Genomic DNA, 72,089 nt, shown 5'->3' on the forward strand with positions numbered 1-72,089 from the left:
AGAATTTGCCAAGGCTGCTTACTGCTAGGCTACACTCCCTGCAGCACTATTTTGTTGGACAGAGAGCCCAAGCCCTCTAGCTTCTTCAAGGCTTCTGCCTTGTAAGCATTATGCCCTTAGAATGGGCAACAATACACAATTATTTGAAACGTCAGAACAAAACCAAACAATTGACATCTAGAATATCAGGTATCAACTTCTCATAGCAAACCATTTGTAACTAACCCTTACAAGAGAAAGGTCAGAGGAAAATTATCTTTTAAAGCATACAATGTGAGGAATTTTTCTTTCATTCATTCAGCTTTGTAATTCAAATTTTCTTTAATTAATTTCAGAAGAGTTAAGAGAGCCCTACTATGAAGAGTAACAGTTTCTCTGAAGAGTAACTCTTCCATCAGATTATTTTCCCCACACTATCTTATGGACATATCTGTTCATTTTTACACTTTCAATAATTTTTAAGCTTCTCAGCAGAACATTTAGAAGTGCTAGAGGTATAATACTCTAATGATTTTTCCTAAAGTTAGTCCAGTAGCTCTAATTTTTTTGAAGAGTATAAGAGGTGTAGGTAAACTGAGATGGGTTATATTTTCCTTAATGCATCTTCAGCGTAGTTGCCTTGAAGTTTTGAATCAACAGTAACCAAGAGAGCCCATTAATGGGCAGGGCCCTATTGGTCAGGTACATAGCAGAGCACTCCAGTGTGTAGAGAAAATGAAATAGATTGTCCTTGTTTCCAATACCTGTATCTGTAGGTGTTTGTGGTATTTCCCTTCCTAGGACTCGGGTACCAAGGAAGGATTTAAGTCAGTGTGTAATATTCATCCCAGGTCTACAATCTCCCGTGGACTTATACATAAGGTTAAACAGACAGAAATAAAAAGAGAAAAGGGAGAAAGTAATCAAGTCAAGAGCACAAGAAATACATTTCATACTGATTAAAGAGTGGCATGTGTTTCCTCTAATGTGTGTATAAGGTGCTTGGGAGCTGTGGTAAATCACTGGGAGAGTCTTCAATACCAACTCTACCATTTCTCCATCCATTGGTATGGATATGACTATTCGTTGTATTTCAGTCTGTTAGTCCTGCTGTCACCGTATTTTAAATTAACCTGTAACTGATATGAACCGAGGTGAGCGCTTTTTTTTTTTCTTTTCTTTTTTCCCCCTGTGAAATAAATTTTAAAATATTTTAAAATATACACTTTCCAGGTAGCTCTTTCATTTATATAATTCAAACATGACATAAACTTGACAACGAGCGCTTGAGTCTCAGAGCCCGGTAGGCTGGAAGACCCTCCCGCAGAATGTTGAGCGCGCAGTACGGAGCACTGGACAGACTCCAGGTGGTGCTTCCGCGGGCTCCCTTCTTGACCCTCACACTGCCATCTCTCCAGCCTCAGGCCGACCTGCTCTCGGGGCCCCATCCCCTTTCCCGGCAGGGACACTCCAGCCCCGGAGCCGGCTCTCCCGCGTGCCAGTCGGAAGGTGGCACCATGGAGATACGGATGTCCCCGGCGGCCGGGCTCCTCCCGCTCCGGTTTGGTGCCGGAGCAGAACATCAGCTACACGGTAATTTTTCAGAGGCATCATGAAACCCTAATCCCGGTTGCTGGTAGGATGCATTAACAGCAGGACGGCTTCTCTCATCACGAAACAAAAGGAGGACGGTATGCTGTCGCTGCCTTTCAGTACTGGGTGGCCAAGCCGAGTGATTTTATTCTCCATCAAGCTGAGAACAAAAGTTGGAGAGATTCGTATTCTGTGTAAAAAAAAAAAAAAAAAGGAAAAGAAAAGGAAAAAAAAAAAAAAAAGAAGCATAGAGAAGGTGGAAACCGGGTCAGGTTAGTAAGAACAACCATAAAAAATTAGTTTAAGTACATGCAGTTAAAGTTAGAAATGCCTACATGAGATATGAGTAATGTCTTGTTATACTTTCTGTAAACTGTATCAGTGCAAAGCAGATGATCTGAAAAGTTTCAGTCTGGTTGCTGGAGAATAATTATTGAAATGGGTAAATGAGACTGAGAACAGCAGCATTTGTTTTGTATTGTTTCTTGTCTCTTTTTTTTTTTTTTTTCTTTACGGCTGCAAGCCAAGGGCTAACAGATCAAACACTAAAACAGGTTACTAGAGCAGGTTTGACAGAACATATTTGGTAGTTTTCAGATCAGCTATGTCAAAAAACATCCACTATGGACTACTCCGGGTAAGGTATCTGTGACAAAAAGATTTGCTACTTCTTTTGAGAACCCAAAGGAGAGAGGGAAATGCCAAAAACTGAAAAATACAAATTCCTCATTTAATTTCTGAAGGGAGAAGGTGGTGGTGGCATGGTAGAAATCACAGACTTACCTTTACCTCTCTTTTTAGAATAAAAATCTCATTCAAAAAGAGAAAGAAGGATATGTGGTATCCCAATTATTAAGTAATTAATATTAATTTTGTAGGTGGAATGATGACTTGTGCTAAGAACAGATCTGCAGTAAATATCTCTTGGACCACTTAGTATTCAACATTTTTGTTAGAGATATGGAAGATGAGCTGGAGAGTCTGCAAACTTAAAAAACACACGACACAAGGCTGGGAATGACTACAAAAATGGAGAAATGCAGGCTTGGAATACAATCTTGACAAAATGGAGGAATGTCTAGAAAAAAAGACTGGCTGCAGTCCCTTTAGAAAACCACAAGTATTTATATTGATTAGGAAGACAAAGGGCATAAAAATGGAGGGAGAATACCTGGCTAAGCAGGGGTTTTGCAGAAATGGATCCAGGTATTATAGTAAAACACAAGTTGAATTATGTGTCAAAAATATAATGCTGCTCTGAAAATGGCAAATCATAAAAAGATAACTATGAAGAAAAATGGAAATAATGGAACATTTTGAGAGATTAAGCATATTTGACTATGTTAGAAAATGGATAGCAATGGGGGTCTTCCAACTGAAAATGGGTGAACATATTTTATTCTTAAAAGAAAAGTCAAATAACAAGGGAAATATGAAACAAACCAGACCAAAACAGGATAAATGTATGATAGCAATTGTTTTCTTAAGGGAATTTAACCAATGGCAGTTTCATTCTAGTGCTGTATATCAGAGGTTAATATCTGAGTAAAGACAGTTAAACTGGCTTTTTATTATTGAATTATAATCACTTGAGCAATTATAAAAACAGGTGTTGCTGATTGAAGTAAATTATTCCTTCACCTGATCACTATAGAGCTGATAAGAACTCAAGATTGCTGCACAAGTACTCTTTTATTTGTGCTGAAGCCTTCTTCAAAGGCATTTATTAAGCCAAGATGCTCTGGAAAGGAACTCCACAGAAGGACAAGGACAAAGATTAAAATCTTCTAAGAAAGAGTGTGCAGGCTGTGGTGTCTGCAGATCTTGATTTGATCATTAAGTAGCCTTGATACTTAGTTGACTGTTGAAAAGAAGTGTTTTCAATGTGTCTACAAGAATTTTCTCAGGCTTCTAGACCTATCATTTAATCTTAAATCCTTCAGTCTATGAATTTTGCAAGAGTACAGTGTAATAGTATGTTTAATGGCTCAGCTAAATACATGTTAAAGTAGTAGATAGTATGTATTTAGTTTAGCCTTAGCAATAAGAAGCCTGGAAAAACACCAGGGGGTTCAGCAGAAATATTTTCCACAAGCAGCTGGAAAATAAGCTTGCCTGCAAAACCAGTGGATATAGCTGCTGCTCTAAAATGAAATACCAGAAGCAGACATTATCTGAAATACTTTAATGGGATTGATGTAATTCTATATGGGTTATAATAGGTAAAATGCCTACTCTGAGATGGTTTATCTGCCATGTAATGGGGGCTCATTCTGATTTTCTCTTTGACAGAACATTCCCTGAACTTTTTTCTAAACTGGGGTAATTTAAAATTTTAACGTGGACTCTCAATCATTCTTTCTCATTCATCATTCATCCATCTAACATAAAGTTTCACATATTTGTTTCACTATTGTAAGCAATGTTATACCTCATGTTAGGCATTACTGACTCAGCAGTCGATGTATTCTGAGTAAACTCGTCTTTATATACTTCTGTGAAAGTCCAGTTTCCTCATTAATGCAGAAATCCTGTGCCTTTGGTGGCATAAGCGTGCATGGAAGTCAGAGGTTTGATTAATTGTGTTGTGAAGCTGAGATAAATACAGTATTTTGAGGTACTTAGATTTTTCAGCCTCTAAAATGTAAGTCTAGTTTCCACTCTGGCAAAGTCCCCTTCTTCCTATTCAATCCAATTAGTTTGCAGATGGAACAGCTGTCCCAGCTTTATCGAGTACAGAATTCATAATAGGGTTTGTACAAGTTTTTACAGGAAGGCAAATGCAGAGTTGTAGTTTTGGCGCTTTTATTATGTTGCTCCATTCTGCCTTTGCTCACTGTTGTTTGAGTAGTATGACCTGAACATTTGCTCCAACTAAGGCTGTCATGGAGACAGTGCTAAGTTAGAACTTAGTAAACGGTCTTAGCACAGTCTGTCTTGTCCAGCTGCTTTGCCTTTTGTCACTGACAGAAAACTTTCTCCAGAGGCTACCGTAAATTCCTTTCTCAGTTGATGATCCATGTTGCGCAAAGAAGATTAATGCTTTTTGGTACAAGCCAAAATATTCGCCGCCAGATGTAAAAGAATAAGACAGCCTTTAGAGCAAAGTCTTTCCTCTGCTGAGAATTGCTTTTGGGCCCGTGTTTCGTGAAGAGACCTTCCTGGTGGGTTTCCGAACTTCCTCTTACCCCACCTAATCAAGGAGGCTCCCAGGAAGATGTAGGCAGCTGGACGCAAGTCTCCCAGAGAACCTTTTCAAGTCCTCAAACAGCATCAGAATCATTAATGATAAGTATTACTAGACTTACAAAGAATAAACCTCCTAAAAGCAAAGTTGGCTGATCTTGTGATGAGAAACACAAAATATGCAGGGAGCAGAGATGTAGAAATAATTGACTGATATAAGCAAAACAGTTGATGCTGTTTCATGACAACTTCATCAAAACCTGCAACTACAGCGCTGTCATGCAAAATAAAAACTCTTTCTGAAAATCCAAGAAAATACATTTAAGGGCTTTGAATTCAACCAGCAAAAACTTTGGGTTAGGTAAGTCTTCTTTAAAGCATCAGTAACTTTGAAAATAACATAAACAAATCATTAATACCAGATACAATTTAGAACAGTTTCCAAAAGTAGTGAAATAATGTAATTCATAAGTGCAGTCAGTGCCTTAGTTACCTCCGAAGGGTTAAGATTTTTTCAAAGGCACTGACTTCTACAGATCATTTCTGGAAATAACTTTTAGCATGTATACTGTGTGTATACTATTTTTGATAGTAAACATTTGAGCTGCTCTGAATGCATGGATAAAATTGTATGCTTCTCTCTGATACCTGATTTAACATACATCATCAATAAAATTTTCTGGTAAAATTACTTTATTGAATTCCTTTGATGCATTTCTGTTTAATCCAGAGAATTAGCTAGTAAAAATAAAACAACACGAACTCCAGTCTGAGTCACATATTCATTTAAACATTTCGATTACCTAACAATTTTAATCATATATCTCAAGGCTGAAAAAACACAACGGCAATATTTGTGTGGAATTAGGGAAACCTGTCTCATCTTTTCATAAAGGAAGAATGTGACATTTCCGATACTAATCTGGTTAAAAACGGGAGAAGCTGAGTAACCAAAGATGACTTGAGCCTTCAGAGAAATGCAGTGGTTTCCAGGCCTCAACCTTTGAACCTCAGGCTGTCTATGAGGACAAAGGACCTGCTCAGACTATCTTTGCTGGTTGACATTTATTGCTACAATTTGCTAAAAATTATCTTTGATTTAATAAGGTGCCGTTTCAGGAAGATTCTGTGACCACCAAGATTTACCTGAGAATGTTCTGGCAGTAGGGTCCCAGCAGATGGCATGTATCACCATCTTTCCACAGGAGCCATTCCATCTGGCCCCTTCCAGTGAATGACTGACTCTTTTTCGTGTTACGCTGCTTTTTGTCCGTTCCCAAGAATAATTGCCTGAGCATTGCTGGCTAGAAAGGTCAATAAGAGTTTCCCAACTTAAGCTGGCATTTTATTTTATGGTGGTTATTTTTATACCTTTATATACAAAAATAGTCAGTGGTGAAGTATTAAACTATTTTAAAAACTGAAAAGTCTGTGTACACCCCTTCGTTAAAGAAAATTTTGATGATTCAGGCCATGTAACATACTACATGTGAGTTCTAAATTCTCTATTCTGTAAACAGTATCGCATGTGGAAAAAAGAGCAAACTTTCACCATATCAGAGACGTAGATGCCCAATTCCAAAGTGTGAAAGGACAGCAAGAACACTAAATCAGATGGCTGTTGAAAATGGATCCTAACATTTCACCAGGGGGTTTCTCTTTAAAGAGGTTTTGCCCTTCCCAATTCTTCACTTTGAAGAAATTAAAGGGGGCCTCCTTTATGTTTTGGCCTTCTAACTGCAGCTGAATCCTTGTACTATCTAAAGTACTATTGCAAGAGAGAGATCTGTGTTTTTAAGAGCTAGTTAATGGGAGAAAAGGCAATTGCTTTGGATCTACACATTTCCTCACTTATCCCCTTAATGTCACAACACAACATCCAGAATTCTAATTTGCTAGTTAATTTATAGAGGGTGATTCTCATCCCACAAAAAATGTGCATGTCATGTTTGGTTACGGATAGTCTGAAGTTCCTTTTGTGGCCATGGTGTTCGGGGACAGCTCTCCAAAGCTATAGCCTGAGTGAAGGTAACCTGCATCGGTAAAAACCCAGAAGCGTATTTGTATTTCAGGGCTGGCCTGTGATCACTGAGCTACTAGACTTTTCTCCATATGCATATATGATTTTAGAAAAAATCCCATCATTCTAAAATTCACATTTTGTTTGGCATCCACTTAGGGAAGTTATTCAACCTTATAAGCACCATTTAAAACAATCTAGAAACAACTGGTTTTGTAACTTCTTGATATTTCTCTATTTCAATTTATTAAAGTGAAGATAAATATAGTATTATAATCATTTTCCAAGCCGCAATCTTTCATAACACATCATAGAAATGTTTCTAATACTTGGAACACCTTATCTGTCAGGACTCTGAGCGTGCCAATAGGCCTCAATGCTACTGTCCAGCCTGGCCTCTAACTTTCATCCACGTCCTCAGCCCATGGGCTAGAGAGCTCCATCTAAACTCAAGTCCTGTTCTTCATTCCTTCCATAGGCACAGCTGACTCCAGGGCAGACCCTGGACCACGCTGCAGCTTTGTTTCTGGCTGTATCTCCTGCGTGGACCTGGTTCAGGTTTTGCTGTGACTGTGCCAGTCCATGGAGCTGTTATCAGCCCTCTGCTCAGCCAGGCCAGCTCATGTACGGCCTCCTCCACCCTTGGACTGCGCCTTTTCCTCCCCTGTGGTCCAGCCTTGCTCTGCTTGCCTTTCGTGTTTCTTTTTGAAGAAAGAAGGGTTTTCCCTGCCAGAGCAGAGCCTGGTGTGCTGCCCTGCATATGCCCTTGCTTTCAGGGCTGCTCCGTAACCTGGGAGCCAGCAGCGGCCCGAGACCAGCCCTGCTCAGCCTGTGTCCTGGTTCTGGGCAGGACACTGTTCATTTCTGCGGTAGGCAGGGAGGGGCATGGCTGGGGCCTGGAGGTTATTCTGTGGATTACAGGAGGTGAGGAGGAGGCAGTCTCTTCTGGTTGAGCAAGCGTGGCGGACGGAGTGCAGGGTTCTGCCAGTTCCGAGTTGCGGGGAGGGCGTGGGCAGTGCCGGTTCTGACCAGAACGCGTTTGGGTGTCAGGGAGCAGTCGGGGCAGTGTGGATGTGGTCAGGTCAGGCTCTGCAGTGAGCATTTGGTGTGTGAATCGCTCTCTTCTGCACACTTTTGTTACTAATGTAATAGACTATGAACACGAAGAAAAGTTCCAATATGAATTTATTACATTACAGCAGGCAAAGCAAAGGCAAATACAGCGCTGGACGGCAGGGGAGTCTCGCTCCACCAACTGCCGTGAATTGGTAGATTTTTCAGTCTTGCTTTTATCTTGCTTCTTTCCTCCGATGATGTATGTGTGACGTGTTGCTGGGAGGGTCTCTTTCTGTCCCTCGGTGGTCGCAGAGATGAAGGCTGTAGTTGTAAGCTGGAATTCCTGAAACTTAAAGCTGATTAAGCAAGTAGAGAAGGAATGAGCAAGGGTCTGTTTGCCTATCAGCTTAGATAGTGACATAGTAACTTCTTGTTATCTTGAGTTATTTGATCTTCAGTGAACAAAAAATAGTTAATGTTTATCACAATTCCCCCATTTCTCTTGTTCTTACTTATTTTTGTTCACTGTATCTTTGCAGTTCTTGTCTAGCTAACTCTAAAGTTTTTAAATTTTCTTCTTCAGGTATCTGATCATACTTAGTCTTAAGAAGCATAAGATGTGCCGCTTCTAGCCGGCTTTTCACTATAGTAATCAGTTTATTAAATATACATGGTCTAAAGTCTGCTTGCAAATATTTATCATGCTCTCCCCTGGGTGTCTAGTCAGAGGCGATTGTTTCACAGCCCTAATATCTACAAAAATATTCCCCAGGATAATTACAATATTCTTTACTGTGATTTGAGCTTGGGCACATGTAAAATTCCGTTAGGTTCAGTACTTTTTTACAATGATTTATGTTGGTCAGATCACACAATCTTACTCTGAAACTGGGTGCTCCTACAGTAGTTACAGTTTGCAAAATCTCATTGTCATCCCATCGCCATAGTGACCATTTAAAGGGTTGGTGTGGTAGATTGTCTAAGGCATTAATCCCTCTTAAGTATAACATCAGCAAAAGAAAAGTAATCGGCTGGGTCACGTGGTGAGCATCATTGGGGGCATAGGAATGGGAGTATATCTGAGGATTGTTCTATTTCATAGACTGCAACCTGTCTCTCTGCCCAGGGTCCTTGCTCTAATTCCCATTCCTGAGGCAATTCCTCAAATATTGTTTTGTTGTCTCACCCTGGGGTTTCTTTCCTCCACAGCTTTTTACCCCTCTGCCTTTCCCGTCAACTCGGTTGCCTCGAGCCACGGGGGGTACCATCTTCTCGGCAGCAGGGATATTCTTCAGGAGGTCCCCGGGGGCGACTCTGTTGCCTCTTGACATAGGAATCCCAGTTCTGATACTTAACTGGGGGTGTATCACACCGGATTCCCTTTAGGCGTGTGTGGCAGGTGCAGTCAACAATTTCAGCTATGAACGGGATGGGTTCATTAGGGTGATAATAATAATATTTTGGTTCAATCCCTAATGCAAAAATCCTCCACCACTCTTTTGATTCTTCTACTAATCCTTTATATTTAACTTTATATTCTAGAATCCAATCAGTTATGTTCCTCTGCAGTACCCAGCAGGGGCTGCAAATTCCTCTAGGAGGGGTTCCTCGCCTACAATGACTCCACCACCTGTCCCTGCAGATTTTACAAATATAACAAACAAAGGGATAACAATTGCACTCTGGGTCTCTACACTTTATCTTAACATCAGAGTTACAAATTAATCTTTCTTCCGTGTAGTGTGGTTCTGGTGCATATTCTACACGGTGTCCATTCATTGATGATCTCTCCTCTGGATCCGTAACTTCAGGTCTCCAGGATTGCTTGTCACTTGCTACTCAGGAGTCGGTTTGCTCACTGGCCCTTTAATTCTGCTAGCATGGGTCCCTCCCTTTTCTGCTGTTTTGACTGCAGTATCTGTAGTAAGCAATACAAGGTAAGGGCCCTCCCATTGTGGGGCCAAGGTTGCTTCTTTCTAGGACTTTATTATTACCAAATCTCCTGGTTGCACCTGGTGCAGTTTTAAATCTAGTGGGGGTCTCTGAGCTAACCTTCCCTTATTCTATAGATTTTCCCTATATTTCATTAGGCTGGTAATGTATACATTCATATTTTGATCCCTCAACTTTGGATGATCTTGCGGTTCCTCTATATTGTAGGGCATTCCATACAACATTTCAAATGGAGATATTCCCATATCTGATCTAGGTTGTGTCCGGATATTAGCAATGCTAATGGTAGGCATTTTACCTATGACAGTTTGGTCTCAATCACGAGTTTGGTCAATTGTTTTTTTTAATTTCTCCATTTATTCTTTCTACTCTTCTCGAACTTTGGGGGTGCCAGGGGGTGTGATAATCCTATTGTATTCCCATTATTGCCACGGTTTCCTTAATTATTTTGGATGTAAAGTGGGGGCCTCTGTCCGAGTCAATGGTTTCCGTGACCCCATATCTGGGAATAATCTGCTCTAATAGGGTCTTGATCACTGTTTGTGCTGTTGCTTTTGCCGTAGGGAATGCCTCTACATAATGGGTTAGGTGATCCACTATTACTAATAGATATTTATACCTCCCAGTCTTTGGTAACTCAGTAAAGTCTAGTTGGATGTTAGCAAATGGCCGGTATGCTGTAGGTCGTCCCCCCATTAAGGTTTTTCTTAAATTGGCCCTATTTACTTTTAGGCAGGTAATGCACCCCTTCACTACCTGCTTTGCCAAGTTATCTGCCCCAATACACATATGTTTGGTGGCGAATTGATCTACTAATGCTTGTGCCCCTCAATGTGTTTTGCTATGTATTCTCCTCATAATATCCATAGCTATGGATTTAGGCAGTACAGTTCTATTATCCTCTGGAAGTCGCCATTCCCCTTCTGGGTCTTCTCTCAACTCCATTCCTTTCATCTTTTCTTCTTCCTGCATAGTAAAACTATATATCTTTTGCAAATTCCCTCTGCTAATCTCACGCTCTTTTCTTTTAGCTTTCGGATCTTTCTGGGGGGTAGATTGTGACGTCTGCAAAGCAGCTCTTCTTGCTTCCTGATCTGCTGCATTATTTCCCCTGCTTTTAAAATCCAATCCCTTTTGATGCCCTTTCAGGTGAACAACAGCAATTTTCTTAGGTCCCCTCAAGGCCTTCAGCAGTTTCCTGATTAGATCCTGGTGAACCAGGTTTTTTTCCTTGGGAGTTTATCAACTCCTGTTCTTCCCATATTTTCCCAAAAGTGTGTATAATCCCATAGGCATATTTTGAGTCAGTATAGATGGTACCTGATTTATCTTTCAACAACTGCAATGCCCGCAGTACAGCATAAAGTTCACAGGCCTGCGCCGACCAAGATCTACTTAGAGGGCCTGATTTGATAACTGCAAGTCCTTCTCCCCCAACTATTGCATAGCCAGAGACCTTTTTTCCATTAATTACTTGCGATGAGCCATCTACAAACAACTTACCCCCCTCTGGGGAGATGGGGTACTGTTTAACCCTTATCGGTGTCTCTGGATCTTTAATGATTACTGAGAAGGGGGGTATATTCAACCTTCCTACACTATCAGGAGTGTACCATACTTCTGAGTTAATTTTTTTCCTCATCTTCTACCCTCAAGGGACAGAGTTTTATTTTGATTTCCTCATTTATTACTTCTATATTAATACTCATTTCTATAATTAAGTCTCTCCCTAACAAATTATAATCTGCTTCTGGTACTAGTAGAAGGTTCCCTATTCCCATTTTGGACCTTGATTCCACCAGTACATTCTTAATAACAGGGACTTTAAAGGGCTCCCTCTTCGCCCCTACCACTTGAGCAGTTTCCTTTGATATCTTACATCCCTCCGGTAGTACTTGGACTGTCGATCGCTCAGCTCCAGTATCTACTAAAAACTCAAATTCCTGCTGCTGAGGACCTATTTTTAATTTTATCAAGGGCTCCTGATGTTTCCGTGTCCCCAGCAAATGAAGCCCCTGACTCCTTCAGTCCTCTTTGAAGACTCTCTCATCCCTCAGCCGCTTCCTGCAGTTTTTCCGAAAGTGTCCTTCATTCCCACAGTAGAAACATACGCCTCCATCCTTTTTCTCTACTCGGAGAACCCCTCTCCCATTTCTCTGGGCCACTTGACTTGTTTTGGGAGGGGCATCAATTCTCCTAGTCTCCCTTACTGCTGCCACCATCATTCTTACTTGTCTCTTGTGACTCTCTTTATCTCTTCTCACACATACCTTCTGTGCTTCTTTCAATAGCTCATCTAGGTCTCTATCTTGCCAATTATCTAATTTTTCTAACTTCTTTCTGATATCTTCCCACGATTTAGCCACAAATTGTGTTTTTAGTAGTGCTTGCTCTAACGGTGTCTCAGGATCTAAGCATTTGCAGGTTTTTTTCTCAAGCGTTCTAGCTAATTCGTAGGTGTCTCCTCCTTTTTCTGTCTCTCATTAAATGCTTTGTTGATGTTCTGCCCCCTAGGCACCGCTTCCCGGATCTCCTGTACTATTATCCCCCTCAGATCCTGCATATTGATTCTGTGATCCTGCTGCTGATGATTCCAATTGGGATCCTGCAAAGGCTACTTGGTGTCTGCTAAGGGTCCTTGTGCATGTTGCGAATCCCATAGCCGCATCTCCGCTCGTCTAATCATATTTCTTTCCTCGGCCGTGAAGAGAATATTCAATATGGCTTGCAACTCGCCCCAAGTATAAATACTGGGTCCCAAAAACTGGTCCAGTCTCTCGGCCACCCCCAAAGGATCTTCCAGGAGGCTCCCCATCTCCCTCTTAAATTCCCGAACATCCCCAGAACTCAAAGGTACTGAAACAAACCCTATCGCTGAGTGAGGTCCCTGCCCCCCCCACAGGCATTTCTCTTAGGGGATATAGGTTATGCTGTCTAGCCCGACCTCGGGTTATGGGTCCCTGCACTTCCTCAGGGGGCTCGGGATTACTCCCTGCTTCATGAGGCTCTATTGGAGGTGCATCTGGAATCTGGGGGTTCTGAGGGGGTATGTAAGGAGGTGGGATTAGTAAGGCTTCTTCTTCTTTACTCCTATCTTTCTTTTGTCCTCCCTCTTTGAGGGGAAACAGGATCACTTCACCCCCAGGTCTTGTAACTCATACATTAGCATATTCACTTTCTTCTTGTCTAAAAGGAATTTTAGTGTTTACCCACAAGTTGAGTTTTTGCCTCACCCAATCTTCTGATGATCCAAAAATAGGCTAAAAAAATTCCAGGAAATCTCCTTTCCACCCCATACTACCACACAATAATGGATCATTTTAGCTTTATCTTTACCCCCTGTGTTAGGGTAATGTTTCCAATTGTCTAATATGAACCCCAGTGGGCTATCTGTTTTATGGGAGTAGAGGGCCTGCTCTTCCCCTGTCCCATCTTCTGGAGTGCCCTCACACAAGCGTGGTGCGGAAATCACTCGCTTCCCCTTGTTCGTGGCTCACGCCCTCTCGGGCAATGAGAACCGCACTACTGAGGGTCCACAATCACTTGGAAAATCCGAGCTGCCGGTTCTCCTCTCACTCACACACACACTCGCAGCACTCCAGGATACCCGACCCAGACCGAACGGAATCTTCCACACAGATACTCACGCGTCTTGCGTCTTCGTCCGGACCTTTGTGCACAAAGTTTATAGGGTCTGCCGGCTTCCTTTGCCTAATGCTTTGAATTTAGGTTCGTCGGTCCAACCGAGACAGGAATTGGGTCTACCAGGGCCGCTGACTGATCGGCGGGGCGCCCCCCAGGCAGAACCAAAAGTCCTATCTCACAGGTGGATCCGAGTCACGGCACCAAATTGTAATAGACTATGAACACGAAGAAAAGTTCCAATATGAATTTATTACATTACAGCAGGCAAAGCAAAGGCAAATACAGCGCTGGACGGCAGGGGAGTCTCGCTCCACCAACTGCCGTGAATTGGTAGATTTTTCAGTCTTGCTTTTATCTTGCTTCTTTCCTCCGATGATGTATGTGTGACGTGTTGCTGGGAGGGTCTCTTTCTGTCCCTCGGTGGTCGCAGAGATGAAGGCTGTAGTTGTAAGCTGGAATTCCTGAAACTTAAAGCTGATTAAGCAAGTAGAGAAGGAATGAGCAAGGGTCTGTTTGCCTATCAGCTTAGATAGTGACATAGTAACTTCTTGTTATCTTGAGTTATTTGATCTTCAGTGAACAAAAAATAGTTAATGTTTATCACACTAATACTGTTACTATTCCTTTTTTTATCTCGTTGCTGTTTCCAGTAAACTGTTATCCCCTCAAATAATCTGTTCCCACCTGATCTTCACCTTTTGTGCCTCAAATTCCCCTCTCCAGCCCAATGCAGGGGGGAGAGGAAGCAAAAAAGCGAGGTATGTTTGGGAGAGTCTCAGCGGCAGCACGAAATTGGAGAGTAGTACTCCTAAGCCACGACACCCTGCCTGGGCAGGGTGGGATGGGAGCTCAGGCAGGGGCTGAAGGCTCCAGGCAGGTTCTGGGCTGCCAGGGCAGAGGTGTGCTGGGGACCCTCGAGGGACACCAATGGCCCTGCCAATATGTGTCTCCATGACAAGTGTTTTGGTGCCTATGCAGGACAACTTTAGCTGTCCAAAGTCTGCTGCCAATGGAAATGTGAGACAGTAGAACTTTTTTTTTTCTCATCCATGAGAACCAGCAACAACTCTTAATGGCCGTACCTGTGTCCTGCCTTGTAGCTTTCTACAACCATTTTCCCAATTTTAGCCTAAAATGTTTTCAGTTAGCAGATAACATTAGGATGGAGACCAAAACACTTCAGAGGAAAAGTAACTAAACTGTTCACTTCTGATATCATTCTCTGAGGCTCCTGTTAATCAGACAGTGGAAAAAGAGCAGAGTAATTGGGAGTGATGGACTGCAGATACAGGAAAAGGACATATTCAGGATACATACATTGTTTTTCCACTGTGTTTTATCACCAGACTGCTTCATTAGAAAGCCAGAATTAGCTGTCACTATCAGAATTAATGATGGTGATGTAACACATAAACATAAAAACATTTTAAATTTGACTGATCAATAGTAGGACTGTCTGGTTAACAGACACAATGTAAAAAAAAGTAACAGTGGAGCTTTTGTTTCCCAAAACAATTTAAAATTCTTTTAGTAACTCTATATGCTCTAAAATAGAAAGTTTTCAGCTCCTTCTCTTAAGAAGAGTATTTGAATTGCTAATATTTTTATTTAAAATTTTATAATATATAACGTGTACATTTACTAAAAATACAATTCCAAATACTAGGCAATTACAAACACTGTGCAATTACAAATGCAAAGTTCACATCCTTTGCCATGATCCAGTTACACAGAAGCTCACCTTTTTCTCTGCCAGGGGACCCACATCTCCATCACTCTTGGAAAGTGTCAACATCCAGAAGCTTCATGGAATTGGCTGCAATTCTGATCTCAGAGCTAGTTATTAGCTGCAGTCTTTTCCCCTCACAGCTTTATCAACACAGTGCAGTACACACCATGATAACTTACAATTGCTGAGGGCTAACTAAAAGGCTATTGCTAATGACAGACTAAATTATTTTCTCCTTTTCCTATCAATAGATTATTTTTGCAACAAGAAAGAATATGGCCATGATGAGTAGATATGATATCCCTACTTGTCAGAAAACTTTACACCTTACTTATTTCTCAGCAAAGGATTTCTCAGTAAAAAGCCTCTCATTTGCCAAATAGCAAGCAATGCATTACATTTGCTTCACAGGGAGAAAAGGTGCAGAGCTATTTATCCTGCTGATTTGAGTCATATTATAACTGAGTATGATAGGGCTGGGCTCTAAAATTTTTTTTAAACAATGAGCAATGGATTAGAGGCTTGCTTAGCTATTCTTCATTCATTAACACTGTAACTGTCGAATACTCTGTGCTTAACAAAATCCGATAATTGCACATAGCATTAGTTCTGCATCTTTGGAGAACAGCCAGCACAGATTCTAATGAAATAAGCCGACCATGCATCGAGGGATTTAGGAAGTACTGCTATGCTGCCTACAATGACATTTTATTACTGATTAAATAATCTCTGAATCTGACTGTTCTGCAGTATTTTGCAATTTTACAGTAGCTAGATTCAAATACCTTATGAAAAAAGAATAATGCGATTCTCAGTGGGTCTAATCTTTCATACACAGAGTCGAGTTGTTCAAAACCAGAAGCTCATTAGTTAGTTCACTGCAAATTGTGTTAATACTGGAATTAAACTGTATATGTGGAGAGTTTTTGAAAGCTTCCTTATAAAGTAAATACATTCAGGCATATGCATTTTGGAAAATAGTATATTCATTCAGTAATATGAACAATGTTTCATGTTCATGCTTCATAGTCTGATGATTTTTTGAAGGTTTCTGATCGGAGTTTTAAGCTGGAGTCTTGGCTGTATGAAAGACTCATCCTCCCTATAAGCCTCACTTCCATTATATCTCTGAACCACTACAGCAACCAGAGTGTTTCTGCTCTTTGTCCAAGGTTTTATTGTCTGTATTGTCAAATTGGGCAGCTCAATCCTTGCAAGAGAGGATGCCACAGTCATAGACTTTTCTGTAAAATAACACAGATTTTAGCACTGTTCTACAGAGACTATAGCAGGCCACCATCCATCCAGCTGCTGCAGATGCCTCCATTCAAGAAATGCAGTTCTATAAATCAATAGTAAGAAAAGAACAGCAGGAGAATGTAAGAAGTCAGAACCACTAAAAAAAATTAATCATTCAAATAAAATCTATTCATTCAGTTTAAAAATTAGTCTTGCTTTCATATGGACTTGTGCACTACTGTGCTAAAGAAGTATCAGATATTTTCAACAGCATAGATCTCAAGAACAACAACATGTATTTTACTCCAAGGGAAATACATTCCATGGTATTAGTGCTACATTTCAATTTACTAACAGTTCCTTTGGCTTCCATGAGATTTATCATTTCAAAAGTGTTTCTGTAAGACCAGGGAATGTGTCGAAAGGCCTGGTATGAACATGGGGTAAAATGTTCGAAGATTCTTGCAAATAAACTGGCACAGGATTTGGCAGGACATATTCTTTGACTTTTTAAATAAATTCTTTTAGATGCTTGAACGTTATATTTGTCCTGGTTTGGGACAGATTCTGGGAGGAAACCCAGGACAACATTGTTTTAGGGATGCGGTGAAAAAAAAATGAGTTTTGGTGACCCTGACTGGTTTGTAAATCTTGATGTGAATGGACTGCAATCTATCAGCAGGAAAGACAGCATTATTTAAAATATTTTGGAGGAATTTTACTGTATTCAGTGCAGACTCCTTCTTAACCATAACTACAGCTTTCTGGGACCTCTTGTCATATTTATGGTTCATACCATGAGTGAATATGGTTTGTATTTAACAGTTATGATGAATTGTTTTTATGCATCAGAGCAAAACTTGATATTTTATAGTTGCTTTGAATTTGAACCATGAAATATTCATTGCATTTTCACAACAAAAACTTCTTCCAACAAATCACTCACTCCGTTCATTTTGTATACTAATTTCATGTAGGTCTAGAATACAAATTCTGTGCAGAAGAAGGAGCATTACCACAACAGGCAGCTGGTTACCAAACATTTGGAATCACGAGTATTTGAAGAAATAATGTGACTTCAATTATTTTTTCTTTGTAGGCTGGGGTGGAGTCAATTCTTTGTTTGGGAAACACTGCTCAGACTCCGTAAGTTAGTGGTATTTTTGTAAGCAGAAAATCAACACTCCCTCCTCTGACGTGTGTCACTGTCTGTATCTATGGAAAGCTGATATAAACCCCATGACAAGTTTTAACTGACAATATCTGGCCAGCAGGTCGAGGGAGGTGATTCTGACCCTCTACTCCACTCTTGTGAGACCCCTCCTGGAGTCCTGCATCCACCTCTGGGGTCCTCATCCCAGGAAAGATGGGGATCTGTTGGAGCAGGTTCAGATGAGGGGGACGAAGAGGATCACAGGGCTGGAGCACATGTCCTGTGAAGACAGGATGAGAGTTGGGTTTGTTCAGCCTGGAGAGAAGGCGGCCCCAGGGAGACCTCACTGGGGACTCACAGTACTTGAAGGGCACTTAGTAAAGGAGGGAGAGTGACTTTTTATGTAAGCAGATAGTAATAGGACAAGAGGAACAGTTTTTAAACTAAAAGAGGAGATATTTCACCTAGGTGTTAGGAAGAAATTCTTTCTTCATAGGGTAGTGAGGCACTGGAACAGCTTTTCCAAAGAAACTGTTGATGCCCCAACCCTGAAAGTGTTCAAACCTAGGCTGAACAGGGCCCTGAACATACAAACCCAGGGATTCTGATTTGGAAATCCATTATCTTTAAAGTCCCTTCTAACCCAAGTTATTTTATGATTCTATGAATCTGTGATATCAGCTTCAGATCTATTTAAAATACTTATTTTTTTTTTTCCATACCTGGACATCTCTGGTTTAACTTTTGTGCACTTATTTTTCATAGCAACATGAATCATCATAGAACATAGTCATATATGAAAATATGAGTAAATGGTTTACATGGTTTTATACCAACCTCTGAAAATCCAGAATTGAACATTTTAATGCTTGACTTAGTCCTCAACAATTGATGGGAACCTGCTGACTTTTTCCGTATCCATCCAGTCCAGGTTAGCAATGTTGGTGTGAGAGGGAATATTACATCTTCCCGTTTCAGATTTTGACCACTGGTGAGGCCCCGCCTAGCCAAAGAATCAAGGAAGCCATCCACATTCCCAACAGCTGGCCACCACTTTAGTTTAACCATTGGCTTCAGTGTCTGCAAAGGAAAGCTTATACTAAGTTTGTCACAATTAAATCACCAGATTTTGTCTTCATTGATCATGATGATAATTGAAGTCATAGTGACTGACTGTGTATATTTTTATAGGTAGCAGTGCTTTAGGAATTTTGAAACTTTGGTCAAGATTCCTCCCCGGAAACTTGCATGGATCAGTGGCTGATACACTAAAATTGCTGCCATTCTGGAAGTTGGTTCAATGAGAAAATTTAGGATTTGTATAAGACAACAATCACAGCTCCTAGATACTACTCTGTCAGAGGACTAGCATTTCATATTAATTAAAATTTCTAAATTTTATTAATAACAAATTTTCTATATTTTAAGTCAGATAGTGAAAGATAAAGTCGTCTGTTCAAATTCAAAATGAACGTAGTGTCTGTTTCCCTTCCAAAGCAAACAAAAAAAAATAGGCTTAGCTTTGTGGTGTTTCATTTAAATTTGAAAGAATTTTCTAAATTAAGTCCAGGCAAATATTGTCATGAAGGAAATTTTCACTAACAATCTGAACTTTCTAGAAAATTATCAGGATCAAACCAATCTATTTCAATATTTTCTTCAGAGTTTTGTCTGGTATGGCTTGGAAATTCCAAACGGGTAAGTTGTTCTAATCATCTTAAAATCTGTACAATTTTTAAAAATGTTACCATGACTCTAGAAAATATGCTTATGAAAAATTTCTTTGCTATGATTAATAAAATGTAGCTTGAAATGTACTTTTTCTTGATTTTTAGTTATGTGATATCTCTTTGTAAAATCAATTCAAGTGAGGAGTCTGAAAACTTTTTAGCATAGGACTCTAACTTTTCTCCATAGTCCTTATATCCAGGCTATTCTGTGGGTATATAATGAATGTAAGCAAAGTAAAAAACAAAAATATATTAGATTAAATTAAATGTAAACAAGAATATATTAATTTAATTTCTGTGATAAAAACATTTTAAAATCCAAATTTTCAAGACATTAAAATAACTGTGCAAAAATCTATGTGTTTGACAGATATTCTGAAGACAGACCCTGACCAATGTGCCTGTAAGCAAATCCTTAAAAATCAACATTGATCACAATGATGCCAGTGGAGGAAAGAATGGAGAATTGCCACTGTGGACTGAAGAGGCAAAGGAAGTGCTAAGAAAAATAAATAGAAGTTTGTTAATTAAGCCAATAAAATAAGGGGAAGAGGTTACATAAAGAAATTAAACTAATTCTGAAGCATAAACACAGAGATAAAAGTGGAAATTCCATCATTAGACAATAGAATATGCAAGAACACAAACCTTAATCTCTGCTGTTTCTTTAGTATAAACAAATCTGCTGGTTGCTAGCATTATTGCTGAAAACAGATCTCATCAAACTGAAGACAGACAACAAATTCATCTTTTGGAGATACAGCTATTATTTCACTATACCTCTTTGTCCAGGAAACCCAAATTTAAATCTAGATTGAAAACAGTCAAAGACACAGTTTCTTATTAAGTAGTCAACAACATGAAGGCACTGCTTTCTCTAAAGGCTTAAATAAAATAAAAAAAAAAAATAAAAAAGGAAAATAGGGAAAGGGGTCCAGAAGGCAGGATCTAATGTAATTTAAAACTGGAATTACATCAGCAGTTTCAAACAGATGGCAGAATGTAGAGATAAATGTGTTAGCTCTTTTAGCTTATTTGGTCTCTCCATTGTTTGCATCATTAAAACATGCAATAGTTTACAATTTAAAAATATACTGTGTATTAGACACTGGAAAAATGGACATGCACCTACTGAGTGGAAGGAGGTAGGATTGAATTAATTTGCCATACTTTAATGTATAGTATCTGGGATGCTTTAGGCAAGTCTGCAAATAGGTTTCCTAGGAAATGAGATGAACAAAAATATAATGACCTTGAAATTATAACCCAAATGTCCCAAGTATTTAGCAACCTAGCTCAGAAGTGGTAATTACATAAAAAATACAAAAGATCCTTAATTGCTTCAGTTATAGTGTATCTAGGCAGGTCAGTTACTGTACACAGCTGCAAAAAATGGTACGTGATTAATAGGCGGTTGCTTATGATAGCACTAACTAGCTAGTGTGTAGTGCAAAACACTCATTTCTTTTCCAATTAAAGGAAAAAAATCTGGTTTTGATTAGGCTCTTCAGAAGGTCTAAGTCTGTAGCAGAAAAATACTCCACTCTCACATTGTTAAATGTTTTAGTCAAGGACTAAGCAGCATATATTCATGAAAAATAGAAAGGTCTGTGTAAAACATTGGGGTGAAAATTCTGCAAATATCAAAATAAGACACTTCAGACCATTTTGGTTATTCTAGTTCATTGGCTGTAAAACTACAGGGTAAACCACTTCAGATATATAAGACTGATACAGGTGCATCTCCAGAGCTGGAGCCAGGCATCTACTTTTCTTGTGATTCATTAAACTGCAATTAATCATTCTTTCCACATAGCTCTAAACTCATTCCACCAAAGTTTGAAGAAGGAAGCATTTGAAAAATCACGTAAAAGAGCTTGCAACTCTTCCACATAGCACTGAGGTTCCAAGAGGTCCAGGAGAAACACTGAACTGTATGGAGGGCTCTCCAGATTTGTGAACGTAACCTGGTTCACCCACCAACAGGTTGAGAAAAATGTGAGGTCCTGATCTTTGGAGCATTGCTTCAGAAAGCTGCCCTGCAGATGAGTCGCTACAATGGTCCCTTGCTCAGATCTGAGTGCGCACATATCGGAAACGTGACATGGTCCACTGGGATTCCCGAGGCTGACTGTGCCCTGGTCATGCTCTTGGTACGTCCATAGGCTCTGCTGTGGTCTAGGAATGGCTCCATCAAGGGACTCACCTTGCAGATCTCTCCATATCCTGGCAAACTTGATTCATGTGTCTGAGGTCACCACCAACTGCTAGACAGTGACAATTTTTTTAAGCAGCAAAAGCTGAATATCCAGGAAACTAAACAAGATTATCAAATACATATTTTTGTGGGGAATGGGCTTTGGAAACTGTTCCCCAAGTCTTGGTCACTCCCACAGCTTTCCCTTCTCTTGAGAAAAAAGTTAACAGCTACATTTCTGGTTTCTGCTGAGCATACATATATGTCTTCGGTCAGTGACTTGAAATCCTGCCTAATCTATAGTTTTCAGAGAAAGTAACAGACAGATTTAGAAGCCCTTAAAACAACTGCATTATTCCCTCGTGGAGGAGTAGATTTACAGACAAAACAGAATCCTTTTGTGCCATGATTTGGCCATTAAACTATTCTGCATATTGAGCATAATTGGAAACTATAGTGTTAGATCAAGCACTGTGAAAATAAATCTGTGAAGAAATTTTCAGAAATGAATGCAGACCTACATTTTGCTTTGCTTTTCACTGGGATCATGGAAAGTGATAAAGGGAGATTTGGGATGCAGAGAAGTAAGGTAGCTTTGCGTACTCTCTTCTGGGAGAAATCCTGAATCATCTTACGTGGAAATCCCTCTTGAAGTCTTACTGAAGCCATCTGTAGAAAGCCCTTTCCACACCCCTTAAAAGTCACAGCTTGCCAAGCTCGGTGGCCACTTGGCTCTGGTATAGGTTCACTTTGTGTCCTCATCTTTCTCCTGTGCAAGGAGAAGGGAAGAGAAGAGAAGAGAATAGAAGAGAAGAGAAGAGAAGAGAAGAGAAGCTAAATTCTCCATCTGACTTTGAATTTGATACTCTGTAGTCTCCTCTTTGCATCTGACAAAACAGACAAAGAGATCATTCAGAGAACGCAGGATTTCCTACTACCAAGTCAAAGTCACACTGAATAGTCTCGTTTCTTAAAGGGGTCAGATTTCACAAGTTCACACTCTGTGTGAATAATGATTTGCAAGTGATACCTTTCCTATATCATTCCTACTAAAGATTTCCACTCAACAGATCAAAAATAAAATTTTCAGTTTTTATAACTGAAATGCAGAGCAGAGCGGGTATCCCCCCAAGAAAAATTTGCACAAAAACAATATTAACTGCAAGGCAGGTCAAATGTTCACTGACACATCTTGACAATGCCCCTTTTCTTTACATTGACTCTATTTGATTAAACTGATTGAAATGCATTTCATACTTGTGCTTTGTCAGTCTATATTTTGGGCTTCATGAACAAAATGATACTAGATTGACTTACCCAGATACTTCACAAAGCTTGTCATGTTGAATTAATTAATGTTGCTTGTATAGCGTGAGAATATGGAGATTCATCTTTTCAATTCTGTATTTGCTTTGCCACCAAATGAGGCAATGATAAAATATTACCTTGGTAGTTAATAGACATTTTAAATGTCTTCATTTCTTTAGAAACCTACAATGGAAATATTACAATAATTGTCGCACACATTATGTAACATTAGTTACATAAAGCCATAAATAATAGAGTAGTAACCAAGAGTAGTAGTGAATAAAACTAACTATGCTTCTCTTTCTTCTTTCTTCCTTTTGGGTAATGGGTGGTACAGAAACATACATACAATTGCTCTTTAGAAATCTGGACATAAAAATTTTTGCTTAATCTCCAGAATCTTGGGAGGATATTTTGTACTGCAGTCTTGTAACATTGATAGTGAAGTCAGTAGAATGGTATTAACTTTGTTTACAATACAGTCGTGATTCCCCCATCTCACTTATAGTATCCATTTGGGATTTTGTAGGCTTTTTTATGATATCTATACCCCTTGCTGTGAAACATTATGCCTTAATAATGCTGCAGTCCACTATAGTGCATTTCTTTTTGCACTAAATAAAACACGTAAGCAGTGTAAAACATGAAAGATGTCAATGAGTTTTACAAATGCAGTTAGAGCAAATGATGTGAATACATTGTATTTGTAGGTGAGAAGATGAACAAAACATTTGAAAATGTGATTGTCTCTCAGATGTAAGATGGTTGAACAAAATATTCTGCCCAGAAGCTGCTATTGCTTGGTTTTGTCAAAAGCCCCTTTTACCTTTTATTCCTTAGTCATGATAATCCAGAACTGGGATTTCAAGGCAGTGTAGGAAAGGTTGCTTCTATCTGAGCTGATAATTTGAAGTGGAAGGAGTCAGCTTGGGGTGCCCATCAGCTACAGATACAGCCATGCTGTAATTACATTGGATGTCTGCACCACATTGTTTTAATTTAGCTGGAGAGATCAGGAAGGAAGGAAGGAAGGCAGGAAGGCAGGAAGGCAGGAAGGCAAGGAAGGAAGGAAGGCAGGCAGGAAGGAAGGCAGGCAGGAAGGAAGGCAGGAAGGAAGGAAGGCAGGAAGGAAGGCAGGAAGGCAGGAAGGAAGGCAGGAAGGAAGGCAGGCAGGAAGGAAGGCAGGAAGGCAGGAAGGCAGGAAGGCAGGCAGGAAGGAAGGAAGGCAGGAAGGCAGGCAGGAAGGCAGGAAGGAAGGCAGGAAGGCAGGAAGGCAGGAAGGCAGGAAGGCAGGAAGGCAGGAAGGCAGGAAGGAAGGAAGGAAGGAAGGAAGGAAGGAAGGAAGGAAGGAAGGAAGGAAGGAAGGAAGGAAGGAAGGAAGGAAGGAAGGAAGGAAGGAAGGAAGGAAGGAAGGAAGGAAGGAAGGAAATATCAAAGGAGATAGGCATAGGTAGCAGACTGCAGAAAGAATGAGGTTTTCAACTTAGCAGCCACAACTAACAAAATGAACTTTTTCAGGCAGCCCCACAGTATGAAAATTAGACTACAGGTTGAAGCCAATAAGTCCAAGGAAGAATATGACAAATAAAGTACAGCTGCACATCGTATTTGTAATAACACAGCTTAATTAGAAAGTGATTAGAAAGCATAATGGTTATCAAATGATGCTTATGCCAGAGATGCATTGCAACTCAGCTGCAAGTGCTATGAGACCCTTTGCTTCCGCACAAAAGCTAGATGAGATTCCTCTGTTACAGGCAAGCTGCCAGCTATTCTTTTTTTACTGTGGTAAAATGCTCAAAAATTCAACACTGATAACTTCCTTACTGTTCAGTGCATAAAATTATTCTGCTTTTATATATAGTGTTGTATAAATCTGTTTGCTCCAGTCCATGACTAATATTTCCACTTGAGTGCTTTCCAAATAAGTTTTTTGAAACAATTTCTTCTTTTTACTGCATCTTTATGATTACTTGATTGCTGACCTCTTTGGTCCAACACCTGAAAACACTTGCAAACTCATAATTCCTGAGATGGAACACAACTTTTGTAATATATCCAGTACTGGGTTACAGATTTCAAATAACAGGAGCAAGGTTCATGTCTAGGTAAGTAGTTTCCAGGGGTCAACTAACCACACCAAGAAGTAAGCACAGAATTTCTAGCTTGATTTATCTACATTTACTTTCCAGAAATAGAAGTCTCATTTCTACCATTCTCTTTAGTGTTCAACAGATTTTTTCTGGTATGACTCTTCTTTTAAGCTTTTTCTTAATAGCATATTGCATCCATCACACTTACATACTTACATAGGCTTTTCAGACTTGTTACTCTCTTCTGAACCCTTTCCTTATGACGGGACTAGATAGGATTTTAGTGGCAATTTCTTCAAGGCAGTACCACCTTCTATTTCTACTTGACTGCTGCTTTTTACAGAGCATGCTCTAGCAGTCTTAGCCAGAGACCACAGAAGTTCACATTCACCTGTTCATTCATTTACATTTGAGTATCCCTCAGAGGTACCACTTTCCAGATTATCCCTTGTGCAAATATGAGGTTACTCTGTTTCTGCACTGATCATCTGAGCAGACACAGCCCAGACATCATTGATATAACTGCTATAATAACAGGGCAGTCCTTGCTTCTATTATTATCTTCTAATCTGTATCTGCAAAAAGGACTCACACCACACTCACATTTTTGTCCAGACGAATACACTGCAACTACTCAAGACAGCCAATGTTTCACTGTTGTGAATGCCCCCTGATGATTTTGATTACCCATTGGCAGGATTTGGATGAAAACAGCAGCAGTGATGCAGCCTGTGCAGGTCTTGGGAGAAACAAACTATATTTGCTGTAGTCCAGAGGGTCTTTTACAATAGCACTTGTGTCCATCTGATGGCTGCTAAGCAGCACTCACACATTTCACACCTAGTTTTTTCAGTGGACAAAGGCACTTGTTCACAAACAGAATAATTTATTTCTCCAGTCTTTTTAATTAATTGTTTAGTATTTTCCTCCATTAAAATCTTTATCCTGGTTTAAAATACTTTTAAAACAGTCACATAAAAAATATTAGAAATGATTCCTCAACAGTCAGAGTGAATGTATCATGAGTGGCTCCTGTGTGTTTACAGGAACTATCCATCAGACAGGAACCTGCCACAAACAGCTCAACATATCACGAGCAATATTCATTTATATGTTGCAGATGAATGTTTGTGATTGATTCTCAAACAACAGAACAGGAGTAAGTTTTGTGCAAATGAATAATTGAACCAGTCTTGTACTATCTTCAGTATAGATTTAGTTTAAAGCAACCACATTCATCTGGAATGAGAGTACTTAATGGAATACACATCACTGCTACACAGGTCACTCAGCCAAAATTGTCTTCTGCTTGAATTGGCTGGTGTGCATACCACAGAGAAGCAATGCCAACTACCTTCTGGTGGAATCCCTAGAAAGGTTTTGGAATATCTGAGAATGCGCACAAATTGCAGTGAAAGAAAAATAACCATGAAGTCATTCTTGTAGTTAAAATACTGTGTAGTTTTATGGTACTTTTTTTAATTTCCCAAAACATTAATGAAATTCCAGCTCAAAACTCTGTGTAGACAGCCTGCTTGTCTGTGAGAGGGTGGGAGAGATAATACTGTGGATTTGACTTTCCATTGTCTATTACAGTGAAAAGGAAGAACAGTAAGTATAACGTTATGTACCCTGGTAACTGGAGGCTCCAGAAAGATGCAGAGCAACAAACCCATCAAAGAATACAAGGTGAGCTTGAGGGAATCACATGGGTGTAGCTGGACCTCCCCTATCTAGTCCCATTAAGATTTCATACCTTCCTCTCCCATCCCTGACCATGAATACTAAGACCACTGGGAAAAATATTTGGTGTCAAAAATGGTTAGCAACTAAATACAGCAGAAATGGTTATTCAATATCATATGTGAATCAATTGGATCATATTGTAAACAAACTTGAGAAGTTTGCAGATTTTGTTTGTCTCCCCTGTGTAATATGAACAAAAGCTCGTGCATTGCAAGCACATCACTAGGATACTTGCCTACAGCTTCATGCATCAGATAAACAATTGGTTTGGCATTTTCAAAGGAACTTAACTGGTTGCCATGCCTCTTCAGTGTATCTGTATTAAAAATATACTTATCTATATTTATAATGTGTTAAATACTTTCATATTTTGTGTTACATTTAGATCTTTTTACTGTGATATTGCCAATGTCAGAATAGGATGGATTTCAGTAAACTGTCTGGTGCTCTTGGATGTAGATAAACTGTATGTAACTGAAAATGAAACTTCAGATTTGTTTCATGAAGACAAGATGCATTTCAGTTTTAAAAAATTGGACTACCCATTAAATCTTAATGTTAATGTTATAGCAAAAATGGATTATTTTTTTCTCCAATGTCATAAAAGGCCAATTAATAAAGTGATCAGTCTCCTTGCTCAGCTGACAGAGCAAAGAGAGAGGGATCCTTTAAAAACACTGATATGCAAAGAGGACTTTATATATGGATTTCACATTTTAAAAAAGAGACATATTTTACTCTGTAGAAAATCATATTTCACTCCAGAAAATAACAGTTGTTTTCTGTGCAGTTGCTTGAGACTTGCTTAGTTCTCATTATCTTCAATGGAGATGAATATGTATATCTGAGGAAATATTTTGGCCTTCAGAGAAAGAAAGAGGCAGCATTTGGATTTGAGTGTGTACATAACTCCAACTTTTCTTGGTGCAGTGAAATCTACTGTGATTCTAGAGGGAAGTTAGCTTTTCTCACAGTGAATACACATCCCCAAAAGAGACTTTCATCTAGTGCTTGGTGTAAGACTGAAATCATGGAATCAAAAGACTTTGTTCTCTAGAATGTTGTCTGGTGGGTGTAAAGGTAGAAGAGAGATGCTTTATCCTCAGTTTGTGTTTATCTACCATTTGGTTTTTTTTAAATGTCCTGAGCTAGCAAACTCTTTTCTGGTCATGTGTCAATCCTGCCTCTTCAGAGGGCTGTGATGGGTCTTCAGATTTCCAGCCTACTAGGGTAGGAAAGATGAAAAAAGATAAAAAAGTAATTTCTCAAGAATGTCCTCTCAAGCCTTTTCTGTTGATATGACACTCAGCAGAAGATTCCCTGTAGTGAAGTGCTGCCTGCTTTACTTCTGTCCACTTTTCCAGTTAAAGCAATATTGCATCTAAACTCCTGCTTCACTTCTCAGCTAAACCTGCACTTGTGTATCAGCAATAAGTAAATTTAAAAAAAAAACAACAGGCAAATGTGTTGACTCTCTTCTCTTCAAGATTTCTTTTTCAAACCCCTCTTGATCGTTTCCTCCCAGAAAGAGAGCGAGAAGTATGTGCAAACACTTGTTCTCCACATCAAGCCTGACTGAACAATTTCTCTGCTGTTCTGAGCTTCTGGTGAACTGAAAATTACCAGCTGTACTGAATTGTGACAAACACTGTCTATGTGTGCCTGTGTGTCTGTGCATGGAGGAAAATATATAAACAGAAACTATCATATCTAATGACAGCAAAATAGGTTTCACATTTATGACCCAGTCTAGCACTTTAATTCCACAAAATACAAATAAAGCCCTAATTTATAAATAAAACTTATTTCTTCAAGCCCTTATAGAAGCATATATAAAGCATGTGTAGAACAAGGATTCTCTAATGCCTTTCCTGGTTGAGAGGTAGTCAACGAATAGGAAAGCAACCACATAAATGCAGTCATCATTATATAGATTTAAAAAAGAAAATGAGATTGCATTAGGGAAGAAGACAGGTACTTTAGAGGTATGCAGCTTCCACTTCATGCTTCAGGATGGCTGATCCATATCCAGATATACTCAAAGCTGATCAATATCACGCTGATTTGCAATGACAATAGAAATTCGTTGAACTGTGGTAACACATTTGCCACCCTTTGATGTCTATAATTTTAGCATTAAATGTGGTAACAGTCTAAGCTTTCTAAGTGCATGTGCCATGTCACTCCCTCCATGTCAAAGTAAACCACAGTAGCTATATAAAAAGTGTGGTCATAACCCAGCTAGCTAAATTCTTGCCAAAAATTGACTTCAATAGCTGCCTACAGAGTCTGCCAGAATACTGTCGGCCAACTCATACCGTGTGTGCCTTTTAGGGTCATGGCTTTAAAAGGACAACAGAATTGCTAAAATCCATAATTTCAGCTGGAACTTTCTCCATCTGTGATGAATTATAGTCACATCTAATAGGAAGGAAATAGCCAGAATCCATCTGCACAGAGCACACCTAGGAGAAAATAAATAATGCTTTCAGACCCTGAAAGGGAGCACTTCACGTTGGCAAAATTGGACTACCCAGACTGAGATGCATAGATGCATCCTGAAAATAACTGGTTTTAAAACACTTTCTATGAATTGTACTTACTTGAGAACCTGGGACACAACAACTCTTCCTGGGTATTCAGTTAACTGAAACCCATACCAGGTTTTTTCAAAGGACACTGTAAATGTGCCACTTTTCTGAACATCATGGTCAGGCCAATCTGTTCTCTTGACATGACTGCTCTGGCAGAAGGCCTCTTCACAGAAGTTTTTAAATCAATTATGATCCCTCTTTCATTAAAATTTTCAGTTCTGGGCAGGGATACATGCAAGAACAGGAGACTTTGAAAGTCAAAGACATGACTGTAATTTCATCATAATCATGACTATATAGCCACTACATCTGCACAAAAAATCTCTACACTGTAAGCACAGCAATGCCACTACACCTGACAGGTGATCTGTGCTATTCTGGCACAGCAGAATTACAATGAGACTATGGGAAACAAGACCCCTCCAATGTTTAGGTGTGGAAGCTTGTGGCTTTTAATTTACCCCGCAGGGCTGGCAGGGACACAGACCAACAGTATGCTTACAAGCCCAGCAGACAGCAGGAGAAATGGCTTGCCACAGAGTCCATTCTGGTGAATTTAAGTGATGCAGTCCTTGGTCTCTTTCAGGGACTCAGAACCTTAGGATTCTGGGTTAGAAGGAGGTCACTGATGAACTAAAAAATAAGACAACCTCTAATTCCCTCCACCGTCGCTACTGTTTGTTCTGCTCTGAGTATTTGCCATATCCATGCTTACATGAAGATTTGCATGCAATGTCTGTGTGTCCAGGATCACCCTTATTCAGACAGCATGAAGGGACAGTGCTCTGATCCCACAAGATGAGGGAGAAGCATTGGAGACCTGCACTTTGTACAGAATGGATGAAGTGAGATAAGCTAGAGAGGGTGTAAGTTGAAAAAGGAAAAGATAAAAAAAAATATCCAGAAGGAGCAGAAAGATAATTAATTACAAGAGGCTAGGCAGAGAAAAGAAGGACCAGAGTGGACAAAGAGAAGCAGCTGTAAAGGAAGTAAAAGCAGATTAAAACACCTTGGGAGACTGAAATACCCAGCTCCAAAGATCTGGGCTCTGACTAAATGTGAGCTCATTTCACAGTAAAATCCAAAAGCAGGAAACTGCGTGCCCATGTGCAAGGGGAATGGTGGCAACAGTGAAGTGAGCGGTGGCACTAACTTTACTCACCATTTGGGAGTTGGGAGATGGCACAGGGCGAAGGGATGCAAACAGCTTCCGCAGAACACTTCCAGGAGAAGAGAAAATGACTTGTAGAAAACTCTCCTGTTCTCCGTCTTTCACCCATGAAGACTGAAGAACTTCTCTGCAGCTCTGTCCTGTCTTTTCAGTGAAAGAATCCTGCTAGCTTTCTCATAATGGCAGAAATAATTTAAAAGGGGATCAACTTCAGAGGAACATAAACCACACCAAAAGCCTGTCTCTTTAATGATATCCCCTCCATACTTCACTGGCAGGCATTCTGCTGTTCTAATACCTGTTAATTCTATTACTAATTAGAGCTATAGCTCACCAGAGGCTGTTTTATACTTAATTTGTTGGGGTTTTATTATATGGCTCAACAATCAGCCAACCGCTGTATGCATCATGTGATCCTGGTTGAGATCTTTCAGGCATTACTGCACACCGAGGCCCTTGGAGAGAACGTGCCACTACAATTTGTGAGTCACGCGTTCTTGCTCTGCCTAGCTCTTGTCATGTGTGTGCTTGTCAGGATTCATCTCCATCTCCGTTACCCCTGGGGCAGAAGTCATAGTTTGTTTCTGCTCACTTGTCTGATTTTTAGCAGATCATATTCCCGTCTTCAGAACCTTAAGCAAGTGCCATCTTTGTAGAATTTAAGGTGGAATTCTAAGCAGTGATTTAATTCAACTCAAACCCATCTCTTCATTGACAGGAAATATCCTCAATTCAACCATTTTCGAAGGTCGATATAGTCTGCTATACAAATAAAAATAATTAAATTAAAAGCATTCCTCGCTCTTCCCAAAATGAAAACTAATTTTCTTAGGTGGTTTTTTTTTTGCAATTTTTAAATACTTTCTTTTTGGAGTCTGAAGTTAAGATCTTACGCAAATTTTAATTGCTTGAAAGACATATCTGAGAGACATATCTTCATTAATTCAATTTTTGCTGGAAAGGATTGCAACCAAATTATACACCAGTTAAAGAATTAGCTGGGAAGTTACAAGGAAAAAAATAAGAGATCAGAGACAAGCAGTGTCCATGGGGCTTTATTGACCAGAACAGAATATAGGACAATGAAGAAACATTTTATTAAGCCACTGGAAACCAGCCCAGGGGACAATCCAAACTTTGTTTTGCCTCTAAAATGTCAGCTGCCAGGTAAACAAGAGTATTAGAACATCATTGACTCCAAATTGGTGAGCAAAGAAGGTCACCAACAGCTGTTAAATAGTAAACCTCATCCTCTATCTCCGTGGGTTCCAAGAAGGATGATACTTAAAAGTTGTTCAGCCACACACTGAGTGATGGTTGCACTTGTTATGTCATCCTAAAACAACACATTGGTTCCAGAGAACCACTGTCCATCTTACCTGAATCCACAAAAGTCTCAAGCACGCAAGCAATTCCCGTGACTGGGAACCGCAGATCTTACATTAACAGTATAGTGGAACTTCTTGTCTATCTCCAGAAAGCAGAAAATAACCTCAGAAAATTCCTCCTTTCTCCACTGTCATCTGGTTGGGTTTTACTGGAAGAGATGGAGAGAGCAAATCAAAATAACACTGGCTGTTCCGGAAAAACCTCAGGAACAGTACATTAAATAAAAAATAAATAAATACTAAGGAATTTATAAATCCATATAATCCATATATAAAGATAAATAATCAATTCAGCCCATCTAGCCATACATCTAGTAGCTTTAAAAATGTGACCCTAGCTCCAGCCAGCTCAAAAGAGCCATTGGTCTGGGTCTGGTTTTGTCTACAGAAGCCTGGTTAGTCAGATGAAGTTCTGTGTTATTTCAGTGGGGAAACTACGTGAATCAGAGTTCCTAGATTGGGAAGTTCATGGCAAAGTGAAACAAGGAAGCTACCGTGTTTCCACCCACTGCATGTGTAGCCACACAAGTCACGGCTGACAATTCCCAAGTGTGGTCACATTACCCTCCATCAGCCATGGAAGATTTCTTGTTCCAGGAACAAATGATCTAGGCACAAGGTGACTTGTTATTTCTCTTCTGCCCTGAAAAAGAAATGAAACCACATATATCAGCTGAAAAGGTTCTTCCTTTCCATTCCATGGTAGAACACAAAACCCAGCAAAACAACCCAAACTTTACCAGCAAAACCTCACAGAACTGTGGAAGACTCAGGCTGTGAGGGGTCTTTTATTGGAGGTTTGATAAAACTATATTTTTCTTAACATGCCCTGGCAGGCCTAGGTAGATTTCTAGAAAGGAAGACCTTGCATGGAAGAATAAAATAGAGAGGATAGATTTGCACAATGCATATTGAAATTAGGCATCTTGGTATTACTCTGTGCTAGGCAGGCATAATAAACGTCTCTGAAAGACAATGAACACAGAATCATAGAATCATAAAATGGCCTGGGTTAGAATGGACATTAAATGTAATCTAATTTCAAGGCCCCTGACATGGGCAGGGACACCTCTACTAGACCCTGTTGCTCAGAGCTCCATCAAACCTGGCCTTGAACACTTCCAGGGAATGGGGCATCCACAACTTCTCTGGGCAACATTTTCCAGTGCCTCATCACCCTCACAGTAACAAATGTCTTCCTAAGATCTAGTCTAAATCTACTCTCTTTCAGTTTGAAACCATTCCCCCTTGTCCTATCACTACATGCCCATGTAAAATGTCCCTCTCCGTCTTTCTCATAGGCTCCCTTCAGGTACTGGAAGGCTGAAATTAGGTTGCCCCAAAGCATATGCATGATGGTCATGTCCATTGGGAGTCTTCAGACAGAACAACTTGGATTCTAGCCAAGGGACTGCTGGAGACAGGAAGGAAGGATGTAGCAGGGGAGGAGTCACTCCAGAAATGGCCATTTCCTTAGTTCTTCTGCAGGGGTCTGCTGCTGGCTCATCAGAGACAAAGTGCTAGGCTGGATAGAATTTCTCCACACACAGAGCAGCTCTTCTGCTCTCTATTCACCTGTCAACAGTATTCCTTCCTGCTTTCAGCCCCATTTCCATGCAGTGCTACCATCCCTGGGCTCCTTAAGAAGGACTGCAAGCATCAAGGGACATTACTGCTGATGCGATCATCAATGACTGCTGCTGGAAATCCATGCAGAAATATGTGCTGTGCACAGGGAAGCAGACAGCAACAACACCCAGATCTCCTTCCCTCTCTCCCTTCCTCCACCTGTAACTGAAATTCGAAGACTGTTAAGTCCCACTATCTCCTGTCAGGATAGCTCCAGTCCCTGGGGAAGGGGTTAGCAATAGCAAGCCATGCCTTAGCAGCAGTGTGCCACCCCACATGTGTAAAAACCTGTATGTGCAGGTAGACATCTGATTTTAGCCATGATTTTTTGGATGCACAAGAATAAGAGCAAATCCATGTGCACAGGCTGACCAAAATAGCAATGTTTTGCTTGATCTAATTTTGAGGCTAATTTTCCTCACAGAAGGGACAGAGGAGAAGTCAGATTGTAGAAACACCTCAATCTTTCTAAGATAAACAACAGCCTTGCACCTCTGAGGAGTGAGGCTTCCTGTAGTCCCAAGCATTTCCTAGTGACATTTATATGCAAATCATCAAGCCAGGTTCGGGCCAGGTCTGACAGCAGTAGCCAGACTCAAACACATTCTCATGATCAGCATGCAAGTCCATAGTGACAGGGCAGGTCCCACGTCGAGCTAGGAGCAGGGGCCATGGCCAGGCGTGGCTGAAACACAGTTGGAGCTGGAGCAGAACTCAGCAGAGAGAGCCGCAGAGGAGCCCCTGAGCAGAACATGTGAGTGGAGGCCCTCTGGGTGTTTGATGATAGCAGCTAAGGCTCACTAACACACTCAGGAACCTGACACAATTTTTCTAGCCCATATGCAACAGGAGAGCTGAAAAAGTACCAAGGAACTTTGGCCTGAGCCAAGGGTTACCCAGCAAAATAAGAAGCCCCAGCTGCTCCAGTGTGGTCCATGGCACAGGGGTGTCAGACAGACTCAAATGCTTCCTGTCTCATCGTTTTGCTCCAGAACACTTGAAAAACAAGCAAATAATGGCTAGCACCAACCTGCAGTGACCGTGCCCAAGAGAAGCGGCAGCCAGCCAATGTGGCATTTGCTTTCCTCACACCCAGAAAAGCCAGCAACAAACAAACTTTTAAGAGAGGTTAGGGGGAACATTAAAGGCTTTGAGTTGCAATAGATTTTTAAAACAATCATGATAAAATTTAGCACGAGGCACTATATTTTTAGTGTTTTCATGATACATGGTTTATATGCAGGTCTACAGAGACCTACCTTTAGATTTCCCAGCTTTTGTTGTTTTCAAATTCACTCATAGGATTCTTATCTTTTTTTTTTTTTTTTTTCAGTTGAGTTTCTCCACATGAAAAAAAATAGGCACATGAGTCCATGAACTCCTGCAGCCTAATTTTGAACAGCTTTTGTGCTTGTGATAAGTAACCTTTAAACTTTCTTTGTACCTTTATTATTGACCAGTGAGTCTACACAGGACCAAAAATCTTGCTGCAGAGCAAGATCCCATGTTACCTGCAGCAAGCATTTCCTGATCAACCACAACTCCTGTCCAAGAGTTTCTCTGGCAGATAACCTAGGCAGCTACTTCTCCCTACATAAAGATTAAGAGTATCACCCTTTCCTACTCTGTGCCTAATTTCATGTAGCTTCTAGGAGCAGTGTATGCTGAAGATCTCTGACCCTCTATCAGATCTCATGGAAGGAAGGAAGGAAGGAAGGAAGGAAGGAAGGAAGGAAGGAAGGAAGGAAGGAAGGAAGGAAGGAAGGAAGGAAGGAAGGAAGGAAGGAAGGAAGGAAGGAAGGAAGGAAGGCAGGAAGGAAGGCAGGAAGGCAGGAAGGAAGGAAGGCAGGAAGGCAGGAAGGAAGGCAGGAAGGCAGGCAGGAAGGAAGGAAGGCAGGCAGGAAGGAAGGCAGGCAGGAAGGCAGGCAGGCAGGAAGGCAGGAAGGCAGGCAGGCAGGCAGGCAGGCAGGCAGGAAGGAAGGAAGGAAGGAAGGAAGGAAGGAAGGAAGGAAGGAAGGAAGGAAGGAAGGAAGGAAGGAAGGAAGGAAGGAAGGAAGGAAGGAAGGAAGGAAGGAAGGATTGCATAAGTGCCATTTCATAGGAAAGCAAGTTAAAAGGAAAAAATACCTATTACATTATAATCACTCTAATTTTTACATACTGGTGGTAAAACCTCTATTGGAAAAAGCAAAAACAGAAAACAAAGGAGGTTTTAGGGGACATTTAAAAAAATACTAATAATGAGTAAGATACTAATATCTTGTATTTTCTTGAAATACATAGATCAAACTGTCTGTATTGAATAGCTTATGCTTCATCTGTAAGGCATAAGAGCATTACAAATGTTTTGAATCTTGCACAAGATCAGAGTGAGAGTCCATTGCAGGGTTGACAGCGCTGCCTGAGTCTTAATACCTAAAACTGCTAGGAGATAAATATTATAACTTTATTCAATTGTTCTTTCAGTAACAGAGCATGGAGAGAGATAATAACAGGGCTATCAATTCATCACATTTTTCAAAACAGAAGAGCAGACAGCTACTTTTTGAAATCTTCATGTATCAGGGAAGATACAAGTAATTCCTTTACATTCTGTATGTGGTATTTACCAATAAAAGAGCAAAGTTAAAGATCATAATCTTTGGATGTTTCTTCAGGTTTCACCTCCAAACTCTACCATTTTTCTCCTTCCCTACTTCCAAAACATAGAAAATATGGCTGGAAGTGTTCTCAAAAATCAGCTTGGTTTCTCCTTTTAACCCACGTCGAGACATAACTGAGAAATACTTGCCTAAAACAAACAGCAACTATCTCCCTTAATGATGGAGAATTACCGCTTTCTCAGGCCATATAATTCAGTGCTAGGGTACCCTTTCATACTTTACCCCTTGATTTAGCCATGAATCTCCTTTACTGCAGTTTAGATCTTTTGTCTTATGCATTGTGAATGCTCTGACAACAAGCTATTACTTCCCAGCAAGTGGTTGCATACCTAAGGAATATTTCTCCTGCCTTCCTTTGGAGTTCTCTTTTCCAGACTAAATAAACCTAATTCTGCTTTTGTTTTCCTTGCTGATCACAGTTTCCAGTTATTCTTTTTAATCTCTGCAGAGTACATCCATTTGGACCACATATTTTCTGAAGTATGGTATCCAAAATTGTATGGAACAATCCAGCTGAGACTTCCATTTATCCCCATTTTGACATATCCAGATGTTTTCTTTTGGCTTGATTTAGTCTTGTGCAAGCTCTCTCAGTGTATAAGGACATGAATATTTGGAAAAGAAATAAGGCAAATGAAAAACTGGAAAAACTGAAGGGTTAAAGCATACAGTACAGGAGTTTGAGAGACCCAAACTGTGAGAAGTGAACAGAGTTACAGTGCTAGAAGGTGTTATTATTAGGAATAACCAGAAGCTCATAAAGGAAATATGCAACCTTATTTCTGCCTGATTGTTGCCATACATTACTGTAAGCATTATAGATGGCCATAAGGTCCTTTAGAATTCAAAGTACTCACCAGGCACCTCCCTCCTTATAACCTCAGATCCAGTTGTGATAATACTTGCAAATTTTCTTGACGTGGAAGTCCTTCAGTGAATCCCTGAAGTTCGCTCCTCATGCTGTGCAAGCCAGCCCAGTGTGACCTTTCCAGGAGCAGAACAATTGTGAAAGCCCCATATCCTAATTTAATATAGGTATGGCATTGTAAAGAAGCTATCTCTGTGAATAAGAGGATGAAGACTGAATACCTTGATTGCTGTTTTCCAAATACAGTTTCAGCGAGACTCTGAAAAACTGTGGAAAATTGTTTTTTTCTTGACAAGACTGTCATTGATTCTCCTTCAATACAAGCTAGGGATGATCTAGATGGAATGTGTTCCACAGTACAGCCCTGACTCCTGAAACTCTCATTATTTACATTACTCTTCAACCTCACTGAAAGTTGCTGCTCGTGGAGAACTGCGGACAGGATTATGATCAGCCACACAAAGTAGAGCTAAAAATAGAGGGGCTTCTGTTAGCAAGGAAATTTTAGAAGGCATAAGAAGCTGTATCAGTGCATTTATGAATGGCCTGGTTTTCAGAATAATCTTAACATAATCACCACTGGATACATACTAATCTTATTCCAACACGAAATCTGTTTGCAGGCCCCCTTCTATAGGCTCTGGGCAGCATATGTGATTCATAGGCCTGCGATAATTTCATGATACTGCGATAGCTTCACGAGAGTGCTACAGCTACAGTGCCTGGAAGCAACTCCAGGATTTGCAGGACCTTCTGTGGTGGGGAACCTTGCAGCTTTCAGAGCCTCCTTCCTCTGATAGCCTTCAGACTTACAGTTTTGAGAAACGTCAGACTCTAGTGAGGAACCCAAAATATGGCAATATGCCTCTTGGACCTCCCTTGGACCTGAGTAATGAGTGACCTCCTTTGCCAGGAATCCAACAATTCAGACAGGAATTCTACGGGACACCTGTGTTACAAAGTAATGAAAAATACTTGCAAAATACTCACCCTCAACTAAATATTAATTGATCAAACCTTATTTAACTGAAAAACTTCAGCCTAAGTTAGAAGGAGATACATTTGCCCTCAAAAAGAGGCAATACATCTGGATGTATGTATAGTTGCTTTTCAGAGGTTGCCTTTCCCCAGCAGCCAGGTGTCCTCTTTGCTTTATTACAGTGATGGAGGGGCACTGGGAAGTGAGAATTATTCATAATTCCATTCTGCCACCAGCATAGTGCCCCTACCTTGCTGAGCTTTCAAACATTGCAGGAAGCAGAGTTGTAATGAAAGTTAATATACTTATGACTACTCTGAACTTTGTTTCTGTAAAATCCACTGCTGTTCAAAGTAGTGTAGTTCTATGCATGTTCTATGGTGGTTTTGAGCAAAGATAAAAAACTATTGAACTTCCAGGGCCATGTCTTCCAGTCTCTTCTAAAATCTCTTTTCGTAGCACAAAACTCTTTCCCCAGCCAAAGATCAAAACCATTAAATGTACCTGTGTTAGAAATAAAACACCCTTTGGTGAGCTATAGACCTGATTAGAAATAGAATTAACAGGTATTAGAACAGCAGAATGCCTGCCAGTGAAGTATGGAGGGGATATCATGAAAGAGACAGACTTTTGGTGTGGTTTATGTTCCTCTGAAGTTGATCTCCTTTTTAATTATTTTTGCCACTACAAGAGAGCTAGCAGAGTTCTTTCAGAGAAAAGGCCAGGACAGAGCTGCAGAGAAGTTCATCAATCTTCATGGATGACAGAAGGACAAGTACCAGTCACTTTCTCTTCTCCTGGAAGTGTTCTGCTGAAGCTGTTTGCGTCCCCTTGCCCTGTGCCATCTCTCACTTCCCAAATGATGAGTAAGTTTGTGCCACCACTGATGTCACTGTCACCAGCATTCACATGAACACACAAGAATTTACTGTGAAATGAGCTCCCACCTAGCCTCATGCCGGGTCTCTGAAGCTGGGTATTTCTTCATTCATTTCCCTTCCTGGCAAATTCATTTACACAAATCAATCTGATTCTATCTAGAAATTTGATCTACAAAACTGTAATGGTTTATGTCTCCCAGCATCACCAATTTTCCCTTCCTTTTGTCTCAAAGGATTTTTGAAGACCTTTAAGATGCGAGTGGAGTGAGATACTGAATTCTACAATCTGATTCATGCAGACAGGATATCTGTCTTTTTCTTTTCATTCTGTCTGCTAAACTAAAGATGCAAAAGATAGCAAGTTTCATTGGAGCTTTCTTCTACAAGAGAAACCACTCAGTCATCAAACAGATGAGAATGTGGTTTCCTACAATACTTCCCATTTAAAGACCTTTCAGACTCTTTTGACATTTTTTTAAGTGAAACAGATCCTTCAACTTCTTTGCAGTTTCATATGTCTTCTCCAAAACCCCTGTTCAGAACATCATCTGATCCTGACTTCACTAATACCAGAAACCATTACATCCATGTAGACCTTCTAATCATGGCCCCCAGTCAGAGAACCAGACTAGGGAGAGGATGGCAAACAAAAGTGAGTGCACCAAAACCACTAAGCAAATCAAAGTGAAGCATACATCAGCTAGACTTACACAATTGCATGTATTTCTCTCACAGCATAGAAGAAATTGTGCAGGACAATAGACAGAAGGAACAGTGGGCATCTAGTTGATACACAGAGAGAGGCAGTGTTGGGAATTAGATGAGCAAGGTGGTTTGATTCAGGCCTTTTATCTGCAGGCCTGTGGGAGGTAGGGTTCCACAAGACTGAGTGAGAAAGCACTACCAGCCCTGAAAAATGCAGGACAGGGCTCAGAATACCCTTTTTCCCCCTAGCCAACACATTGCCAATGCATTCTTCCTTGGAAAAATAAACCATAGAGCTAGGTAGAGAAAAATCAATATTATAAATTCAAACAACTCTTTTTTTTTCCTTTTCTTTTTGTTCTTTTCTGTCTTTTCTGTTGCTTTGTATGGCTTGAGTTTGCGTGCTGGGGTTGGCTTGGGGGTTGGGTATGGGCGGGTAGGTGTAGGGAGGGTCTTGTAGTGGGGTAGTTGGCTGGTAGTTTATGTTCTTGGTTATTTTCACTGCAATGTCACCTTACCTTGCACTTCCCTTTCCCTTTCCCTTTCCCTTTCCCTTTCCCTTTCCCTTTCCCTTTCCCTTTCCCTTTCCTTTCTTTTTTTTCATATAACATTAAGGAGTTAAGATAACACTTCTGCAAAGTATCTTCATCTGTCAGGTTCCTGGTAACCCAGCATTTTATTGAAAATTATAATCCTATCCATTGTTCCCGTATTTGTACCAGGAAATATCAGTAAGCCTCCAGAGCCTAGCTGATGGGCTCTTGAATAGCTCAATACTCAATGGAAACTGGAAGAAAACAACAGCTATCGTCAAAAGGTGACTGCAGTGTTCTGACAGACATCTAACAATTCAGTGCCCAGCAACCTGTAACAAATATAGTTTAGACTGCCCATCAGTAAAGAAATTGAGGCCAGACAGACAAATTTTTAAGCACTTCTTACCAATGTCACCTACTAATAGAGGAGAAATGACCACAGACTCACCCCTCTCTTCCTCTTGTATTATTGCCAAGAAAATACAAACCAATCCAAAAAGTCCAGCAGGTAGCATGGTATAGATTCATTTCATGCACACTATAGCCCTCACTTTAGAAGACAAAGTGCTTGGTTGAGGTCCAAGACCCATGCCAAAAGTGGTCTCCCTTCACAAGGGAGACAGTGTCGTACATTGTTCATTTCTATTGGTTTCTTTGTTTCAATATCCTGTGGTAAAATCCTTGACCCAGTGAAGTCATTACAACCTTTGCCAAGGATTTTAATCTTGCCCTATATTAAGTATCTACTTATAACTAAGGCAAGCTTTCTTGTGCAAGGACAGAGCCTTCCCAAAGTGCCATCTAAGGCTGAAATAATTCCCCAAGGAATGGGGAATCATCACAAATCTCATTACCTTCTTGTACAGGGCACTTTGAACTTGCTCTCAGTAACATGAATAGCAACACATATTTTAAAACAAAACACATTTGAACATAATGAACATTAAAAACAAAAGTTAGGGCAGTGAAACCTTAGTAAAGCCAATGGTAATACCAGATAGTGCTGCAGCAAAATTCTTAATTAAAAATAGAAAAAAAATAAATAAACGACACTGCTCCTGTTGTAAAAAGGCCAAACCCTCATTTTGGAAGGGCTTTTCATCTTAAACAACCTACATGGAGCAGTGACTTTACAGCTGGCAAAGACTTTTAAGCAGCAAAACCCTGCTGCATGTGACGAGATGCAGAACAAAATGGTGATGCAAAAATAGAAGTATAAATATAACTAAATGTGCCACACAGAGCACAGAAAGCTGAGGCAGGTGTTGTCATAGCTGTCAGCTTTCAGGTTCCTTCTTTCTTCAATTTTTTTCAAATCATATCTTGATTCTTCCATAAAACTATGGAAAAGGACCAGATATCCAATTTTTGGATTTAAATCCATAATTCCAAGTGTTTTGAAAAGCCGTCTAAAACTGTTGTATATCTGCTAAAAAAAAAAAAAAAAAAAAAAAAAAATCCTGCAATCCAATAATCTTGATTTTCTTTTCAAATCTTTGTTTCTGAGAAATTAGGGAAGACTAGCGTTTCCAGAGGAAAAAATAATAGTTTTAAAATATTAAAGCCTCAGACAAAGCACATTAAAGTACAATTAAATATTTTATAAAAATTGAAGTACTTCTTACTTGCAAACAAGTAACCTAGAAAAAATTATAGCATGAAAATACAGAGTTTGCAGTTCTTAATAAAGTCTCAGAGGCAAAAGTATCCCAAGTTGTGTCACTTCTGTGACATGGTCCGAAATGAGAAAATCCCCACCACTGGGAGACTTACAAAAATAGCCAGCGCTGGCAAGGGAGCATCAACTGACTTCAGCAGAGGAGGGAAATACTGGCGAGCTCAAACCTTGACCTCTAGCAGTGATATTCTTGTTTCAAGGCTTGGAGGTCTACACACATATCCACCTATTTCTGTCGGAGTCTACCCTTAGTGCAATCTATCGCCGGGCAGAGAGCCAGTGCAAAATCTCTCCAGCACAGAAGCCCCACTTGAGCCATGGGTTTAATAGGAACATAATGAAGGGAGTGGCTGAAAATAACCTGCCCTTACAAGGCAATCACATTTCAGGATTCCCAGGCCATAGGGAAAAAGCATCTGTAAACAGCAGGGTCTCTGGGTCCTGCCTTTCCCATCACCTTCTTCTCCTTGGAAAAGGAAACCTTGAGAAACTTCTGTGAAAGCGGCAGTCCCAATGTGGGAAAGAAAACTTTTAGTGGCTTTGTTCTCCCTTGAACTGCCCCTCTATGGCTATGCCAACTGTAGGGGAACAGTGGAGCGCACTTTTTCCCAGTTCCGTACAATGTGAGAGCAGGGGAATGTGTGCTCCAGGAGCCTCTTTGCAGACAGTGAGTTTTTTTCTTTATGCCTTCGTCTTTTCTGCTAGCACATAATCTGCCCCCTAGCTTCCCTGGGGCCAAGGGGAAGAGGGTGATCTTTATATAGCTGTCCTCAGGGACTGGGTGAATCACAGAGTAACATCTAATCCCTCCTGCACTCCACAACTGTATAACATCCCAGCTGAATATCAAGCCAGGGAAAATAAGTTTCAGTTTTTATGTACAAAAATCAGGGAGAGGTATCACAAGCACAGTTAGAGGAGTTATCAGTTTCCAACTCAAACTGAAAAATTAAACAAAGGGAAAACTACCAGAGACCAGCGAAGGTATAGAAAGGCTAAGATACCGTCCTGTTTATCTTGGCACTTAATTTTTCATAAGTTTTTGAAAAATAATATTCAGTAGTCATTGGGTGAATCTATTGCATGATTTTTTTTTTTTTTTTTTTTTTTTTTTTTTTTTTTTTTTTAACAGAGAGGGCAAGGAGCCATGTTTTTGTAAAAGCTTGGCCACCATGTTTGGTATCTGAGCTGTATATCATGCACTGTTTGTCATTTCATGCCACTTAGAACAAATCCCAGCTGGCTGGAATCCTAGTCCTGTGGACTGTGAGTCATGGATATTAAATGACCATCATGTGAGCTCCTGCATGCTGCTGTGTTTAGTGTGTGGCACTGTTAAGTTGTACAGTATCTTATCACAGAAGATCATCTGCATGCATACACAGTTTGAGCAGGAGCACTTTCATAACAGCACAAATTGTTTGTTTTAGCAAGGGGCAAGAAAGGGGTAGAGATGCATGAAGCTGAAGCAAAGGTACAGCATTTATGTGATTTTGGAAGATAAGTAAGACACAGAAAACCAGCTGCTGGTTCTGTATCAGCAAATCTGGGACAAGAATGGAAAAGGTACTGTCTGTAGTGAAGGGTCTGCAAAAACCTTTAAATCTGCTCAAGGAAATCCTCTAGCAGTCTTTTTTATGCATAACTATAATCCAGTCAACTCTCAGACAGGATATCCAGCATCCTACCCAGGATAAGGAAATGAAGACAAGCATTTAAGTATATGTCTCATAGGAACGAGAACAAATTTTGGGATTGACTAAAATACCAGTGCCAATCCAGAATTTTAAAACAAGCAATGAGATCTTTTTCGCTGATGTGATATGGACAATCCTTGAAGTGGATGGTTTTAGTCAAGCAGAAGCCCAGATTAGAAGATTCACTCAGCAATCCATTTCATGTTAATGACACACAGGAAATCAGCACTACAAATCAGATTGGGAAAAACAGTGCTAGGGGAAAACATTATTTTCAAAGAATACCATTTCATACCTGGATTAGGTAGGTTTATTCCATCCTAGTTATGAGCTGGGTAATTTCTTGCCATCGGTGGTAAAATGAAAATCCATTTTAGACAACATACAGGAAAACCCTGTAAGAGTTGGATGTGAAAGCCCATTTCCATCTTCGTTAGCATGGGTAAGTCATTCAGGCTAGAAATGGTTGTTATCCAGTCCAAAGTGTTATCCAGTTGCCTTCTGCAGGTTACTATGAGATCATGTACTGTTTTCAAAGGTTCTTAGGAGTCTATAATGTTTCAGCTTTCAGTCACGGCTCCAACAAAACTACTTCTCTTACTGCTGGTTCCAGCTCAGATCTGTTTTTCTGTCTTTGCATGTGCTTTTCTTCCTGGTAGCAGCTACCAGCTTCTTCCCACTATCCCAGCAGTTTCCCCTACCTTTGCTTATGTTTCTACCACGTCATAGCAGTGTAGTTAGCTCTCCTTAGGTCAGCAAAGCCAGGCGTTCATAGCTTGCACTTTCTAACACTTTTCAAACATTGAGTCTTTCAAAATGTATTATATTTCTCGAATTAAGCATCAAAAACTTTGCACTTGAAGTCTGTTCACGGGCCAGAAGAGACAGTTAAACCTCACTGCTGATTTTTTTGTACAGAAGCCAAGGGTGTTTGAGAAATAAATCTGACTTGAATCAAATGAGGAAAATTTATTCATATTGATCCAGATTTAATCAAAATCACGATTATAAAGACATCAGCAAATTATATGAGAGGAAGATTAAAACTGTTAATGCACTGAACTCAAGTTAATGTAGCTGTCAGAGAGAAGTCAAACACTATATTGGGTAGTGTTAATAAAAACAGCACGTTAAATATATGACTATGTCACTACAGCTAGTTCCAGTCTTCCTTGGGTTTGGGGTTTTTTTATTCCTTTATTAATATAGGAGCAAATTTAAAAAAAAGCATTTGGATTTGAAAGAGTTTAAGAGAAAACATCTTCAAATATGGAGAAGCTTTCACAGAAAGAAAAGACCAAGTGGAAGCAGGATTATTCACAGACATATGAATGGATATCAGATAAAAGATAAATTAGTCTTATCAACCTACTGGGAAGGCCAGGAAGTAATAAAATAAAGCATTAACAAGGAAAAAAGCAAATCAAAAATTAGAGAAATTTTCATGACTATGTGAAGGCAAAATAAACCCAGATGCAAATGCAGAAATAAGGTTCCAGGAAAAGCTATGAAATTAACTTCACAGGGGATATTCAAGATATAGGTCTGTGGGGAGTCACTTCAGCATAATGAAATCAGAGCTTTCAAGATGCAAAGACGTGAACTGGGGAATCCACTCACTACCTTCTAACCGGAATCATCAGAAATAGCTTTGATGAGCTAAACATTATGTTGTCACAAGTTGTCCCCATTTATTACAACCCAGTTTCCTTGAAATACATGGAACAGACAAGTATGCTGACCTCATAACCTGAATGTGACAGCAAGGCCAGATATGGGCATCTGACTAAAAGTCACTGCTATCTTTCCAGGTCAAATTTTTTTTTTTTTTTTTTTTTTTTTAAACCTGCTTTAGTGAAATAATTTAAAAACTGTTACTAGAAAGCATACTGAGATAAATTCTTGAGGAATTTTAATGAATAGACGTGCTTTGCTTTGTTTCTAGCAAAGATTAATGCCTTTGCTGGGTTGGAAAGCAGTTTTACAGTCAGAGGAAAACAGAAGTCACCGCTGCTCCTCAAAGACAGCGCAAGCCTGTCAGCCTGATTCTGGTGTTTGGAAATAGAAATATTTTCTTCTTTTCTTTATACAACTGTGATAACAATCTGTAAGCCAATGTACAACTAAAATGTCTCCAGGAATTACACTCTTTGCAAGAAATGCATTTTAAACTTATTATAATAGTGTACTCAAGAGCTTGAAATTTCCATGCCCACAGGGCAATATAGCACTACATTTGTGATTTGATGTCACAAGCATGTAGACTTCAGTTTTATGAATACTCTTCAAGAAAACATTTAATTTTTCTCTCCAGGGAAAACATTAAACCCTACCTCAGAAGGAAGGAAATTTGGTTTGAGATGGCCATATTTTGGCTTCCAGTCACCAAAATCAAATGCGCTCCACATATGTATCCCAGCTTTAGCTTCATAGCCCTACTGCTCTGAACCTAAATAATAAACCTAGAATAAATTTTATTCTTTATACTCTGTTCTCATTTGTAACATTCCAGAGAGTTTTTCTTATTTTCCAGAATTCTGGAGGTCCACGATTACTTATGGTTTCTAAGGAAATAAGGTGAAGACGATCACAATCTGCCCACTCTTATACTTCTCTTTCCTTCTCTCTTTTGAAGAAAACAGAGTAATTTTTTTCACATTTGACTGGATGATGAAGATATCAAAGAAACATTTCTTTGGGTAAAAGGAAAAGAACCAAGCTGGTTTTGCCCAAGGGATCCAGCCACTGTGTGGCCAGAGATGGGAGCCAGGTGGCCGGTCAGCCTGTGTGTGTTGACAGGACAACCAGCACCTTGCTTGGTTTTGCCCTTGCCACACCGTGTGCTGCCACTCACCCATCTGGTTAGATTAAATTCCCTTCACAAACCTGGGACATCAGAAATGATCCACTAAAAACCTGCTTCTCTTTTTGGACAGTTGGGTGTATCCCAGGCTCCAGAAGGATGCTGCTGTGCAAGATAAAACAGATCCCAGCACTGCCAGAGTTACACAAGTGATGAGCCCTCAGGATTGCCAAAACAGAGGTAGATATCCATAATTATCCAATATCCCCCATTACTGAGGTCCTGCACCAAGTACTCACCCAGAGCACACGCAGGGGCGTGGCTTCAGATCTCTGTTCCTCAGCTGGAATTCATCCTGGTGTGCTCAGTAAGGCACTGCTCAGCCTGGACTGCTAGATAAAGGCGTAAGCACCCACAGAAGTGTCCTGCCTGATGCTGGGCAGTTCAGCACACTGGGAAGCCGACCCAGTATTATGGGTAGCTGTGTTGGCAAACAGGCTGAGTGGTCGCTTTGCTGCCTCAGCTCTCATACTTTGTTTAAAGGTAGTTCAGGTATGAATTGCCCCTGCTTCAAATGCATCCAGCTCATCATAAGAATCAATGCATACACAGTATTTATTTCTACCTCATTCTGGTCAACCTCAGGTTTTGCTGGGGGAGGCTTAGGCTGGATATTTGGAAAAAACTTATTCACTGAGAGGGTGGAACAGGCTGCCTGGGGAAGTGGTGGAATCATGGTACCTGGAAGTGTTCAGAAATCATGTGTGTATGGCCCTTAGACACATGATTTAGTTGTGGGCCTGGCAGCGTTAGATTACTGCTTGGCCTTTTGCAATCCACACAGTTTCAGGATTGTGTGATTTTATAGGATCTAGAAAGATTGAAATCATTAGAGCAAATGTGAATGCAGAGCATTTACAGAACAAAATTCCAAAAGGCTTTAAAGTGCTATCTATCCAATTGCCTAATCAAAACAACACGGTATTTATGTTGACATTTGCCCTGTTAGGTCACAAACCACTGCAATTCTCACGTTTTACACACACCACATTGAAACACTATCTGCAGTGTAGATACCCACACATGAGCCCTTCCAGTTCAGAAGAGGAGAGTGGGCACTTAGAGGACAAGAGCTGCCTAAGCAATTTCAGCCGTCTGCCGTGTGATGGGATCAACTCCTTTCTGGGAAACTGGCAGCCCTTAACACCATGCAGTGAGTCTGGAGCTGGCTCTGGCATCCAGAGTGTAGGCACAGCCTTGGTCACAGGGCAGAGAGGAGAGGGGGAGCTGAGACTGACAGCTGCGTTACTGGGAGCTGAAGTGAGAAATGCTAAAGGTGAGGGTCAAATTGCTGTGGGAGCAAGTGTCATGGTATCTGGTTTCAACCAAGCAAACTACCTACCTGCTCTTAACTCCCTTACACATGCAGCATGTTTGTTAACATACTGATTTCTATCCACTTCACATACAAGCGTGCCTAAAAGTCGCCAAAGTCAAAGGATGGGAGTTAATTTTTTCAGTAAGGAGAACCCTGCAGAATGCTTAACAGAGAGTGATTAGCAGATCCAAAGGAATAATATCTAATTTAACCAAGAAGAATGGCCAAGAGATAATCTAGAGTGGGCTTTGTGGTGAGATAAACTGTTTAACAAGGACATCTTCAAGAACCTTGCTCTAAAAATTATTGTGTTTCACTAAAGTAGAGACTATATGAAGGCCTGAATGGGATAATCCTTTCAGTGGAAGCAAATTAACTTCAGCAAGTTAAATGGGCAGGGTTAATGTACAGGGTCTGGCTGAGCTGGAGTTCATTTCCCCACAGCAGCACTCACTCTCTGCTCTGTGCCTGTGGCTGGAAGGTGTTGATAACTCAACAGACCCGTGCTTCGGGTCCTGCTGAGCAGGGTTGGCACAGCAACAGTGCTCTGCAACCTCCCCCCACCATCAGGAGGCTGGTGCTGGGAGGGGACACAGCTAGGCCAGCTGACCCAAATTAACCAAATGGATACTCCATACTACATGGCATCAGCTCAGATATAAAGGCTCAGTAAAAAAGAAGGAAGGGGAAGCATTCCTTATTTACAGTGTTTGCCTTATGGAGCAACCACTCCAAGTGCTGAAGTCTTGCTTTCCAGGAGGTGGCCAGACATCACTTGCTGATGAGAAATAGAGGATGAAACTTTTTTTTTTCTTTGATTGTGTGCACCCTAACTTCCAGTTTAGCTTTGGTAAACTGCCTTATCTCAACCTGTGAGTTGTTTTCTACTTTATTTTCTGTTCCCTGTCCAGCTGAGGATGGGGAGTGATGGAGTGGTTTGGTGGGCAGCTGGCATCCTGATAAGATCAATCCACCACAGTGAAGGAAACGTGGAAAAAAACAACATTTCTGATGTATTTTTTAATGGATTAAGCCTGAGGTTTTTTTCCTTGTGTATTTTAAAATCTATTGTAAGAGAATTATGTACATTGCATATATAAATGTATGAGTCGTGTAACCCTAACTTGACCTGACTCTAGTGAGTTATGCTTTTATGTAGATATCACCGGTATATTCCTGACCAACAAATGTGGCAAATCCCTAAGCAGTGCCACAATGCACCTTGTCATGGAAAATCACTGCCCAATGCACCTTCCAGAGTAGCCAAAGAGCAGCAGAGTAGATCACAACAGGAGCAATTCAGGTAGGTAACACTGGAAACTGATGAGAGTGTCTTCTCCTGCCTGGTGATAACCAGGAAAGCAGTCTGACATGCACCAAGGTGCCAGGGAGGCCCAGAAGGCCAACCAAGTTGTCAGAGCATCATTTCTTCCTCTGTGCAGATGTCTGAGAGCAAGATACCCTGACAAGTTGACAAGCCAATCAGAGACTCTGTGCAGAGAAGGATATTTACAAATGTCCCACCTTTGTGGTCCTGAGGAACTTGAGAGAAAAAGTGTCCCAAGGGATCCAACTTAACAGTGTTGCCCCAGTTACCATATGAGAGATGATGGTGACAGAGGGAAGCCTGAACAGCCAAAATAAGCGCTCCAGTTTTGTTCTGAGGAGCCTGGCCCAGGAAGAAATTATTATCCCTAGAGAAATCTGTATAAACAGAATCCAGCCATCAGTCTCATCATGAGCTTAAGTGCAAAGGCAGAAAAGGAGACTGAACTGAGAGATGTATCTGGCACACACCACGTACCCCTGAGGCCACCCCAGATAAATGAAAGGTACTCCAGACTGAGACACTCAGCTGAATTTCAATTCACGTATCAACATCAGTGAAAGCAGATCTAATGCACAGACGGCGGGAGACTTTCAGTGGCAGAACTGGATTCCAGCAGGGATGAAAACAACCAGGAATTAGGAGAAAGGAGGCCGATCACCACAGAGTAGTACCATTACATCTACCTTATGTGTGTTCCGAAAAAGGTGATTCCAGGCTGGTTTATGGCTTTTTCAGCTGTCTAGAAATGTGTATGTGTTGGTGTGCACAGCTGCTGGCAGTGGGGTCAGCAGAGAAGCCTCCATGAGGAGCAGCTGGGCTGCTTCAAGTTGGACACAGCATATTCCAGACGGCTCCAATGGCCCCACCTCAGGGCATGGCTGAGCCTAGGAGCCAAGACAGTGACATCCTGGAGAAAATGGAGTCCGTTCCAACACAGACAGTTTGTGACTTTATTATTTTAATGCCAGGGTCCAACTTTGTGATATGAACATAATATCAGTCATGAATTATAGTAGTTTTAGAAAAGTTGTGGTGTGAATCGTGGTGCCTTGTGCATCACACTTGGCCACAGCAATTCCCATGCATCAGGTGTGTCCTAGGGTAACTTTATGATGCTTGTATCCCCAGTCGTCTGTTCTGTTTGTGCTGTAGATTGAGTCCTGTGTCTTTAAGACTGGTTCTAAGAGCAAGGAGAAACGCGGAGTTTGTTTTGAGAAAACTGCCTGACTCCTCCACATTCTGCTGCGGACAGCGTGTTCGGCGGAGGCTTGGAGAGACTGCAGGACAGAGATCTTGGTTTTTTTTGCTTTTAGTTAGTTTCAGCTAGCTAGGGCAGAGATGTTCCCTGGACTGTTTTTTTTCCTTTTTCTTGGAACTGTTTAAACCTGCTCTGGACTGAAAACCCAGGGGAGCACTGGGGGCTACACCTGCGGCCCACCGGGGCTGGAGCTCGGCATTTTCCAGCAGCGCCGGAGGGACTGGGACTGAGGAGAGACTGAGAGAGAGCCGAGCTACACCCACGGCAAGGACTTTCTCAATTTGCCTTCTCACTTCAGAAGGAGAGGTTTTATTGTTTCATATTATTCATTCTTTATACTTGTATGCACTTCATTTGTTTAGTAAAATAGGTTTTTCCACTTTTCTCCAAAGAGGTTTTTTTTACCGGACCGGTTGGAGGGAGGGGCCACTTGGGTTTGCTTCCTCAGAGGGATCCTCTACAAGGGTTTTCTCCCAAATTTGTCCCAAACCAGGACAAGGTGAAAGAAGTAGTGCTGAGTATCCTAGACAAGTAGGGAGTGCATTTGAAGGCCATTTGTGATCATCTCTGTATCTAAGTTGTCTTCAGACTGCAATAAAGGGGAGGTAACCACAAATGAGTTACTAGAAAACTGCTAGAAGCAAAGCTAACCACAGAGCTCTCTAAAGAATATTTTGTTTTGTTTTTGGTCAATTTCATGTAGTCTCAGAGTCAAATTGTGTACTTACATACATACATCTACATCTGATTCAAATTTCTTTTCATATTCAACGCAGATATTAATGTTTGTGGAATACACAAAGCTTAGAATGCTTCTTAGGTGAGAGGAGTGCCTTCTTACATCTAAATGCATATACATTTTCGAGAAAATTTCAGAGAAAACTGCATAAAAATGTTTCTAGACATAGAGAAAGTTTCAGCACTTTCATGTACTTACTGCACTCCCTTGAGAAGCAGGATTTTAAAATACACTAACCCATGGGAGAATGTAACACAACTGTGACACTTCTGTACAGAGGTAGGCACCAAGTACAGTTGGCCTGCCAGTAAAATCCCAGTTTATGAGTTAAAATCACTTGAGCAGGTATTGCCTATGAGGCCCTCTGCCAAGCCAAACAACAGCATCTGAAAGCTGTTATTTACATTCTGTGTGGGAAAGAAAGAGGATCACACAGAGGGAGGTTCCAAAAGAATGTGAAAGGAATAAAATGGATCTGCAACGATGAGTTGAAAAGCTGGAAAGAGAATACCACATAAATAGTTAAACATTTGTAATTACATTTGTGACAGTGAGGATGTTGTTTGACTTAACTTGACTTGATTTCTTACCTAATGTATTTAACACAGTATAAAATTACACAAGGATTAAGGGAAATTAAAGAGAACAGACAAAGCAAGAAACTACGCCAAGGGTCATCACAGGTATTGTAAAAGCAATTACATGATCTAACTCAGGGATGTCCAGATGATCTGGAAGGAAAGGGGAGTGTTCAGGATCAGGAAGGTAACAGCTTCCTGGTGCCTTCCCTGTCCTGAGTTGTGACAGCTCTGCAACTTCCAATTCTGCAGAGCAGAATAAAAGTATTTCTAAGCGTCTAGCCCAAAGCTATGACTCCACCCAGAGCTAACAGGTTTTTTTGAGATTCTGGATTCAGGGACATCTATTAAGGCTGGGAATGAGGAAAGCAGTTAAATGTCAGAGGATAAAGGAATTGAGGCAGAAAGAGACAGATGTTTCTCTGGCACACGGCTGAAGTGTCTGGTGGGAGACTTTGGCAAAAACTCATGGTCTGCATGTTCTTATTGCTGTTGAGAGGAACTGGGCTTTGTGTACAATTATGTAAACAAACAAATGATCTCAAGACTTTCCAGCTTTGAACCCATTTTTCATCCAGATACACCCTCTTTCCTGCAAAGCCTCAATGTTCAGTTTGCCATGAAACCAAAAGGGCAATGAGGCTATCATCGCCTGGGTTGCACAGTGAAGTAGCCCAGCAACAAGCAATGTAAAACTAAACTGCACGTTGCCCCATCCATTTATCTGCACTCTTGCTTTTCCCTTTTAACAGTGATGAGCCACAGGGAAAACAAAGAGCTGATCTTGTCAGATTTTGGACTAACACATTCCTATTTTAATCACAAGAAAATTTGATTGGAATTAACAAGGTTCACGTTTTCAGATGATATGGGAAACACTTTAAATGGCAATTCTTGATATATTTTTTTCATTTTCAGGACACAGCACAGAAGAATACAAAATGAAAATAACAATAGTTGATTTTCTATTTTGAACCGAAAGATACAATTCCTTAGTAATCTGAAAGAGGCCCGGGACCACTCTGACCTTATTGGTGTCACTTTGTTGTACTCGCACTAGACAGGGTGGGAAATTCAAGCAGATTAAAAATCTTCTAAATTCTGCAAAAAGCTGGCTTGAGGAGAAGGTTTTCATAGGCAAGCACATTTTCTTGATTTACTTTCCATCCAACAGTGTTCTGAGGCTGGGGTTAATAGCAGCAAAATAGAGTGACTTGCAATAGAAATACTTAATGGTCCTGTAACATATGTGATAACTAAGAAGCAGGGGCTCACAGGAGCTGGCTGACAAAAATTACAGTGCTCTGCTAGGTTAATCTAATTAGAGCTCTTCCTTGCAGCTTCGATTGACAGCTTGGAAACCTGTAAACTTCTCTAAACATAGACAGCCTTCCATTTGCTGCAGTTCAAGAGAGGACCCTCTTCTTGCACTCTTCCCTTGAACTGTTTCCATGGAATGCTGTCCATATTCAGAAAAATGTACAGGTTGCCAAACTGTCAACTAGAGCTGTAATGAATGGGTCTAATTACATTCAAGTAGCAGAGAGCATTGCCATTTTAATCAAATCTGAGCCTTGTGAGATATTTGGCACAAATACAAGAGAAAGCCTGAGGAAAACACTGCCAAAATGTTAGCAACCTTTTATTCTAAATTCTGCCTGTCGGAGAACTGAATACCAACTGCTTTGCAAAGGTTTTTGTTTTATGGGGTTTTATTGTAGCTTATATGGGCTCATCATGATTTATTATCCTGTTCTCTAACAACAACGCAAAACAAAACACAAAACACAGCCCCACAATTTCAAGACTAAAAATGATGATCAGCAATTTCACTAATCAGTCAGCTACAGTCACGTTGCCAGTCGCAGAGGCAAGGGGGACCTAATAACATCTTTTCACTCAGAGAGATCCTGCCAGCCCTCATCTTCGTGCCGTGTACAGCAAGAGACATACAAACAAATTGCTTTGTCAAATATCCTGTCAGATGCTGCCCCAGCTCCTTTCCAAATGGCACCACTTTATATTCTGCAGCCCTTTGTTACCCTAATAATGTGGAAGAGTTATCCTTACCAAAGCCTGATGATCTTGATATTCTGTCCCTTTTTACAAATCAAAAATTTAGAACCAACCTCAAAGTTATAGCTTTTTATTTATTGATTTATTTGCCACACCTTCAAGACCTCACTGATTCAAATGTAAAGGACCAAAACTAGTGAGTGCCTGGAAAGAAAAAGACAAGGAGTATTCAATCATTATTTAAGTTAAATGGACAAGAAGAAAAGCAAAATTTCTAGAATTTTACAAAATCTGCTCTGGAGGATAAATGAAGGCAACAAAAGAATTCCTCCTTCTTCTCCTTCTTCTCCTTCTTCTCCTTCTTCTCCTTCTCCTTCTCCTTCTTCTCCTTCTTCTTCTTCTTCTTCTTCTTCTTCTTCCTCTTCCTCTTCCTCTTCCTCTTCCTCTTCCAGAGGAATTAATCTGGTAATGTAAGGTTTTCAATTACATTCCAGTTACCTCTATGAAAGCATCTACACCAAGAGCATTATAGGTGAAATGATAAAAGAGGAAGGATTCATACCTCAGCTATTTTGTGTGAGCACAATCAGTCCCAATCCACCACCATTCCTCATTTCAGGAGATGGCTTTCATTTATTCCACAATGCATTTTGCTAGACTTGTCCTACCAGATGTGACACAGAAATCCTGCTGCTTCATGTTCCAGCAGACGGCCAAATGCCAACCACACCTCACTGCTTACTGTTGCATTATTGGAGTGCTTTTCCTCCAGCTCCCCTACCAGCAACAAAGATCCTCAGGAGAATTCTTCTCCTAAGTTCCAAAATGTTTTCTTATTCATATTTTTTCATTTGCATGATCTGTGTTCACTCAGTATGGTTTTTAAATGGGCAGAACCTAACAGAGGGGCAATCCAGGCCCTTTTCAACCATGTGTATAATAACTAATTTTGAAGCAGCCTTCAATACACCCCTACTCAGCCTCCTGAATAGTGGCAGGGGCTGTAGAGAGGTTATAGACAACTTTACCATGGTCTCCTTCAGTGACGGGGCTTAGCAGCCCTCAGGAAACAGCCTCTTGATTTCCAGACCTAATCTCTACTGCACGCGGACTTGAATGTTTAGACTAGCAGCCTAAATCAATGGGTCTTCTTTGCTTTCTAGTGAGCTTGTTTCTAAAGAAGCATTCTCTACTTATCTTGAAGCTTTTTTTTTTTTTTTTTCATGTGGTAAGAACTTTTGTGTCTTTTTGTATAAAGATGATTTTACTGTTATCTTTTTCTGGAAACAGCATGATTTGAAGCTGCTAGTGAATTACTTTTCTGGTACAGTCATGATTAGCATGGGATATATCATTGACAATTTCACTGTTGATGCAACTGAAAGATCAGATTAGCTATTATAAGGAGAAAAAGGCTTTTTTTAAAAAATGGTGGTTGTGTTCTCTATTCTTTAAATATATTCATTAAGTACATGCATAGGTCTTTCTGGCTTCAGCTAATAACAGATGTTTTAAACATGATGTAGAAGCTCCACACAGAAGGATATTTCTCTCCTATCAACTTCAGTTTGAAGCATGAAATATAATTATCCTTATATCATTATCTTAGCCTGCATAGTTCAAAGAAATAAGACACAATCTGGAAGTGTTTCTGTGCCAAAAAATGTGCTAGCCTTTTCTTCTTCTAAAATCTGAGTAGCAGTTAGGAGGGAGAAGAGAATCCTTTCTGGGTAATAAAAATGGGAGTGTTTTCTTTACTTTGTGTTCCAACACAAAGCCCAGTGTCACAACCACCCTTCCTTCATAGCTAAAGCCTGGGACAAGAGCATTGAAACTGCATGGAAGACACCTAAATTGAAATAATCTGCTTTTCAGGCATGCTGAGTGCTTTCTGCAATTGATATACCACTGATGCTTAAGGAGAGCCCAGCCTTGAGTAAGCAGAATCAAGTTTCCTGGGAGATGTGATGTGCCTTGTTCTGTTCTGTATGCCCAGATACATATGTTCCATGTTACTCCAATGGAAAGTAGCAATGACAGCAGTATGAGGAGCAAAATGGGTCAGAAGCAGGAGCACCAAGCAAAACAACAGCTATTTTATGCAAATCTTTGGGTTATCTAAGTTTCCTCTAAAACCTTGATAAATTATGGTGTAATCAGCTACTTCATGTATTAGGAACAATATTTGCCTGGCGGATGAAAGGCACAATGTAGATATTTACACTGGAGTTAATCACTGTACATTGTTCTTGAGTCAATGAGCATCTAGTCAGTCTAATTAACAAAAACCATGGAGATAGTGTCCTTCGTCTTAAGCAGATTTTTAAGGTAGGTCAAGGGGATCCCATGCTAATAGTTCTCATTGCTTTCCACTGCCAGCACAGATGACAAAGTCAGCTGTAGTGAGGTGGGAGGAACATGATCCCAGGAACTAAAATGTAAAGCATCGTAGACAGATCATCACCCTGGTATGGGAAACTGTAGGTCGTTGCAACTTTGGCAGCGGGACATTGGTACTCTGCATCAGGTAAGAATTCACCTCACCTCTGCTTGCTTTGTTAGTGATGTAACTCAGAAGAGCTGATAGGCTCTTTACTGGTATGCTGGATGTGGAGTTCATGTCACCTAGCTTTAGACAATCCAGTATTATGAGTAATGGCAGTTTTGGCAGTCATCTTCAGCTGTCTTGAAATCACTGAAGTGAAACAGACCTCTCCAAATGATTGTTCACTTGACGTATCTTATACACAACCTATTTGAGGATAAAATTATTAATTTTCCAGGGGTAGTTTATTCTCTATGTAAACAGTAAGGATCGTAGATATGCAGCACAAACATGGATTTCTGATTTTGATAAACATAAGGAAGGTAGACTGATTTCTGAGCCCACTGTCTCATTGTCTCCAAGATTTGCTCTGACCATTTCAGACCTGACTCGGCATAATATTTTTATAGAATCATAGCAGAGTTTAGTTTGGAAGAGAACTTGGAAGTTGTCTACTTCAACCACCCTCTCTCCAATGAGCAGAGACTACATCAGGCTATTTTTTCAGATAGATCAGCTGAATTTCAGCTTATTTTACTTGAAGATGTTCATCCCAGCCAATATCTATGTTATACTACTCTTCTTTTCACCTGTGGTCTCTCTTTTTTCTTCCTGTCACTGCTGTGAGTAGATATTTTAGTAATAGGTAAGACATCCCTCTTTACCTGTGAATTACACTGAACCTGAGCTAGATTTCTGACTGTTGTGGAGATGGAAGAACTGAAGATAACAGCTTTTCTACAGGGGTCATAATTTCTGGCACGAAAACCAAAACCTTTCTGCAAGGGCAACTAGTCACATTTGTGGTTTTCTCTCTCTCTCTTTCTTTTTTTTTCTTTTTCTTTTTCTTTTTCTTTTTCTTTTTCTTTTTCTTTTTCTTTTTCTTTTTCTTTTTCTTTTTCTTTTTCTTTTTCTTTTTCTTTTTCTTTTTCTTTTTCTTTTTCTTTTTCATTTTCTTTTTGTTCTGTTTTGGTTTTTTGTTTGTTTGTTTGTTTGCTTGTTTTGCAGAAGGGGGAGTATTGTTTTCAAATAAGATAAAATTCCGGTAAGTAATAGGAATTGGATTAATAACCCTTTCTCCAGTTATGAAGAATTTCTGCAAGACCTCTTAGTGAGATGAACAGCTCCTTACAGAGTAGAATAATAGAGTCATTTAGTTTGAAAACAACCCTTAAGACCATTGAGTCCAACCATATCATTGACAAATCCACCACTAAAGCATGTCCCTCAGTGCCACATCTGAATGTGGCATCACATCCCTCAAATGCACATCTGAATACCTCCAGGGATTGTGACTGCACAACTTCTCTGGCAGCCTGTTCCTATGCTTGACAACCCTTCCAGTGGAGAATGTTTTTCCTAATATCCATTCTAAACCTCCCCTGGCACAACCTGAGGCCATCTCCTCTTGTTCTATCACTCGTTACTTGGGAGAAGAGACCAGAGAAAGTAACAGAACAGACAAGAAGAAGCCAGAAGCTTCTACTAAAACATAATGCAAATCGTACAGGTTATTTACTCCAACAGGCAGCTGTTTTCCCATAGTTTTATTGCTGGAATGTCCAAGCTAGTATATCTTACAGGCCATCACACCATCTGCTGATACCTGCCTTCCTCATTACACAGTGTATGCAAACATAATTGCAGCTCCATTTAGGACTGATACAGTGCCTGGACAAGATGACGGTTATGAGTCCATGGTGAAGCAGCCCAGTCCCAGAGAACTGCTGTGGAAATTTAGGGATCCAAAGGGTTTGTGGAAGGGATTGGTAATAAATCAGTGTTTCTCATTATCCTTCCCAGAAGTCATTGCAAATGACTGCTCCCAGTGTCAAAAACCAGAATGCCATGAATGCTGCTCTGCCTGAGGTAATTTTTAAATTGAAAGTGGAGGCAGAGCATAGGGAATGTTCCACCATTCTCAGCTCAGTGATAGAGATTTTTGTTTGTTTCGTTTAGTTTCACTATGTTTGTAGATAACATTTGTAGACATTACAGCCTGTTATTCCAGATTTTCCAACGTATTTGAATACTCAAGGTTAGATAAAAGCATAGATGGCACTCACTGCAAAGTGTCTCAGATATGTATTTATATATTTGGAATATATATTTATACATCTATGATACCTAGGAGAAGCAGCATGACCTAGGAGGAGCAAGTTGCCCAGAACCAGCAGCAGGTCATGTGACTCAGCTGTTAACAGATGATACTCAGCTTCAAGTAGAACTTATCATCATATTGCTGTCCACTGCTTTATGAAGAGCATGGGTCACCATTATACTTAGAATTCCAGGGGCCCAGACCAGATTTCAAGCAGCAGATTTTAGTTGAATTATTTCAAGAGTGAATTGTAACTTGTGGAGAATAAGCTCAGCTTCCTCTGTAAACCATAAGTCCTGGTAAGTTTGCTGAAGCACCTTCTCTTATTTTTCTCATAATATAACACACTGAATGATTATGAAAATAAAGTTATGGGATAGTACATGATTATCTAATATGGGGTCTTAATGTGTATTTAGTCGGTACACAAAAGCACACAAATATCTTGGTTAAAATGAATTTTTTTCAGTTGAACCACTCAAATGATGGCAAGAGCTCAATGATCACCATTCAACCATGTTATCCAGAAAATGAAATGCGTAAAGTTGTGGCACTTTTATCTTACTGCTGAAGTGAAAGTAACGGCAAAATCAGCTTTGGAATAACCAGTTATATTGTACTTGAGGCTGACTAAGCAATCAGGACAAATTACTTCATGCTGCAACACTGAACACATAAGAAGTTGTAGACAAGACTAAGAATGACTGTGATGGTAATGAAAGATGTGTCTTTGCATGTGTCCTCATGTACATGCACGCTTTCCATGTCTGATGGTCCATGTGGTTTGCCCTAAGATGAGAATACTAGGTGAGTATTTCAGGATGAGCTATCTGGATTGATCCTTACCTCTGGCAGGGACATGTGCAGGATTTGTCCAACATGAAAATGGGGAACACTCACTTTTGGACTGGTGAGTAAAAAGCACTAAAATCTGGTTGAATAGGGAGATAAAATCCTAAAGTAGCTACATAGATGCTTTGTTGTTTTGTAATTGAAAATCTTCAAGGCCAAAAACTTTAGACCTGTACATTTCTAGCTGGATCTTCTTGTATTTCCCTTTAGAAGTAAGGTGCTGATCAAAACTGAAACTAAATGGATCTAACCACACCTAGTCATCTCTGTGAAATTTAGAAAGCAAGGGGGTCTCAGTGAAGGTCATGACACAACAACCTACTAAAATCCTTTCTAGTATTTGATAGAGCTGTTATTTAGACACACCATTGGCAATATCCAGATATGGTAGTAGCAAAAATCTAATCATAGTCTTCCACAAAATCACTGTGTCCTACTTCTCAAGCCTGGCAAAGGGCCTTCTCTTGACTATGCTGCCACAGTGACAAGATCTTTCACATAAAGATTCTTCTTTGTTAAAAACTGATATTTCTGGAGGTATTTAGAGTTCTGATTGAAGATTTGCTTTTATGAAATTATGTACCAGCAAGTCTAAGATGCCTACAGATTAAACCTGCAAAGAATCTTGAAGGCTGATACATGGAAAGAAGCCTGAGCCAGTAAGATTTGGACTAAAGCTAGACCTGCAAATGTTCTGTTCTGATTGCATTAAGATGTCCTTTGAAATCTGGTCTACTGGGGGATTTTATTGCCATATATTAACGTATATTAACACATCTTACATAAATAAAAATAGAATCATTGCTTTCACATGAAGATTTATGGCCACTAAGTCCTGGGAACCAGAACAGCAAGCAATAATGAGCAATTAAAAAATTGAAACGTTACAAAGGATATTATTTTTTTTCCAATTGCATGCTAACCAGAGATTCACTCATAGCCATTCAAAGTCTTCTCAGAAGTATTTGTTCTCTTTTGACTGGCCCACACAGCTCATCAGAAAATCTACAAAATGAGGTTTTTTTTATTTCTTGCTCCATCACTTCCTGAAGCTGAAAGGTTCCCCAGAAGGAGACAGAGAAAGTGATGCCGCTGCATGCAATGATGGACCTTAGCTTTAATTAAGACCTTCCTCATATGAAACAATGATCTGATGCAGAGGCCAGTCAACTGATTCAGTCAGTAATTCCCCCTTGAAGAAACCCAGGATGATCACTTTCAACAGCCTGAGTTGTTTCTCTCATCAAAGTCACTTTTCTGAAAGGCACCCCACACAACCTGTTGGTTGCTGCAGGGAAGGCTCCAATCTCCCAGGCCCTCCTTTGCTCCCCAAGTTCTTTAAAGTTCTTACTAAATCTCATGCTGTACCATTGTGGCTACCATGTGAAGTGATTGCCTGATGTGGGCACTCACACATCTCTCTGGTGACAGCACTTTGAACACAAACCACCTGGATGGACCTTCTATTTGACTTAGTCCAGACACAGAAAGGGCAAGGCAAAGCTAAAGGACTTGCCATTTAGGCCATGCAACCAACAAAAACCAAGGAGGCTTGGGCATATTTGGGGAGGGCTTCTTGATTTACCAAAGTTATGTCAAAGGAAGATAGGTCTGTCTGCAGAGTAGTCCTGTTGTCATAGTCATTATTGGTTCTGACACTTCTGTAATTGCCCTCAGAGCAGGAACTTCTGGGTATATAAATAACAAAAATATGTGTGGCCTGATTCTCCTGTGGCTTTCACCAAAGGCACTGCCACTATCATCATACATTATTTCACACCAGTGAAAAGCTTAGGAGGAGAATTAGACTCAAAAACAGAGTGTGATAAATGCATCGAGGTTTTTTGAGCATTGAATCTTTCAGTAAATACTACTAAGCAAATACACAGCTCTTAGAAAATCAGAGACAGAGAACAAAGCAAAAGTTTGCAGTTGGAAAAGGCGCTTGGTAGCGCCATGGAAAAAGGTAAATAGTATCAAATGGCACACTCTCCAGGGATGTGGCTCCACCCATTTATGGTAGAAGAGGAGTGAGCCCAGCACCTTGATCTGTGTTCAGCTAAAGCTTCCTCTTACAATCTTTCAGCATCCCATTTCTGCCGGCTGAAGAAACTTGGTACTTCCCAACATGAAGGATTCATTGAAGGTAGAAGGAGGAACAGGAAACTTGTCTTTTCTTTCATCTGTTTCACCTAGTTGCATGCTTTGGTACTTTGCCCTGGAAAGACATATTTTATGAAAGTATTTTACAGAGGCTCCTGCTACTTAGAAGATCCTACAATTCATTTTACTGGCAACAACCATAAGTGACCAGCTCAATTTCCTACAAGAAGCTGGCAGCAGACATTCTGACAACTACAGACTTTCTCAGGGACCAGTACACATGAAAGAACTGTCTTACTAAACATATTCTTTGCCTGATTGAAAAATGGACAAATAAAAGTGAACTGGGGGCGGGGGGAAAACACTTTTGACAAGTACTGTGCTCAAATTGGCAGCTTTCAGAGAGAAAGACTATAATGCTACTTCACAAAATTCTGACTGATGTGATGATTTGTATCTCCCATGACATATCAAGAGGCAGTTTAGGCACTTGTAGATTTACACTCCTTTAGTCAGTTACAAATCACAAAGGAGCTTTCATGCATTAAAGAAAATAACGAAGCAAGGGAGTGGAGTCAGTGTAGCACAGTTATGGAATCAGAATCATGCCAAAATGTGATCTACTTTAAGAGAAATCTCAAATTTGTCTTTGATGATAGTCTGATAAACGAGTGTGGAAAACATGAGTACATAACACATAATTTGACACAACAGGAGTAGACACAACTAGAGGCCGGTGTTCAAAGACACCAAAAGAACCAATCACTAGTTTGGACTCCACCAGACTCTGCACCGATTTTCAGAGCTTTCTTTATATATCTGGAGTCAAAATTCAGATTTAACTTCATCTTAAAGGAGTCTAGGTCACACGATCCAAAATGTCCATAAAACTAAATCAGCACGCATAAGCAGGACAAAGAGACTGCTTCTCCAAGTCAAATCACGCGTGTAGGCACAGACAGCACAGTTTGCACACAGAGTAGTTAATAATGGTTCACCATCGGCCCAAAGACAGTATTGAATGGAGATCCATGAAAGGCTCTTCTGGGTTTAAAGATGTTTGATGTTTTTGTTAACAGTTTATATGAAGAATCTGATAGGATGCTTATATTAATTAGTGAAGGACACAAAAGAGCAGAGATCTACTGGAGTGCTGGATGTCTACAAACTGGAGAATTGAGCTGAAAAAATAGTTTGAAATTCATGAAGGATGCCTAATTGAATTCATTATCTACGTCAATACAGGACATGGACCTACTGGGTTAGCATAAGTCAATTTACAACATGTATAGGAAGACAATGCATTAGAAGTTTGCTAGTTTTCATCAGAGATAAAAACACAGAGCTTTCATAAGATCTTATGGCCGTTTCTTCAGCCCTTATTTATGATAATCTATTTGAGGAGATGTGTGGGGCCATAAAATGCTTGCAGAATTGATTCATAAAATCCTTTACATGCTTGAAGCAGAGCTATGAACTAAAAACCCCAAATTATTTATTAATATCTAGCATACAAATTTGAGTTCTAATGTGACAGTACATATTCGTAAGTTGTGTTCACACTTAAGGAAAAGAGTGCAAGAATTTATTGTTCTTAAAAGCCGGTTGCGTTCTGTTTAAATGGGGGTTTCCCTTGTTAACACTTTGGAGTTTTCATGAGAAATAACAAGCACTTTTTTTAGTGGGAGCTGCAAATGAACTTCTATATAAACAAACCCAGGGTTTTTTTGTACATAATAAATATCTTCTTTTTTCCATCATGCCCTAGCAGACACTTTTGGTGTCAGCTTTGGTCAGGGTGGCTGCATTGTAGCTGTGTCCAGTCCTGGCCAGGGTATCCTGGTGATTTGCACCTTAACCCTCATGCCCTGAGTTGATTCTCTGGCTTGCTCATGGACCTGCCTCACACTTTGACCAACAGGCTGTGTCCAACCCTGGCAGCTACATCCAAGCATAGAGTGATCCCACCACTGACTTGCTGACCTGTTGCTGGCCTGACCTGCTTGCTTGACCTTGGACCTTCCATGACACTGAGAGCTTCTCTGGCAGTCTGGACTCTTCCTTGTCTGAAGGTGTTATCATAAAACATGCTCCACTTGCCATGTTCAGGTGCCTAAGGATGGCATGCTTGTTCATGAGAACACCATCTCTCTCTGTGTTTACCATGCTCAGCACCTGGCTCTCCTTCCTGCCAATATTTGTGATTCTGTGTTTTGTCAGCTATTAGGGTTAAAACCACATCTATGGGCAGACTTTAGCAGGATGAAGTCCTCATGGTCAGGTTGAGGAATATGTACAACAAAGCATACTGACATTATAAAAAAAGCTAAGTCTGGGGAAAATGGAAAGTATTTTTTGTGTAAAAAGTTCAGGGTTAGAAATATCATCTTCAGCTGGGCATGAATGGTCTCTCCTCCAGAAGGTACATTTAATGTGACACAGAATTGTGATAGATTGTCTTGGTTTTGAAAGCCAGTTGTCTGCCAGGGAAAACTGGAGCCTCCCTTGGAATGGAGAATGTAAACCCCCTTCCCTCCAATTATTATAATTTTACATTTCGGGGCTCTCAGGCAAAGATATGGGAAATAGGAGTAACAGTTCTTTACTAGGAGTATTAAAAATAAAAAGGAAAATACAAATGGAGTAGTGGGGGGAAAACACACACACACACACACAAAAACAAAAACAAAACAAAACAAAAACCACAAACAAACAACGAAAAACAAAAACAAAAACAAAAGATCCTAGAAAAAACCCTGACAGAGTCAGGGATAAGAAAGACCTGGCACCTTGTTGGTCAGGGTGTTGAAAGCAGTCCAATTAAGTCCTCCTGGAGTAACAGATGTGGTTCTGTGGAGTAGAGATGGTCCTGTAGAAAATCCAGAGGTGGCGAGATGGGTCCAGTCTTCCTCCAGGAATCCAGTGGAAAAACCAGGATACCTTGTGTCTTTCAGTCCCAGTTTTTATCTAGCTGGGAACAGCTGGCTCCTCCCCCACTGTGTGGAGCATCTCACAATGGAATGATGGAATGTGTCATGTCATTGCTGGGCCCTAATGGCCCCTTATCAGAAGATGTCCCCCTGGAGGATGGAGGGGTGATGAAAGAGATAAGAAACACTGCCTCACCTGGATTTAATGGCTGGGCCATTATCAGGAGGCATCCTCCTACTTCCCCTCTGGAGGAGCAAGAGGAGGACAAAACACCTTCCGTAAAACCGGCCTTCAACAGATGAAATAGAATACACATTTCTAGATTACATAATCCACTACATAGATCTAGGTGAGTATATAGATAGGTGAATATCTCCTAAATTTTCCTCAAGCTTCACTTCTCTCACAAGCCCCTGTGATGCAGGGTAGGACTGCAGTATAGGAAAAATATTACACTTTTGATAAATTGATTTCCCAGCTGTGATCTGGAAACCATCCAACCAGAAGAGGACTTTCCTAGACACTAAACAAAATAGAGGACATTCAGTTAAACAGTGAAAAGGAGGGTGTTAGAAAGAAAATTGCTCCTAAGGGGGTTTTCCTCTATGATGTGGTTGAGCAGATAAGAATGCAGATAAGTCAACAGCTATAGGTTCATCTCATTCCTATAGTTACATTTTCTATGAACAATGCAAGCTGATGTCACCAATTTTATAAGTGAAGAAAAAAATTCCCCCAGAACCCCCTGTACCTGTCAATGCTGACAGGTCTGTTGCATCTCCTGATTCCCTGTCTACAAATCCTGGGTAAGTATGGATTCAATATACCATGGCATGGTTTCTATTGAGTAAGTAGCTTGTAGGCTTCTTTAAATTGACACCTCCAAAAGCTTTCCTGTTTGAAAATGAATGAATGAGAAGGCATTAAGCACTTTTTGTTCTGTTTTCTGGCTCCTCAGACAATTCTCAGTGTCTTCTCCTTAAGTTTTACTCATTCAGGCAGTTTAGCACACAGAGGCTAAACGAAGAAGAGAATCTCAGACAAGCTGATCTTTTATTTTGTATCTCCTGAGTTACAACTATCTTCAGTCTACTGTGGCAAACATCAAAACCAGATTTTTATTAAACAATCTGATTTTAAACATAAGATTTAATGGTGATATAGTCAAATGCTTGTGAACCACCACTTCCTTCTTATCTGAATTAAGATACCTAAATACTTAAAGAGGTTTGGCTATGTCAGCCATTTATGTTTTGCCAGCAAGCAAGAAGAGAAAAGTGGTATGAAAAGTAACTGGATTTCCTCAAACTGTTAATGGGGGAGTATCTGTTCAGTACACTTTCATTTCTGTTTCCTGGTATTATTAATGAATTTTGCTTAGCTTCTAAGTAGTTTTAAGAACAAAAGTTGTTTGGGCTGGCATGTAATTGCTAATATTTAACGTAATTTTTGATGATAAATTATTATCAAGACAGCAAAAGCTACTGCAACAGTTAATCTCTCGTTTCCCTCTGAAGCCACCACTAAAAGGTGTGTTCTCTAGAAAGCGATTTAGACCAAGAATCTAACCATATTGTCATTTACAAATTTATCAATAGAAATTAATCAGATTTGGGTTTAATCTACAGCCAAACTTGGGCCCTTGATTACAGAAGGAACTAAAGAATTTTTCCTTGCTGGGCCATAGACAGCCTTGAGGAAATGCCTGTATCATGTATCCTTGTATCATGCCTGCTGGAGCTGTGCAGTAGACCATCTTATTAGATTCTCTAGAAAGTTGAAAGAAATTAAGGTCTTTTGTTAATGAGCAACTGGCCCAAGCCCAAACTACATGTGTGGTTTGCCTGCTCTTTGGGTTTGCTGTTGAGTTTGGTTCCTCCACTTACTCTGTTGTTTATCTGGGATCATTTAAGCAGAATTATGGGCCACTGAATTTCATCTATGCCAAGGAGGCAGGAGGAAGAGGATGTTTCAAATACTTCTAGTGTTTGATTTTGTTCAGCTGAAAGCAGTATCTCTTGACAGAACTTCTGTTCTGAAAAGCTGAACTCTGTAGGATAGAGTTATGCTTGATGAGTCAAACTCAGCTATTAGGGGTTGTGACAAGTTCTTGTCAATTTTCTCAGGCATGCTCTGAGAGCAGAAAGGATAAAATTACCCCCAGCTCACAGTCAAGGGGCACTTGGGAATAAAACTCTACGTTGCTTGTGACTCATTTTGAGTTGCAAACCGTAAGACACACCTAGAGCAAGAGGACAAGTTCTGCACATTAGGTGCATCACCCAACACACCCAGCAACGGACACCATGAATGCTGAGTGTTGGAGAACAATTGTGAAGTGCCTGAGGTCAGTCCAACAGAAGAGATGTCTTAAAAAAGAAATCCTGAAGCTGTGTCACCTTTCATTTCAAGTAGCACAAGTAACTGAGGTATTAATTTTAATTTTTACAACCTTCTTTCTAAACACAAGCTTCATTTTTCTTTTAACTGTGGTAGAAGTAAAGGTATAACTAATCATCCTTAATTTTGAAGCCCAGGGGGATTTTTTTTAATGAAGAGACAAAGAATACACACTGTCTGTGGCCCAGGACATCTGTGGTGACAGGTAACAGCTAGAATTATTTGCTGCATGGTGAAAAGGATGTGAAGGAAGAAGCAGAATTACATCACTGTAGCAGGGCATCTCACCACCACCAGAGTTTATCTGTTGCTTGTTAACCAGGCAGATAAAGAGAACAAGAAGTCTTACAGTGAGTTATTTTGTGCCATGGGGTTAACATTTGTCTGGCATCTCCCAGCTGCCAATAAACAACTCACTATTTGTTGAGTGAGATCTGGAAAGATAAGCTGGATTTTTTTGCCTGACAGACACTCACCTTTGCACCAAATTTTCACAAAGCACAAATCTTCTATACATTTCCCTGGAAATGTGTGGAGTTTCTCCCACGAGTAGGGACACCTGCTTTGTGGTCATTCCACAGGGATTAGGTGAAGGAATCTGTGTGTGCTATCGTTATTTCAGTGATAAGTTACATTCAACTCCTAATCAATACTATTTCTTTTGCTAACTTTAATATAGGTATCTTGATATCATGCACTGTTTTATGTTATGCTGTAGTTTACTAGTGTTTCTTTCTAGCTTTGTACTGTGTAGTAAGCAATTCTCATTAAGATCATTCATCTGTTATCTCTTGTCTGCTTAATAAATAATTTATTTTCCAAACAGACCTGATCTGCCATCCTTAGAATGTGCAGGCCAGAGAGATTCCCTAAATTTAAACTCTTGCCAAAACCTGAGGCTAAGGCACGCCTTGTCTGAAGCTCACGCTCCTCCAATGACCGGTGTGTAACAACAAAAGATAGGAAGGGGAATGGATTCTCTTAGCAAAGGTAAAATTATTATGTGAAAGAAGTCTTGTGTAATAATACTCTCAAGGCTGGGCTAGCTTATGCTGCTCAACACTGTTGAAAACAAACCCCTGCTGTGGTTTGTTTCAAGAAGGTTCCCAAAAGGGGACCAATCTGGCTTTGTTTTACCCTAGCCCTGGTGGACCACCAGAAAGAGGGGAATACACCGAAGGTCCCTGTTGCCAGCTAACACAAAGGGAACTGGAGATGATAGTAGGGGTGCAATGCACTTAAGGGTATGACTGTGCTGTGCAAGACCACAGGGAGTGCAGTATCACTATCAGCACACTTTCTGTGAACCTGGTGGCACAGCTCTGCGGTTGGCTGGAAGTTGGGAAACATCGCTGGTGCTGTCTGCAATAGCAAACGAAAAATGTGAGGCTTCTCTTCAATTATTGGCTGGGATCAGTGGAAGGTTTGGTTTAACTGAATTTTCAAAGGAAAGGAATGGGCCAAGGAAGAAATTGATCCGGATTTTTGACTCTTTATAGATATCTTCTAATTTATCAGTTAGATCATCCCTCTGTCTCTCACAACCCTCTCCTGAAGGAAGTGGCTGGAAAAGGATTTCATATGATGATCTGAAGGAGAGGCACATGTTTCGGATACCTAAGAACGTCTGAAGAAAAAAATAAATCACACTATGGAGTTTAGACACTTCTATGAGTTGGTAGCAAGTAATCAGGTTTTTTCGGATTGAAGTTTTAAATTTGGGCACCTATTTCTTTTTCTGGATTGAATTCCAGGGCACTAGAAAGAGTGAAGGAAACAGACTCCATCAAGACCTCCCAGTCTGAACAGGAGACTTGCGCTGCAGGTGAGATCCTATTTATTTAAATTTATTTAAATTTCATAAATTTTGGGCGGTCTCCAGTTCTCAAGTAAGGATCTTTTATTTGATGTTGGTGGGCAGCTACAGCCAACAAGGATAACTCAAGACAAATCCTAAGCAAAAGAACTCAAATTTCTGTGGAAATTAAAATCACAGGATTTTTCTCTCTTCTCTACCCCCTCGAAAGCTGTTGATTTATTGCCTTGAATCAAAGCATATTGTTCAAAATCAAGAAGTTAAATAGATATTGGATTAATGATTTGTGTAGGAGAACTTGCATCTAGAAATTACAGTAAAAATATAGAGTACACTGAAAAAAGAGAAAATAACAACTTTCTAAGAGGAAGAATTACTAAACTTCAAAAGCTAGTAGAAAATGTTGAATCAAACTGTACCCTCTGTCCCATTAGTATTTATTTCTCCAGATTTTACTAATATGAAATTCATAATTCTCTCTAAGTAATAAAAGACTACACTTTCAAAATGGACACTTATTGCTAGAAAACATGTTTAGTTAAAACTATCCTGAGACATGCCAGTGGAGGCTTCATGCATCAGTGTTTGCCCAGGCAAAACGCATATTTGTTCATGTAAATGTCCAGCTAGGACATATAAATATTGACTTGTTTGCATAAGGAAGATATTTTTGCTGGCAAAAGTTTTTGAAACTGTGGCCTGACATCTAGGCCCAGACTATTTAATGGTCTTTGAAGACACAATGTTAGCAGGCAAATTTTTTTGAAGTTTGGAAAAATATAACAAATTTGAAGAACATATGTTCAAATATTCAGGTTCAACCATTTTGAATTTTGAATACAGCATTTCAGACAGAATAAGGTTTCACAGAAGCAAAGAGGGTCTCTATTTAAAGCAGGAGCCTGGGAAAATGAAGACATATGTTCAATTCCTGTTACTGCAATAAACTTTACTGACACTGGGCAAGTATCCTAATCACTCAGTCCCTTAGTGCCCAGCTGGAAAAAAGCAGGAACACTGGTGCTTATTTTTCCTGTCTTGCTTCATTTCCCTTGAAGGTCTTGGAAACAGAATTGCTTCTGCTTATGTACTGTTAGTGCTTGCAGGAGTAAGACCCAGATCTCAGCTGGAAGCTCCAGGAACCACAAAGAGCAGGACTGGGCGGTGTGCAATTTAAAGGGTGAAAACTTTCGGTATGGCATTTCTAAACACATTTCCTTAAGTGCTCCTTAGAAAATGGGGAGGGATTTTTTCATTATTATTTTTTAATTTGTTTGAATTAATGAAAATATTTATACTGAAAAATAAATCAATACTCTAATGATATGGTAAGTAAAATTCAAGTATTTTAAAATTTAGGTAGCACTTCAACAATTTTACAAAAAATAAGGCCAGAAAATTAGCATTGCGAGCTACAACACTAACATCAATTTCTGCTGCTGCTCTTCAAAGTAGTGGAAGAGAAAATTACTTTTTTCACATGAAGCTCCGGAAAGTTGTGTTAGATGGGGAAAGCAGGTACAGGTACTTCTCTCTTTTACAAAGATTTGTTTATGAAAAAGGGCAAACACAGCATGATGTAAGACAGAAAATGTCAAAGAATGTTGCTATCCCTTTTGCAACCAGGGCTGAGCATTAATAATTTTCATGGATGCACACAGCCTTCCACAGCAAATCAGCAACCTTGTGTCACTAGTAAAAATACCACTTTTGTTCACAGTTTCAAGCTTTAATACTTGTAATTAAGCATCTTTTTCACTATTAAAAAAAAATGCACAGTTTGAGGTCATAGACAATATTTATTTTTTCAGTTAAAATGGGTTGTAAGAAAAAGAACATCAAATATGCAAATTGTCTTCAATCGTGACAGAACTGAAAGGTGATTGTAACTATGGCGGCACAAACAACTGACTTATGCCGTTGGACAATCAGCTACTGGCTATTTTTTTACACAGTAAAATAAAAGAGTGAAATCTGTTCCTTTTCAGATCAAATTAATTTTTTAAGCTTGGGTCGTGGTGCTTTTTTTTGTGGGGTTGTGTGTGTGTGTGTGTGTGGTTTTTTGTTTGTTTGTTTGTTTGTTTGTTTGGGGGGTTTGGGGGGGTTATTTAATTTTTTTATTATTTTTCATCTATTTCACTATTAAATGTAATTAAATTCTAAGATTGAATGTTTTGAATTTTAAAAAAATAATTTCTGTTTGGAAAACATCAATATCAAGTTGATATCTTTTGAATTAAAACAACCTATGTGTAACAAATATTTTTATTTATTCTCTTCAAAGAAAGCAGTAAAAAGTGTTGCACTCAACTTAGCAACACTAAACATCTCTTGGTTCATGTTACTGGCATAGAAAACCTCTGCCAGCTTCCAGGAAACTCCTGAGACTTTCTGCACACCATCAACGTTAATATGCATGGAAAAATTACAGCTGTTTGAAATCAAAGGAAATCTGGCCATACTCTACTTGAGGGTGATATAATTTCAAAGTGACCAAGCCTTATTGAATTTCAGGATATACCTGGGCTAGCAATAATCTGTAGTCACCTGCAGGGAGCTTTGCAAAGCTGCAAGGTTCAGACACAAAAATTATTAAGAATTTGGTAACAAACAACATTTTCAGGTCACTATAGCTACATGACTTTCAGTGGAATGAAGATCTATGTTCTACTCAGATGTGTTACTTCCTTGGTGGTGGGAAAAGTGGTGACAGAGCAGCACGCACACATTGGAGTGTGGGATAACCAGCATCCTCCATTTTGGCTAATGAAGTGTTCTGATGTACCTCTTGATGCCCAAAAACCTCTCTCTAAGTAGTGGCATCAATATGAGCAATGAGAAACCATGATGATAATGTGGCTTTTTCTTTACAACTCTGCTCTTTCCTGGCCTTCTTTATTACTGTCATTATCAAAATATGACCTAGATTTTGAGAAAAGAAAGGGATGCAGTTTTTTTTTGCTATGCCTACCCAGAAAACAAATCCCTGTGCCGATAAATTGACAACCAGCTCCCATGGCTCTTTCACTGCAGAACCAGAACAATTTTGAAATTGCTGTTCCTCTTGCCACATGTAACCGTCCCATAAATTATTCTGGTGAAATCATCGTCGATCTGCTTCCTTAGCAAGAGCCAATAAAGAGCTGAATTAAGTGATTCGCACATCAGCAAAAGCTTTTGAAGCAGTCATATAATTGTTTTCCATCCTTTTCCCCACCACAAACTGACAAGTAGTACCAGTCCTGAAACCTCAGGCAAATACTGGAGGCCTTATCAGGCCCCACACCAGAAAGAGAATCTGTGTGGTAATGCTTGACCCTTATTTCAGAAGGGCCATATTTTGCATCCAATGGAAAGATCTGTGCCATTTCCAGCCAGAGGTTACAGAAAGTTATACAAACCTCCTGGTTCCACATGTGTCTGGGAGTATTTTACATGACTAGGTTATACCCATAATTTATTTGTTCTTTTATAGTGCTTTCTCTCACACAGCAATTCCTACCATGCTACCCAGCACTTGTCATTGATCCCAGCCAAGCTCAGACATCCCTTGGGTGGAAATGCAGAGACAGAACTGATGCATCAGTTTAATGGCACCCACATATCCTTCATGTCATGAGGATCTCTGTGCAACCTCCTGGGAGTATCTCCCTGTCCCATTTTTGCAACAGAGCTGTACAAAAGGTCAGAGAAAGAGTCAGCAGGATGTGTCCTATAGGGTCATTCTCTGATCTTAATTATTCTGATGTAGCTCTTTTGAATTATAGGTACTGTTTTTGCCTGTGAAAAGATGATCTAAGGTTTGCCCTGACCCCTGACTTTA

The 72,089-nt window shown here is 40.1% G+C and overlaps 2 long non-coding RNA genes across 2 annotated transcripts; both read right to left on the minus strand.

The window, feature by feature from the left end:
- Positions 1 to 17,347: 17,347 nt before the first annotated feature.
- On the minus strand, positions 17,348 to 30,666 carry LOC131378717 (uncharacterized). The gene is made up of 3 exons (XR_009208546.1): positions 30,384 to 30,666; positions 18,391 to 18,633; positions 17,348 to 17,833 (listed from the first exon to the last, which is right to left on the minus strand). It is a non-coding gene; the product is annotated as an uncharacterized LOC131378717 (long non-coding RNA).
- A 1-nt stretch (position 30,667) lies between these two features.
- Positions 30,668 to 44,081, minus strand: LOC120754714 (uncharacterized). The gene is made up of 4 exons (XR_005701530.2): positions 43,712 to 44,081; positions 32,345 to 32,423; positions 31,772 to 31,929; positions 30,668 to 31,154 (listed from the first exon to the last, which is right to left on the minus strand). It is a non-coding gene; the product is annotated as an uncharacterized LOC120754714 (long non-coding RNA).
- Between the last annotated feature and the right edge of the window lie 28,008 nt (positions 44,082 to 72,089).

This window comes from Hirundo rustica, chromosome 1 (assembly GCF_015227805.2).
Source record: "Hirundo rustica isolate bHirRus1 chromosome 1, bHirRus1.pri.v3, whole genome shotgun sequence".
NCBI lineage: Eukaryota > Metazoa > Chordata > Aves > Passeriformes > Hirundinidae > Hirundo > Hirundo rustica.